Here is a 72089-nt window from a genome sequence, read left to right as displayed (position 1 = left end):
GCTATCTTGGTGCACAGAACATGAGCCAAAGGGAAGGAGAGAGAAAAGAACTTACCTCTGTGGTTTTTGAATAAAAACCCTGTCGCCGTCTTCTTAGGTTTTTCCGACGATGTCCGTTCACTGTTAACTCTACCTCCTACTGGTCAACCTTCCTCCTCCTAGGTCTGACCTTCAAGCCAAGGCCAAAACCCTCTCTAACGTTGCTCTATTTTTTTCCTCACAACCTCTCTCTGTTTTCACTCTAAAATCTCTGTATTTTCACTATTCGTGAATAGGGTTTACGCTTACAACCTTAAGCAGACTTATAACAGTATATATATAGGCATATAAAAACCTACGTTTACTTATATTAAGAGATGGAAACCCAACTAAACCATAGTCGGCCAAATACACGATCCCTAACCCTAAAATCCTAATTTAACAACCTAATTAACTCATTTAAAACAATCAAAACTAATTTAATTAAATAAAAACAAAAATCCAATTAACGAATTAATTAAAACCTCAATTACATTACATAGAACAATTAACCAAACAAAACAATTCAATCAAATTAAAGATTAAAACAATTAAATCATATAAAGAATAAAATAATTAATTAAAATAAACAAACAATTTGACACATAAGCATATAGCCACAAAAATCAATTCAAAAATGCATATTAAACACTAAAAAAAAAAAAAAAAAAAAAAATTCAATTATATCCTTTTTAAATTTAGGGGTATTACACAACCCGTGAAACCGACCTAACCAGCCCGAACATATTTGGTTCGGGTTATAACTCAACCCATGTTGGATGCAATTTGGGTTGGCCCAACCCAACCAGATTCGGGTTGAGGTTGGGTTGGTGCTAGGCTGGGCTGTGCTGGTGGTGCTGGAAATATCTGTCCTCAACCCTGTCACGGACCATGCTGGGCTGTGCTAGTGGTGTTGGAATGGGTGAAGGAGGTAGCGTATGCTCGGCCTCCTGAGCTGATGAAGAAGAAGATGCAGATACAGAAGAGGATGAGCGCTCGGACTGAGCTGGAGCTGGCTCCGAAGGCTCCTCTACTCGCTGCCGAACTCTGCGATCATATGTTTTGTGGGCCGTAGTCTTGTACCGAGTCATGGTCTGTAAAAAGAAAGAAACACTTTCAAATATAGTCAGTAACAGGAAATAAAAAAGAAAGTACACAGATAGAAACATGATTCTCAAATGAAGATAGATAACTCAAAATAACATACATGAATCTATGTAAGTGATAATGCATCCAATGTGGAAAACACAGGCATTGGGAATAATATAATAGCATGAACAAAAATGAGGCTGCAGGGGCATCAATATACAAAATAGTGAAGTTCGATCGATCATGAAAAAGATGGGATCGATCCAAGTTGGATCGATCATGACATGAGTTGGATTGATCATACCATGATCGATCATGGTACTTGTGTGATCGATCAAACCTGTGAAAAAATATGAACAGTCAAGGATCTGTGATGTGGACAACATGGGGGCATCCGAATGTGCTCGTGCCCCTATACACCTTAACAAAGTAAAAATAGTCACTTAAATCGGCATGTGACCCCAAAAAATTAAATTCAGAAACAAATGATATATACATATATATATACCTGCTTGAAAACTTCAAAAATGGCAACAAATCAAACATGGAAGCTTTAAATTGAAGCATGGCAACATCCAAAACATGTGGATCAACTCGAAAATGAAAAGAAAAAACCAAAACTTACCAAATTGAGAGGAGAAAGTGGACCGAGAGAGAGAAGATGAGATCGGGACCAAAAAGGAAGCTTTGAAGCTTTTGAGATGTCGCCGGAGGTTCGCCGGAGTTGGGGAAAACAAAGAAGATGCCAGGAGAGAGAAAAAGGGCTTTGGATCGATGTAGAAATTGATCCAAATGACCCTTGGGTCATATTTTAAAAAACTGTTCCTGACATGTTCGATCGATCACTTGGGTGATCAGATTGATCACGAAGGTGCTTAGATCGATTAAACTTACAAAACAACAAAATATTTTTAAAATTTTTGAAAATTAAAAATCTTTTTGGATTTTTGGAAAATATATATATATATATATATATATATATATATATATATTTTAAAAAAATTAAATTTGAAATTTGAAATTCAAAAAGTCAAAGTCAAACGGAGCACAGAGATCGATCGAAGATTGATCGATTGAAACTCGATCGATCCAACAGGTGAAAACCTGCAAAAATCTTCGAACGATACACAGAGAGGTGATTTTTTCAGAGTTCAAAAAATTTTCTAAGTATAGAACCGAGATCAATCCAAGGGAAAACTGGATCGATCGAGGAATTCCTGGATCGATCTGGAAGAAAGTTCGCTCAATACACAAAGAGGTGAAGTATGCAGAAAGCACGATGGATCAGAGAGATGATTGTATGCAAAGATGGTGTTCGATCGATTGAATATCTCATGAAATCGATCGAACATGCACTAATGCCTAATTCGAAGATAAAAGTGCATGCATTCCCAATCAAAGTCTCAAACAATATATATGATCCAAGAATTATATCTAGACGACGCAAGAAATGAAAGTAAATAGAAATGAGGGAGGTATAGAGTTATAAACCCTACGAATCACTAGTGTTTAACATCTCTAGCAAGACGTTGGGCTCTTTTAGCCTGGATCAAAAATCTTGTTATGCATCCCCTCCTTGATGGGGTGAATGGAATTTTGAATCCCACCCAACAAATTGTTCCCTAAATAACTTGTTGAATTTGATTCAAATGAGCTTAATGGTTCTTTGTTAAAGCAATTCTTGGGCTTCCATGCCCTTTCAACACTTGTTTTAAAAATAACATCCTTTGAAATCATTTTGGAAGATAAACCTTTTGAATTTTCACTGCCAAGCAAAGACTCATGCTTTTCAAATTTATTTTCAATACATTTTTCAACAACACAAACATCTTTATGCCTGTCAATTGAACTCGGGGTTGGATTAAAAATGTTCAACTTCACTTTGATATGGCCAAATGAAATTTTCATTATCTCCGTCCTACAATTAATGTTGGCATTAGCGGTTGCTAAAAAAGGACGGCTAAGGATAACAGGAATTTGGCTCTTGGGATTGGAGACCGGTTCCATGTCAATGACTACGAAATCAACCAGGAAGAAGAACTTGTCAATTTTGATTAAAACATCCTCAATTATACCCCGGGGCTTTTTGATAGATCGGTCGGCTAGTTGCAAAACTACCGACGTCGGCTTTAAGTCGCCTAAGCCTAATTTAACATACACCGAATAGGGAAGAATGTTAACACTTGCTCCAACTCAAGAAGAACCCGATTAATGACATGGTCACCAATGATGCAAGAAGTAGTAGGTGAGCCGGGGTCTTTGAATTTTGGGAGAGTGTTGTGTTGTAATATTAAGCTTACTGGCTCGATCAAAACAACTTTCTTGGGTGCTTGGCTTTTGTTCTTCCTCTTTAGGGTGTAAAGATCCTTCAAGAATTTGGCATACACCAGAATTTTTTTAATTGCATCCAAGAGAGGAAGATTTATCTTCACTTGCCTAAACACTTCTATTATTTCATTTGCTTTGGTCTTTTGCTTTTCAAGATAATTGGATGTTTTTAAGGCATTCGGAAATGGAGCCTTTGGCTCAAAATATTTTTCAAAAACCTTTTTGGGATCACTTTCAACACAAGAATTTTTCAAATCATTTTTCAAAACTTTCTCAACAAAGAGATCATGCACATGCAATGAAGGAAGAATAGAATGTAAGACGGGATGGGTGTCAATTTTTTGTTCCACCGGTTCACTCTCTTCATTTTGAATACCAATTTGATTGTCAACAATTTTTCCACTTCTCAAGGTTGTCACCGCATTGACATGCTCAATTGTATGACCTTACGATGAGGAATTAGTCTCCACAATAAATTAATACTTTGGTGGATTCAAAGGCATTTTCCCTTTTTCTCTAGCATTTAAGGTGCTAGCTATTTGCTCAACTTGGATTTCTAGCTTTGCAATCGATTGAGAATGAGAATGAAGCAATTAGGTATTTGCCTCCAAAGTACCCAATGCGGTCAACACTTTTTTCTCAAAAGCGGGACTCCTAGAATTTCTTTAAGAATAAGATGATTGATTAGGAAAATGAGAATTTGAAAATTGGTTTCCATGTGATGATTGAAAAGATGATCTATAACCTTAGAACCTTGGCTTTGCATTGGGGGCGAAACATACTTGCCTTGAAAACCACTTTGGGGAGGGTTTGAGCTTTCCCCTTGGCTTTTCCAAGAGAAGTTTGGATGGTTCCTCCACACAGCATTGTAATGAGTGCCATAAGGATTATTCCCTTGGTTAACAAATACGGCATTCACTTGTTCATGATGCTCACTTTGCACATGCCCATGAGGACAATTGGAAGTAGAATGTAAAACACTAGAACAAGTCATGCATGATTCATTAGATGAATGATGAACATGATTATGGGAGGAAGACACTTGATTCATCGAATTTTGGTTGATCAAACCTTTGAGATAAAGACTTTACTTTGGTGGCTATGTCATTGGAATTGTCAACTTGATACAAGCCGATATTCTTCCTTCCACCTAGATTTCTACTATTTTTGGAAGACAAGGATCGATGCATTGAGTTTTCACTCATGCTCTCGTATAGTTGCCAAACATCATTTTCATGCTTATCAAGATAAGAACCACCCATGGATGCATCAACCATACCTTTGTGATTATCTGGCAACCTTTCGAAGAAGTATTGAACTAATTGCCACTTAGGAATGTCATGGTGTGGGCACTTCCTAAGCAAGTCATTGAATCTTTCCCATGCCTCATGAAACATCTCCTCATCCCCTTGAGAAAATTCATGAATAGAAGTTCTCATAGCATTGGTTTTTGACACCGGATAATACTTTTTCAAGAACTCTTGTTTCATTTCCGCCCAAGTGGTTATAGAAAAAGGTCTCAAATTGCTAAACCAATATTTTGCCTTATCTTTAAGGGTAAAAGGGAAGAGTTTTAATCGTAAAACTTCTTCCGACATATCCGTGAATTTCACGGTGGAATATACTTCAAGAAACTCATCCAAATGCTTGTAAAGTTCTTCACTTGGAAGTCCATGATAATCAGGAAGCATTTGAATAGTTTGCGGTTTAATCTAATAGTGATGTACTTTAAAAAGAGGTAATTGAATGCATGTTGGTGCATTATACTCATTTGGCACATAATGATCTCTTAAAGCAAGAGGAAGATTCACAATTGGTGGCCCTACACGAGCACCTTGGTTGCCTTGAACTATGGGAGGTGGGGGTGGAACAAAAATTGGCCGAGGCATTCCCAATGGAACTTGGCCTTGTTGTTGTAGAATGAAGGGTCGTGGCATACCTAATGGTACTTGAATCTTATCATGATGCACATTAGGGTGGAGGATACCTTGTTGGTCAATGTGACCAAGGTCCTCCACATGGTCCTCGTTAATGTCTTCCATTGATGAAATGGAATGATGAGAGCTACCCCTTCCCCTTGGATTGCGAACAATGGATTCAAAATAAAAATTAAGTGGGACAAGAGTAGGATTTAATGACCTACGACTATGCATGCACCTACAAAACAACAATTACAAACAAGCAAGTAGCAATCACTTCACCTCCGCAACAAATCAATCGACAAACCTCCACATACATTGTTCCCATACTCCCATTAAATTGCCTCCACGCAGGCTCACAATTTATCTAGGAATTTAAAGACTTGTCTCCACACGGGCCGACAATTTAACTAGAGATAGAGTTAAAAGAGCTCACATAGGGTCCTTAAGCAACTTCAAATGATTTTGTAATTTTTACCTTGCTTTGCTTTGCATTTTTTTTAGATTTTTAACTTTTTATGCTTGGCTTAGCTTGCTTCTTTGCTTTTGAATTTCCCTTTGCTTCACTTCCGTGGCTCAATGCACCTAGCCAAACAAGAACAAACATAATAAATAACCAAAGTAAAATAAATTAAAAGGCAATATCAAAAGAGTACTAATTCTTAATTGATTTCCAAAATACGACATTGCCAAAATCCCCGGCAACGGCGCCAAAACTTGGTGTGCTGTCGCGGTCAATACACCAAAGTTGCAATAAAGGTGTAGTGTGGCCAAGTTTAAATTTATAGAATGTCACTACCACTACTAACTAAAAATATAGCTAGAGTGAGTAAGGATCGTCCCAAGGGATATGGAGTGTATTTGTGCTTGGAAATTAAGGTTAGATTAGTAGGTCGAATGATCAAAGATGGTTTGATTGGTTAATTAAACTACAATTTAAACTAAATAAAAGCAATGTGAAGCAAGTAGAATAAATGGAGTGTAGAGAATATAAGAGAAGGTCTTGAGACTTAGAGTTCACCACTAAGCATCACCTTCCTAGACATTCAATATTTTATGGATTAGGGGGATTATATGTCGTAATTGAAAGTGTGAACCATTAATTGAATTAACAAGCATGGATGACCAAATAAGTATACATTATCTAGCCAAACTAGTGAGTAGCACAACATATCAAATCAAGCCATTATTCCTTCCTTAATGTTCACAATTAATGCACATCATTAAATTAGAGAAATATACTACTTGTATTCATAAGTATGGAACATCAAACAACAAGCATGGATTGTCCTCCCATCTAAAAAAGTAACACAACTATATTACAACTAAGCTAGTGACATGAAAATTAAACTAATTAAACTAAGGAGGAGGCACAATCCATCAAGAAATAAGTATGAACCATCAAACAAACCACAAGAGTAATCTATTTAAGCACCATGCCTTGACCATCACTAGATTCATAGCATCAATATCACAAAATCTACAAATAAATACATGAACATTCATTCTAGTATACATAAACATATGGATAGAATTAAATGATTAATTAAAAGTATTCAACCACACAAATCATTGTGGAAACAAGATTTATATATAAAAGATGTCAAGACAAACATTACAACACAAATCCTCTTTAATTACAAAGCATCAAAGTCTAGGAGGCATGCTTAGGGCTATCTCTAGCCCCAAGAGAATGATTTAGCCACTCATTGATGTTGTCATCCAACCCTCAAAGGCTATCTCCATGGTAGAAATGATCTTTTTCTCCTTGGTGGAAACCCTAGATGAATGGAAGAGCTCTCTTAAGATGGTGTGTATCTCTCTCTCTCTCATCTCTAGACTCCTCTCTATGGTTATATCTCTTCTCTTATGTATTGTTGTATATTTGGTTCCAAATGGCTAAAATCCTTATATAGGTAGCTCAAATGTCATACCCAATGGTCAGACCTTGTGCACTAGGACCTCCAATGATTGCACCACGAGCATACTTTTTAATTGGTTGGAACTCTATTTTTCTCGCACTTGAGGAGGTTTGATCAATCACAAGGTTGGTTCAATCGATTGAACTAAGGTGGCGCCTTTTTTGAATAAAGACAAAGCTGAGATATTTTTAGGATATTTTGGAAAAAGGACAAAAGTGGTAGGTGGGGATAAGATAAAAAATGTTCGATTGATCGAAGGAATTTTGGATCGATCGAAAAGGGAAATTCTCTGAGGATAAGAACAAAAGGCTCGATCCATCTTGGCATGGTTGGAACGATCACTGTATGATCGATCGGAACTTGAGTTCGATCGATCGAAGCATGTTATTTTTCTCCATTTTGCTTCCACTTTGCTCCTTTCTTCCACCAAGCTTGAGATTACATCTTTTATGCTCTAATTCAACTGAATTGACTTATTTTGGGGATAAGTGCCTGAAAAGGGAAATAACATGAAATTAGACTAAAACGGAAAAATAAGATAGAATAAGGTCCTAGAATGCTTAAGCTTAAGGGGTTTAAATGTGTACTTTTCAGTGCTTATCAGTGTTAGAGGTCGGGATCAACAAGGGTTTTTCTTGGATCGCCTTTTCACCGATGATGATGTTGAGTTTTGTGGGGTTGATTATCCAGTGGTTATACACAATTTTCTGCATGTGTTTTCGGAAGACTTGACAGAGTTGTCTCCACACCGAGAGGTGGAGTTTACTATTGATTTGATGCCTGGTACCGTGCCAATTTCTATAGTACCGTATCGTATGGCACCGATTGAATTAGAAGAATTGAAGAAGCAGCTTGATGATTTGAGGGTAAAAGGTTTCATCCGACCGAGTGTATCACCGTGGGGCGCATCGGTCTTGTTCGCTAAGAAGAAAAATGGTTCTTTGAGGTTATGCATTGATTACCGGAAGTTGAATCATGCCACCATCAAGAACAAGTATCATTTGCTAAGGATAGATGATTTGTTTGATCAATTGAGGGGAGCCAGTTATTTTTCGAAGATTGAGTTAAGGTCAGGCTATTATTACTTACGGGTTAGGGATGAGGATATCTCGAAAACCGCTTTTTGTACACGGTATCGACATTATGAGTTCATTGTTATGCCTTTTGGTCTAACTAATGTGTCAGTGGCATTCATAGACCTAATAAACTGTGTCTTTCACAATTACCTGGACCAATTTATAGTAGTTTTCTTGGATAACATACTTGTGTATTCACGGACTCGGGAGGAGCACGAGGTCCATTTGAGTATAGTGTTACAGATTCTACGTGAGCACCGTTTGTATGCCAAATATGAGAAATGTGAATTTTGGTTGCAAGAGGTGAAATTTTTGGGATATGTTGTCTCAAAAGGTGCAGTGTCAGTTGATCCATCGAAGATTGAAACAGTTCTGAATTGGGAGCAACCCAAGAATGTTTTTGAGATCCAAAGTTTCCTTAGCCTAGCGGGTTATTATCGCAGATTTGTGAAGGACTTTTCTCGTTTGGCAGCTCCTATGACCAGATTAACCTGAAAGGGAATCAAATTTGCATAGAATGAAGCCTGTGAGTCTTCTTTTCAATAGTTGAAAACAAGGTTGACTACGGCTCCAGTATTGGTGATACCCGAGCGTGGCTTAGGTTATGTGATCTATTGTGACGCGTCACATGATGGTTTGGGTTGTGTGTTGATATAGGATGATAGAGTAGTGGCTTATGGGTCTCGACAGTTGAAGACTCACGAGCTTAACTACCCTACTCATGACTTGGAGTTAGCAGCAGTCGTGTTTGCTTTGAAATGTTGGAGGCATTACTTGTATGGTGAGAGATTGGAGTTGTTCTCGGACCATAAGAGTCTCAAGTATCTTTTCTCCCAAAATGACTTGAACAACAGACAAAGACAATAGGTTGAATTCTTGGAGGACTATAACTTTGATTTGCAGTATCATCCGGGTAAGGCAAATGTGGTAGCTAACCCCTTAAGCCAGAAATCTCGTGGGACTTTAGCCGGATTAGCTATTCAGAAATGGAAGATGCTTGAGGATTTGGCAGAAATGGGATTGTATTGCTTTGATGATGACGATGGCAGCGAGTCAGCATTATTGTTTAGTCTTGTGGCTCAGTCTACTCTTGTCGGACGAGTGATTGAGTTACAGAGACAGGATCTGGATTTAGATGTTATTCACATTCTAATTTCTGATGGTGAAACAGTGAAAGATTGGACCTTACACACAGATGGAGGTTTACGGTTCAGGGGTTTGTTGGTTGTTCCCACAGTTTGTCGTGAGGACGTTTTACGGGAGTTTCACACTTCCTGCTCTGCAGTTCATCCAGGTGGTACCAAGATGTATCACAATTCAAAACGTCAGTACTGGTGGAATGGAATGAAGAAAGATGTTACACAATTTGTGACTAGATGCCTTATCTATCAATAGGAGAAGACCGAGTACCAGAGACCAATGGGTTTATTGCAGCCATTGTCGGTGGTGCAGTGAAAATGGGAACAGATTGCTTGTGACAGGTCTTCCTAGGTCACGGAGGGGAAATAAAGTCGTATGGGTCATTATTGATAGATTGACCAAGACGGCTCACTTTTTGCCTATTAAGGCAACAGATGACACAAAGGCACTTGGTGTATTGTACGTGAGGGAAATTGTCAGGTTACACGAAGTTCCAATGTCTATTATTTTAGATAGGGATGCCAAGTTCACTTCGAAGTTCTGGGAGGGACTTCATGCAGCATTTGGCTCATCGCTGCACTTTAGTATGACATTTCATCCACAAACGGACGGCCAGTGGGAGCGTACCATCCAGATCTTGGAAGATATGTTTCAGGCTTGTGTACTTGATTTGGGAGGTAATTGGGAGAATCACCTTCCACTTGTTGAGTTTGCCTACAATAACAGTTATCAGGCGAGTATTCAGATGGCTCCATTTGAGGCGTTGTATGGCAAATCTTGTAAATCTCCTGATTGTTGGACTGAGGTAGGCGAGACAGCCGCCTTAGGACCTGACATTGTACTCGAGACTACTAAGAAGATTAAGTTGATCAAACAAAGGTCGCTCACAGCTCAAAGTTAACAGAAGAGTTATACGGATAGGCGGAGATGACCGTTATCCTTTGAGGTGGGAGATCACATCGTTCTTCGGGTTTCTCCACGGAATGGGTTGATAAGGTTCGGGAAGAGTGGCAAGTTGTCGTCACGATTTATTGGACCTTTTGAGATCCTGGATAGGGTAGGAGAGGTTGCCTACAGGCTTGCTTTGCCACCACAGTTGGACAGGGTCCACAACATTTTTTATGTATCTATGTTGCGGAAGTATGAGCCAGATCCATCTAACATTCTGGATTAGGTTGATGTGGACATTGACGAGGATATTTCCTACGAAGAGGGACCAGTTCAAATCCTTGACACACGACAAAAAGTGTTAAAAGATAAGACATTACTATTGGTGAAAATTCTTTAGAGGCATCACGGAGTTAAGGAGGCTACTTATGAGCTCGAGCAGGAGGTTCGCTCTAAGTATCCAGCGTTATTCTCTTCCCCAAGTATGGTTTGATTTCGGGGACGAAATCATTTTAAGTTGGGGAGATTGCAATGTTCCTGTTTTTTGCCATTTTTCACTTTTTTGAAATATTTTATTTTTCAAGGATATTTTCGTCCTTTCTCGTTTTGCGTGACGGACACCGTGGGGTGTGCCGGGTGTGTTTGAGAGTTGGGCGGGACATTTCCTTGGGTTCAGAACTCTTGAAAATGTACCGATTGATATATCAGCATTTTTTTCATTTTTCGGACCTGAAGGTATCGGGTGGGACCCGCTACCGGATTTGTTGTGCACGAGGGTTGTATCACGAGTCCATTTCATTTCATGCATGTTTATTTAGTGTATCTTTATATATATATATATATATATGTTATTAAGTGGTTGTAGTTAAATTGTATATATATACATATATATTTTAATGTGTAAAGTGAGATATTTTTCTGTGGGACCTACCATGTCAATATAATGTCCATAAGGCCATTACAGGGCCTTTCATTCTCTCTCTATCGGCAGATTCTCTCTGCCTCTCAATTTTCCTTTTCTTTTTCTTTTTCTTTGAATTTCCAAGCTTGATATAGCTTTACTCTTTGGGAATTTGATGTTACCGCTTAAGGCAAAGTTGATGAGCTCGTTAAGATCCACGTTTTGATTAAAGCAAATCTCAAAATTGGCCCACCTAGGGATTTTGAGCATTTTGAGGCTTTTCTTTAATTAAGAGGTAGGGGCCTCTAATACAAAATTTATTGTGTTTTTTTGGGTTATTCTTTCTTAAATTGTTGTCTAGCATGCTTAACTTGTGTAAATTCTTGTAAAATTGCTTAAATGTTGTATGTGGAATGTGTGACTAGGTGATAGTTAATGTGTTGTGGATAAGCATGCCTATATGAAATAGAATTCATATTTTATATGCTTACTATGCTAGATCAATGTTGAATGAAAGCATGAGTTATGAAATTTAGAAATTTATTTTGAAAAGCATGTGTGAAATTCTAGGGTTGAATTGGTGATTAGAGGCATGAAGCATTCATGCATCCATTGGGAAAGAAAAGGAAAAAAGTGTTTTAAAACAAATGAAATTATTTTGGGAAAAATATTTTTAAAAGTGTTTGCGAAAACCGGACGCCTAGGAGTCGCCTAGTGGTCCATGGTGTTAGTGTGGTCTAGAGGGGATTAGGGAGAGACCCTAGCATGGTTAAGCTAATGAGGCCAGATACGATGCCTTGGAGTTGCCTTGTGGTTATGGATGGTTAGCCAATCCTCCTTTTGTAACGCCTTAAAGTCGCCTTGGGTCGGATTGCACTAACGGTTTGGAAGATGAAACGGTATTGTTTCGGAAATGGGGAGTGACATTGCATGACATTGCATTCCATGGCATGGAATAATTTGTTTATGGCTTGGTAGTTGTTGTTGATTTTGTTGTTGAGTGCTTCCCTAGTAAGGCATGATCCTGTTTTCTTTACTTTCTATTCATTGTATGGATTCACAGGGTCACAAGAGGTGTGTCTTAGGCACCTTCTACTGAGCGTTTAGCTCACCCCATTATTTTAACATTTTTCAAGTTTAGGAAAAGAAGTAGCAGACGACAATCCACCATAACTCTAGACTGGATTGGAACTATCATTTTGTTGTCTTTTGTATAGAAATATGAACCGTGTTCTTATTGTAAAGTTTAAGTATCACTTGTTGAAGTTGTAAATCGTGGTTCTGTTGTACATTTTGGTTTTGCTCCATGGTTTTTAATTTGATATTACTCCAAGTACCTCGATTATGGCTGTTAGTTCATGTAATGGATCATGTATTATGATGTTGTTGGGTGTTGTGAGGTTATATTCTATGATTTTATATGTGTTTGGACAGGAATTATTCAGTTTTAAGGTTCTGTAGTATCGCTATTATTCATTCTTATGTACATAGCACTTCAGTGGTGAGTTTCAACTTGCAAGACCATTTTGATCGATCGAAATGGGCATTTTGGTTGACCGACATTTCCAGTAGCCTCTTCAAAATTTTGGTCACAACTGGATGATCGGTATGGCCATTTCGGTCGACCGATACAAGAGTCATTTCGGTCGACTGAAGCTCCACTTCGGTCGACCGGTTTGCTGCTATTTTGTGCATCTTGTTCCTTCTTTTGGTATAACTAACCTTGAGCCTTGGAATCTTGCCTAGAGTCCTAATGAAGTATATATATGACATAAGGATGACGTATCGACACTGGACTTGATGGTATTGGTTTAGGTAACCTCGGGTTCGGGTAAGGACTCGGTTAGCGGTTCGGACCCACGGGTTCGGGTCATTACAAAAAATTACTCGGTTTTTAGTGAATCATTCGGCAAAGAATAACAATGGCAACAGACTTTTAGTTGAACACTAGGAAGAAGGTGTATAACAGCGGCTAGGGTTTTATTGCTTAATTTTCTCAAAAAAAATATGCCCGTGTCTCCTATAATTTTATCTAGGTTTTTTTTTTTTTTTTTTTTTTTTTTTTTTTCATGACAGTCATGATAATTCATTTACAAAATAACAATTACTATAATAAGTCATGTTCAGGTTCGAACATTTTAACCCAAGCCCTAGATGAATAGAGGAATAGAGTTGCCTAAGCCCAACAAGAAAAAAAATAGGGTTAAGGTTATGATAGGTTGGATTGAACCCAACCAAGTTGCAGCTGTAATTAAATGAACATACATACATGATTCCAATTTGTATATGTATCAACTAAATCAAATAACAATGGAATTTTGTCACAATTAAAAGGCTAGAATTCATATTGATTTTAACATTAACTAAATTACTGTAAATATTAATTAGAAGGCATGTTTGGGAAATGGGTTAGGGCAGGGGGTTTATGCACATTGTATTAGGAACTTAGGAGCAAAATAGGAACAAAAAGGGTATAATCGGATTTTCATATTTATTTTTTGCTAAAAAGTGGTCAGATGGACTTATTTGCACCTTTTTTGAATTTTACGGATTGAAATGCACATTTTCAAAAAATGGGAACTATTTTTGCACAAACCCTATATATTAGGGGGGGGGGGGGGTGTTTACACTTAACCCTCTTATTTATTGGTGGACAACACAAAATCAACCTTCAGCAATTCCATACTATGCTTCCTTTTTTTTTTTTTTGGACATTCAAAGCAACAATCCAGTGTGGCAAGTTTAGGATGTGTGATTTAAAGTTTTATAGAAGAGAATTTTGGTTAAAGGCATCATTTGTGTAAAGTGAATGAGTAAAGAAAATTTACAATGGTGGGCAAAGAAATTCCACTATGGGGATTTTCTAAAGAAAGCAATTTAAGCTGGCTTCCTTTTTGACCTCTCAGGTTCATGAAGATGATGTTTTGCTTCGGAAATGTGATTTTTCTTGCAGCATGCTTTGAACTCTAATAAAATATATGTTGTTCCTTTGTGCATAGATGGATCGCAATTTATGCAGAGTGCTGTGACTTGGTTGATAACTTAACTTTGAGACTCTAACACATTATTTTGAGGCTGGTTTGGGAGCATTGAAAACATTGAATGGGTATCTTGAATTTGGGATTAGAAAAAATTTAGTTAAAATTTTGAATTAAATTTCTTCCAATTCAAAATTCAAGTAAACATGGCATCAAGTTAATGCCATTGACACTCAAATAAGTTAATAAACATTAACACATTATTTCAAGGTTTTTATTTTTTTTTTCACATTATTTCAAGGTTTTTATTTTTTTTTTCACATTATTTCAAGTTGAAAGTGTGAGAATTGCAACATTAGTCAGAGTTATAGCCTAATTGGCAAACTCAGTTGGCTCATTAATCAATGTGTTTTGTGACAATTCAAAGTACATGATCATCACCTTAGTTAGGGCTATTGAAGCAGATTTGTTGTGATCACCATAACTGGTGTTTTCATGATTTCATCCTTCTCATTCACACGAATACAAACAAACACACATATGAACAAATTATATGGGGTTGACTCTCTCTCTCTCTCAAAAGCAGCCAACACAGAAATTACTTCTGAACTTCTCGAGTGTTACATTTTATACCCCCCTTTCTCTCTCTCTCTCTCTCTCTTTGTACCTTCTTTTGCAAAACACAAGATAGCTGTAAAAGTATGAAGAAATATGGACCCACAAATGTCTCTTCCTTTGCATTCGGACACTCTAAGCCCACAAAATCCTCCAGCTTTGTAGATGTCGCTAAATCCAGAAGTGTGTGTGCGCGAACACACGTGCGAGAGAGAGAGAGAAAAAAGCATGGGGTGAGAGTAGACATGGTGGTCTACTAAATTAAATAGCATCTCTACACAAGATAAATAAACTATATATACTTTGAATCATTAAACCTAAGGTCAAGTATATAGAAATTACATCTTAATGCAATCCTACAATTCAACAAGCGTGTATACAACATATATAGAACCTCAAAAACAATTAAACATTTAGGAAATAAATATACAACTACCCCTATTTTAATAGAGAATAGAATCTCTATAATCCAAAGAAGGTAAAGAAAAATCAAGAAACCAGGCAGGGGGTTTTGTAGAGGGGGATGGGGGGAGCTTTTGTCTTCCAAAGACTAAACCAAAAGGTGGGGAAAAGGTTCAAAACCAAGGTGCAAGGTCTAGGTTAAATGTTACAACAATGGTGGCTTTTGGGAGAGAAAACCTAAATGAAAATCATGTATTCCTCCACTCACATAGTTAATGGTAGTAAAAAACACACACTCACACGCTATCTCTCTCACACACAAATGCAAGACTCAGTCTTGTCCCCTCCACTTGTCACCATCCAAAGCCTCCTCCCAAGGCTTCATTTAAGCCCTACACTTGTCCACATTCTAAGCCAACAAATGGACCAATCCTAGGCCACCAAGTGGGTGAATCCTCACCCTCCACATGTCACCAATCCAAGGCTCCCAAGTGTCACCAATGAAATACTTATAAGTGGATCAATGAGAGTGTGACACTTGTCACATTTTTCAAAAATTGCAAAAAGATCCCTCCCCAAAATATCTTGCAAATTAAATTACAAAAAGTCCCTAAGACGAAAAATAATTACATAAGTTAATTACATAAAACACTACAAAAGCGTAAATGTTTCCGAATAAACTATGAATCCATACCCCTACGGCGAAAAGTAAACAAGTAGCATGCTTTAGTAGCATGCTTTTCAAAAAAAGTAAAACTACACATTTCATGAAAATTAAAAGAAATGGATGCATGCAAAGCCGGGATCAAATCCGAGCACGAACCGTGAGGTTGTGCGAAAAGAAACGATAACGAGAAAAAGACGTAAAGGAAAATGTCGAAAAAAGAAAAAAGATGACGTGGTCCTCACAAGGACAATACCAATCTCCCAAAAGAAAGAGTGTCGGGAACTATTCCCGAGCACTCAAGACGACCCGAAGGAAACAAAACCCGTACTCAGACAAACAAAATCAATGGAAAAAGAAAATCCGTAAAATTGGGAAAAAGAACCGGTCATTACACGAGGTATCTCGGAGTTCCATAGCTACTCATTATCCAAGATGAGTCTTGCAGCCCTGGTTTACCATGTGTGGAATGAGTGCTATCGCAGGATTCTCCAAAAGAAATCCCTATCAGCAAATTCACTACTCCATTAAACCTTACAAACAATTCGATCCAAGTTGCTGTCATCCACAATCTCAGATTCTTTGAACAAGAAACGTATTGCAGTGGAATGGAAAATTCCATAGTCAATGATACGACCTCTGGCGAAGTCTCCTAATCTTGCTTCCTGAAATCATTGCGATTTGGTTGGAGTTCATCTCCCTCAGTACTAGATTTGAAGCCATGACAGCATTTGAATTGTGCAGGGTTGTAGTTGGGCCCTATGTTTGGGCTCTCTATGGCCTGTTTTGTTTCCTTTTATTTGTTTGTTCCTTGGGCCTCTTAGGCTCTGTTTGCCTTCGGGCTCCCTGTGTAGGGTTAGTTATTGCTAGCCTGCTTTGGTTTTCATTAATATATTTTAATTTACCCTTGAAAAAAAAAAAAACAAATATTAAATCATTAAAATTACCATCAGCTTGAATCTCCGACAGCTTATTGATTGACCTCGAGAATTAAAGAGAAAAATAAAAAATGATAATGACAAGAGGCAAATCTATGGAGTCCTTTATGAAGACCATATGAATGTTGTTGTTTTTTTGAAGCTCCCACAAAGGTTTGAAAATAGTCATTGATTTGTTTTTGGTAATCATCTTTTATATTTAGGATGGTATTAGTAATAGGTATTAATTTTGAAAAAATAAAAGAGGTTATCGAAGTAAATAAAATTATCTACTCTCCATTGTGTAAGAGATCAAAACTCATATATATATATATATATTGATTAAAAAAAATTGTTTGGCTATATTATTTGGAACACTTGTCTCAAATAGTACTTTCAAAGGAGATTTTGAAGGCTTAAATATCTTTAGGGGCAATACCTAGTCTCTCTAAGTTGGGTGTATGAGTTTACCAACGGGCAACTATTGGTATGGGTAAATTTTTACCGTTACCATTGTTGTGATTTCACAGCAATGGTCACGTGTGTTTTTTTTTTTTTTTTTGGTGATTTTAATTGTCATTCTTTTTGCATATGCAAATAACATCACATGCTATATGCTATATGCCTATTTGCGCAATTGTTTATGAAATTTTGAAAAATACAAACTCCAAACAATAAAAAAAAAAGAAAAAAAAAAAATGACGTCTAGTTATGCAATTGTTTATGAAATTTTGAAAAATATAAACTCCAAAAAATAAAAATGACGGAATTCATCATATACTTATATTTCCTAATTGCTCCAAAATTTAAGAAATTGTATAAAATTATAATTTTTATATAATTGGAATTAACAGGTTGAATTAATTTTTAAAGAAATAAATGTACCTTCTCAACCAACCTTTTATTTTCTTCGTAAATGTGCAATGTAAGTCACCCAATGGGTCTGTCCGCAGCGCAAGTCACTCCCTAACACCGTAACCTCCCTGCCTAGTCTGTAGGTTCTCCCATTAGAACCCTTAGTCATTCTGTTCCTTATTTCCGCACATGAAGCTAGCATCAGTCTCTTCCTAACCATCACCTATTCCTCCTTTCAAAAAGGAAGTGCATGATGTCATCTTGTGTATTCTTTTTGACCATTTGCGTATTCTAGATAGAATGTCTTCACCAGATGATGCTAGTAGTAGCAGCTACGACTATCCCTAAGAGTGGAGACCCTATTTTCTAGTCTCTCAGCACTCAAAATCTTCATCAAAATACTCGTTTTGATCCCGGCTCTGAACGAGAAGAAGGCTAGCCAGCAGATGCTTCACGCCTGTGCACTCCCATTCGAAAAGCGCTTTTTGGTAGATCGGTGTACCCCAAATAGGTTTGATTTTCTTCTCTAAGAATAGGGAAACAGGTTGTGTTCCGCAGACTGTTCTCCGGCTATAACCAATAGAGTGGAATGGGCAGACTCGATCATGAGGAAAAGCCTAAGACATAGCTAGACTTTCATTGTTGGTTTGACTTTTCACCTGTTTTTTCTTAACAGAGACTTTTGACTCCAGAAGGTTCATATGGCAAAAGCCCAAATCACACATAAGTTTACAACTCGCCGCCTTGCTAACAACCCATGGCCAGACGTGCTAAGAAAGAAAAGAACGGAGAATTTCTCACCCAAACTTGTGGGGGTGAAAGGGAGAATTGAGTTTAAAACGGTTTTATTATTGATGTCTTAAAATATGAAATTTATTTATTTATGAAGGAGGGATCTCTAACTGGTGAAAAAAATATCAAAAACTAAAAAACAAAAATCTTTTGAGTGAACAAAAAATACTTTAGGTTTAGAGATCCTCTTTTGCTCCCTAATGATAAAAATGCAAAATACTACCACAAATTCTATACAGTTGAGTCAATATCTTCCATATAAAATCCATATATTACCAAAAACATTAAATTGAACTGTGAATGTCACACCAGATAAAACAATGAATTAATTGTCAAAGTGATCATGACCAAATTCCAAATGGATCAAAGATAATAAACAGCTTGAAAGTTTGTGATGTTAATTGTCATGCAAAATGAATGATGTTAATTGTCATGCTTTTTCCATATGGAAATAACAATCCTTTTAGGATGAATATCAACTTTATATATTTAATTGACTAATTTTTTTTTTAATAAAATAAAAATGCTAATATTTTCTAGTGTATTTACTGTAATATTGTTTACATATTGGAGGAAACTAAATAGTTTTTAGGGAAAATGACTTAACTCTTAAGATAGGGAATAACATGCCACCCAAGCACAATCCCAGAAGAAGTGCAGTATCTGATATGGAAGGTTTACGAATGATCCAAAGAAAAGAAAAGTAAGGAAAGTATATGGAAATAGTTTTGGAATGGAAATTTGTGAGCGAACTTAACTCAAATTTGGTTAATTTTTAAATATATAAGTATTGAGCCAAAGCTGCAAATATGGGAGTAGACGTAAAATATATATATATATATATATATATATATATATATATATATATATATTGATAGTTTAGTTAATTCATATGTAATATATTTCACATATATTCTATTTACTTGAAATTTAAATATATATAGAATTTATTTGAAATTTTGAAAAATATTTTAAAAATCATACAATAAAAAAATTAAATAATTATTGAATTCAACCAATACTCATATTTTTTAAAAATTTACTTCATCAAATATTAGAATAAAAATTCAACTTTCCTATAGAAACTTCCATCAAAGCCTTGACTCAAGGATATCCCTTCCACCTTAATTTGAGCCCACTTATTTAACAAAAGGAACTTCCAAAGTTCATGGTAGGAGCTAGTTTCTTGTGTACTTCGTTTAATTTTTTTTTTTTTTTTTTCAAGTACTTCTTTCTTTCTGTTTGTGCACCATATCAATAGCTATCAATATGATGATTTCAAATGAGAAATAATTAAGTGCATTGTTGGTGTACTTTTGCAGCATTAATTGCGGGAAAAGAGCAAAGAAAACCTTAGCCTTTCATGCTTTTTTATAGTGCTATTTTGAGTGAAACATTTAATGTAACAGCATGGTTGATTTATCGGAGGAAACTAAAGACAAATAACAAGTTTGGACAGTACTTTTACTTTAAAAAAATCCCAAACTCTTCCCCAAAGCAGAGAACTGATAAAGTAAATATATATATATATATATCTCACATCAAACCCCAAATTGCTATAAAAAAAAACCTTAATTTCGTGTTAAGAGAACTAAAACACTCCATTGTCATACATGTCCTTTTTGGTCAGAAACTGAAATTGAATTCCCATTGTCATACATGTCCTTTTTGGTCAGAAGAAACTGAAACTGAAACTGAATTTACTAACTTTCTCAAAATTTTACAAGATTCTAATTAATATGTTAAATAAAAATTACCTTCTCAAATAAACTTGTGTGGGTAAGAGAGTCTTACAATATCTTGGAGGTATTGTACTCCGAGATTTCCACGTGGTGGTGGGCCCACCGGATGGATCTGTGCATCTTTCATGTAAATTCCACATGTTACTGGAAATATTAACCTAAGCTGAACATCACACTAAATAAATTTGATTATCAAAGTGGTTGATTTGTTGAAGTATTACGGGAAATATTAACTTAAGCTGAACATCACATTAAATAATCTTGATTATCAAAGTGGTTGATTGTTGTTGAAGTGATCATAACGAAATTCTAAATTGGAGCAGATGAACAAGGGACTTCTATGAATCTCACTCAAGAATATTTCTGTTATGTATAATCTTAAATTTAATTTGTCGATGAGGGTTTCTGTCCTGTAAAGGAATCGTTCAATGGTTTGTCCATTTTGCAAGCTTCTTGTTTGGAGGTTCCTCAACACTGGCCTAATGCAGTACTTAATTTTCCTCAAAATCAGAATTTGGTGGATGAAGATAGAATTGTTTAGAAACATGGTAAATTTAATTTTTATTTTATTATTATTATTATTATTATTATTTTGTATATCTATACAACATTATATATATCTATATCTATATCTATACTATTGTAAACGTGTACCTAATTTCTTAACAATTTTGAATTTTTTTTTTTCACATAAAAAGTCACATTAAAAGCGCACAATCATTCATAAATTATGGTTATTAATATTATTACCTATTCTTAAACGTTTCTTTTTCCTAAAAAAACGTTAATTAAGAGTTATTACCTTCTAAATTAAATTATCTATAAATATCTATATATTTATATACTATTCTAAAAGTGTAACTAATTTTTAAATAATTTTGAATTTTTTTTCACATAAAAAGTTACATTACAAACGAATAATTATTATAAAGAAAGAATTATCTCACATCGAATTCTAACGGGCATGAATGAATTCGGGCGTTAACCCCTTATATTACACTAATAAACAAATGGTTTGTAAAAGCTTGTCACCTTGTGGCGGTAATGATATGATATGGACTTTGTTTGGTCACTGCACTCGCCTTTTAGTAGTTTGTAGGCTTGTAGCACTTTAGATGGGATGGGCTTCAAAATGGGTGTGGGCATTTTTTGGAGACTAGATTTATATAGACTTAATTCAGAGTCGGGCTTGGTATTGGGCTTCTATCTAGCCCACTTGAACCGGACTTTAGTTAATACATAATAGTGATAGCATTTCAGTAAATTGGTTAAAAGAGAGATCCAATCGTTGTAATTTTTTTAAATTACACAAACTTTTTTTTGTTGAATGTCTAACTAATGGAGACCTTTCTTTTAGTTTCAAAAATAATATTTACCTCGCCTTGTTCTGATTTGAGTAACAACAGTGACCCTGTCATAAAATTTATTAGTTTGTACCATATTTGAAATTTATCCAAAATACATTTTTGCCCTTAGAAAACTTGAGAGGCATTTTTATCCATATATTGTAATGATAAATGACAATAAAATTACAATGGGTACAATTGTAAACTAACAACATTAATATGGAAGGTTAGTGTTATTTTTAAAAACATAAAAAAATTCCTGTTATTTGGATATTAAATACTAAGAAGTTAGTATAATTTATCATTTTTTTTCTTTATATACACACGTCTTGGATGATATCGACTTTGGTATCAAGCTCAGTAATAATCGTCCAATGAAGCTTTTAGTTTGTTTGGTAGCCCAATAATTTTTTATTTTATTTATTTATTTATTTTTTTTTGTGGACAAAAATTTAAATGAAACTCCATTTTGACTTCAAGAATTTTTGTAAGGTTGTTTGCCGTCGACACATACACAAAAGCAGTAACATTTGTCTGAATAATGTAATGAAACCAACGTATGATAAAGAGTGAAATCTATTACTACTTTGATCATTTGAATATAATATATACCAATATTCACAGTATCGATGACCGGAAGAGAACCACTCAATGGTTAAAATCTTCCTCTCCTAACCTAACTATTGTACATAAATTAAGTGAGTGTGAATGTCACTATCATGAAGACCCTGCTTATTGATACTCATTCGTTTTTACATTTTGACAAGGAATTATGAAGCAAATATGCTAAATGGCAAGTGAGGCTGTAATGTTGTTAAATAAAAACTTAAAATTTTAACATGGTTTATGAAAAAAATAAAATAAATAATAAAATAAAATAAATTCTAGTACTTTTCTTCCATTTAAAACATGCAAAGATAAAATATAAAATGATCTAATATTCCTCTATGTAAACTCTATATAAATCCAATTAAATGGTCTTTCTACAAATTTTTTCTTCCTTATCCATGGTGCTCTCTCCAAACACTCCTTTAACGATGACTTTATTTGACTTACTTTTGGGAGATCATGGAGAGGGTGGAATTTGATCTTGAATGTTGCCACTCCATTATATAACCAGGAGAAATTTTTACGGTCCTGGATCATGTAAGTCTCGTCTAATCACAACTCAACACGCAAGTAAATGTGTCAACTTTATTTAGATTTTTGCTTGTGTGTCATATTATGTTTGGTCACGGTCATACAGTTTTGGATCATATAATAATTTACCATCAGACCAATTATTAAAAGGAATGGCAATCATTCATCTATACTATTCTAAAAGTGTAGCTAATTTCTTAACATTTTTAGATTTTTAAAAAATACAAAATTATTTCATTAAATACTAAACATTAAATCACCTTATGATTCAAACGATTTTCAGTTTTTCTTTATAAAAATTCTAATGACGTGTCATTAAATCACCTTATTTAACTCTCACAACTAAAAAAAAGAAAAAGAAAAAAAAAATGTAAAAGGAAAATAAAACACACCTTTTTTTGTTTCTAAAATACACATCCACTTCACTTCAAACATTTTTGCTTATTTTAAATTTAGATTTTTTAAAAATACAAAATTATTCATTAAATACTAAACATTAAATCACCTTATGATTCAAACAATTTTCAATTTTTCTTTATAAAAATTCCAATGACGTGTCATTAAATCACCTTATTTAACTCTCACAACTAAAAAAAGAAAAAAAAATTGTAAAAGGAAAATAAAACACACTTTTTTTGTTTCTAAAATACACATCTACTCCACTTCAAACATTTTTGCTTATTTTAAATTTAGAAAAATTGTTAACATATATATTAACTGCATAATGATTCATAATGTTTATATAAATATTACAACACTTTAGTTTATTCTCATTACGTGTAATGATTATGTCTCTTTAAATTTTACGATATAACGGTTCCAAATAAAAAATCCTTTAATTTTCTATTATTACATTTGATTGGGAGTCGATACAAACGTACCAAAATTATCTACCAATTTATTTTTAATTTATTTACAACCCTTCCGAGTTATATAATTTCTAGATTTTATTTATTAAAAACCTCTATTTTACGTATCATTAATTCACCTTATTTAACTCTTTCAAATAAATAATACTCCTTAACAAAAAAAAAAAAAAAAAAAAAAAAAAAAAAAAAAAAAAAAGACTATAATATTCCCATTATTTAAAAATGAACAGTTCCTTTCCAAAAATATCCTCTCAAAAATTCTAAAGCCTAATTCACACTATTCCAAACAAAACAAAAAATTGTAGAAGAAAAAAAAAATGTACCCTATTTGTTTTAAAAAAAAAATATCCACGAAACAAAATGAAAAAGAAAAAGAAAAACATAAAAAATAAAATGAAATAAAATAAAACATACAATTTGTTTTTAAAACGCATGCCCGCCCCACTTCAAACATTTTTGCTTAATTTAAATTTTAAAAAATTATTAACATATATATTAACTACATAATGATTCATAATGTCTCTATAAAAGTTTACAACCTTTTAATTTCTTGCTATTAACTACAATGATTTATTTATTTTTAAATGTTACGATATAAAGGTTACAACCCTTTAGTTTTCTACCAGTATATCTGATTTGGAGTCTCTTCAAATGCACTAAAATTATCTTCCAATTTATTTTTCAATTCATTTACAACCCTTATGATTTATATAATTTCCAATTTTTCTTTATAAAAATATTAATGATGTGTCATTAAATCACCTTATTTAATTCTCATAAATTAAAAATAAGAAAAAAAAAATGAAAGGAAAAAAAAAAAACAATAATATTCCCACTATTTAAAAAGGAACCCATTCCTTTCAAAAAATTCTAAAGCCTAATTGACATTATTCAAAAAAAAAAAAAAAAAAATGTAAAAGGAAAAAAAAAGTACCATATTTGTTTAAAAACAAAAATAAATAAATACACGCAACCAAAAAAAAAAAAAAATGCCAAATAGAAAATAATAATAATAATAATAATAATAATAATAATAATAATAATAATAAATACCGTTTTAAAAAAAATTCTAAAGCCTCATTCACACTATTCCAAACAAAACAAAAAATTGTAGAAGAAAAACAAAATGTACCCTATTTGTTTAAAAACAAAAACAAAAAAAAATTCATGCAACAAAATAAAAAAGAAAAAGAAAAACATAAAAAATAAAAAATAAAAAAAAAACATACATTTTTGTTTTTAAAACGCATGCCCACCCCACTTCAAATATTTTTGCTTAATTTAAATTTTTAAAAATTATTAACATATATATTAATTACATAATGATTCATAATGTCTCTATAAAGGTTATAACCCTTTAATTTCTTACTATTAAGTATAATGATTTATTTCTTTTTAAATGTTACATATAAAGGTTACAACCCTTTAGTTTTCTGCCATTTCATCTGATTTGGAGTCTCTCCAAATGTACCAAAATTATTTTCTAATTTATTTACAACCCTGATGATTCATATAATTTTTAATTTTTCTTTATAAAAATTATAATGATGTGTCATTAAATCACCTTATTTAACTTTCACAAATTAAAAATATGAAAGAAAAAAACATAAATGAGAAAAAAAAAAATCTATAATATTCCCACTATTTAAAAAGGAAACTATTTCTTCCCAAAAATTTTCTCCCTACAAATTCTAGAGCCTAATTCACATTATTCCAGACAAATAAAATAAAAAAAATTATAAAAGAAGAACAAAAGTACGATTTTTGTTTAAAAATATTACTAATAGTATTTTTAAATTATGTGACGGTTCATTGTTCACAAAGTTTCTTAATAGATATTTCTTAAATTATGTGATGGCTCATTATCACAAGGTATGTCTCGTGATTTACCCTAAATCTAAATAGTTATTTTCGTGGTTACCAAGTTGATGAAACTCATCTATTTAGATGAAATTACAATCTACGATGCATTATTGCCTTCTATAGCAATGGTGGTGAGAGAGTGCACGAGGTGGGCATGACAATGACAAGCAAAGCAGCAATGTTTACTATAATGAATTTGGTATCCTCATTCTTCTTCCATTTTTCATACCTCAATTCCAACAATTTCTTTTATATATATATATATATATATATATATATACACACACCAAGTTATTCATTTTTTATTAACTTAATAATATTTTTGCATTCTCACATATTAGTACTAAAATAAAATATCTCAATTTTTTTCTTCTTTCTCTTTTGGCATAAACAAGTGACCCTCCAAGGCAAATTCTTCCTCCATGGCTTCTTAGGGTATATGATTTAAATAATGCACACATTTTCATACGTATCTCCAACCAATTTGTTTCTATCGATAAAACTACTCTATTTAATTATATATAGAAGTTTTGTTACCTGAAATAAAAAATTGAAAAAAAAAAATTATTTATTGCAGGAAATTCTTGAAGATATTTGGATATGAAGGCGTCAAGTACTCTGGTAGCAATATTAGGTAAGTTGACTCTCCAACTTTAGTAGCAATATTGGATAACCTTAAGCCAGTTCTTACTTTTTTGTTTGCAATTATTTTCAAGTACTATGATTTATGGAGTAAATTAGTCAATTATAATTAATTGTCAAAAAAAAAAAAAAGCAAGAAGAAATATTAAATACTAAAACTCTTCAAGTAAGAATAAATATTATTTATGGAAAAATATTGGCATGCAAGTGATTGGTGTTTGCATTTTTTATTCATGATTGAATTTGTGATAGTTATATGTTACATATATTAAATTTTTTTAGAACTGAATAAATTAATTCACCAATTTTCTCGTAAGCCTTTAGGAAGTCAGGCTTCATTTAAGGTAAAGTATAATCCTTCTCATATTGAATATGAATATAACAACTTAAATCTCTTGTTTCCCTTAAGTGGATTATGTTGTGATGCAATGGACTTTCCATCATTTGTTTTCAAGAAAGAAAAAAAAAAAAAAATACACAAGTTTTGGCATTTTCGGTGTGGTGTTTTTTGTATTAAATTATTATTTATTTATTTATTTATTTTTGTAGGTTTCAACAATTTGAGGACGGAAATGATTAGAGCTTTTCTAGGATAATTGATGAGAAAATTTGTGAAGAATAAATTACCAAATAAATTTGGGAAGAATATGCAAGTTGTGACAACTATATTTTAAACTTATAATTGGAAGCCAAGCATAATTTATATATTTATAATTGTTGTTTTGTTTTTGAGATGTGAATTTATTTGTATAAGTTCAAAAAACAAATATTAAAAAAACAAAAAAATAAATAAAACAGTTTATGATGTGTTACAATATTACTATGTCTCTACAAATATATATATAGTGGTTTATATAATAGCATATTATATCATATTTCATTTCTACACTTAAATTCTTCAACTTATTATTTTTTATAAGGATTTTTTTTTTGTAAGGATTTTTTTTTATTACGTGGATTATGCATGTGCACTTTTGCTAATACTGGAAAAGGTCCATGAATTTCTTTGGTCCATGAATTTCTTTCACTCTACTTAAAATGTTCATACCGCTTCATAATGGTTTCTACAAAACCACCTTTGTTCTAGTTCTCACCATCTTCCTCCAAAAAAATCCTATCTCCAAGCTCAATATTTTCATACTTATCTCTACATTCAAATTAATGTCTTGAGTAATCCACAAAGGGACTTGAGAAAATAAACTCTCTTCTATAAGGGCCGGCCCTGGCCCAAGGCGGCCAAGGCGGTCGCCTTGGGCCTCAGATTTTAGATTGAGGCCCATAGGGGATGGAAAAAATAAAAAATAAAAAAAAGTTAGAGCAAGTTTCAGACGACAAAATCTGCTTCCACACTCTGCAAGGCGCAGCCTCCGCCATCGCCTAAGGTGATGAGGTATGTTCATCCTCTCTCTCTCTCTCTCTCCTATCTCTTTTTGCATGAATCGATCTTTTATATATGTTTCTTTGTTTCGTTAATCTCATCATTTGATTTGTTCTAACTTTGGTTCGTTTGATTCGGGCCTTTACCTTTGTTCCAATAGTGAAAAGTAGCTAGGGTACAAGAGCTGAATGAATATATTATGGTTCTCTTAGTATTTTAAAAAATGTGTGCCTTTCTACATGTGTCTTTCATGGTGATCGAGTACATAATCTATGGTATGTACTTCTTTTTTCCCTCTCCCTAAGTCCACTCCAATCTCACAACAGCAGCAACCATACCCCTTTTCCTCAATTTTTTGCATTTTCACATTCAATCCCACGAAAATTAAGGATCCCTTCTAGTGGGTTGAGGAAATAATTAACTTTTTCGGTCTCTAAATTATGCTCATACTTAAAAGTGCCAAATTAAGGGTTTTATATTTATATTTATATGAAGATACATTCCACCATTATTGATGTTATTTGAAGTTGGCTCAGCAAGAATTTCAGTTAATAATACTGTCAAAGCACTTGCCATCAGAATGTACAAACACATGGAAATCAAGAGCAGGCTTTAACAAAACAAAAGTTAATGGTTTTTTTCTATTAATTTGCATAGGTATTCTGTAGCAATGATCAATCAATCACTGCGGGTAATTGGCTCCCCAAAAAAAACACACACAAAGTGTAGTGTGCTTAATATAAAGAATGAAAGACAAAACTATATATGATAGTGGATGCCACATATAACCTAAAAGTCCCACTACTTCTTTAGTACTACATTTATATAGTCACCTCATCTTCACATATGTTTGTCATCTGTAATCATCAAATTTTAGTGGCTATATAAACAATGAATGTAAAAGAAGCTGCAATTTTTTGTTCTTTTCATTTTTTATTTTGTGCCTGTGAAAATTTCGGACTCTTTAATTGATAAATTTATTGTTATTAGTTGATTGTCTTATACACACTGCACATGTGCACAATTATTTATTGGTGGTGACAAAAATTTATAGTTATTATTAGTTAGTTGTCTTAAGCACACTGCACAGACGCACAATTATTTATTGGTGGTGATAGATTTATACTTATTAGTTAGTTGTCTTATGCATACTGTACAAGTGCATAATTATTTGTTGGTGGTGATAAATTTATAGTTATTAGTAACTTGTCTTATGCACAATGCACAGGGGCACAATTATACTAGCTATAAAATTTGAAAACATCGTGTTAAAATTTCGCACTCTTATAATTTTTTTTTGCGCGTGTGATACTAAAGGGCCTCACATTTGAAAGTTCGCCTAGGACCTCTCAAAATATTTGGAATCTCATGGCTGGCCCTGATAGGAAGGAGATTGTAGAAGAAGTGAAGAAGCAGATGTGGTTGGCAGGGCCTCTCATATGTGTCAGTCTATTACAATTTTGCTTATAGCTCATCTCTCTCATGTTTGTGGGCCATCTTTGGGAGTTGGCTCTCTCTGGTGCTTCAATGTCCACTTCTTTCGCAACCGTTACTAGTTTTACGGTGTCGGTAAGTTGGGTTTCTCTTCAATTTTTGGTAATTAAATGGCTTCTATATTCTCCTATTCTTTGATGTGTGTTCCTTTGGAGTTTTATTTAGGTTTCAGAAATGGTTTTATATGTATGTGTGTCTGTATCTGTGCATATAATATATGAGTAGTAAATCCATTAATTCTACATATTTTTTGTAGCTTGTTTGTGAATTTGTTTCTCTTATTGATGTTGATAACCATAAATAAATATATATGTGTGCGTGTGTATTTGTACACATCTTATATTGTGAAAATGCTCTGTAGCTTGGAAATAAGTTGAATTTCTTTTAGAGGATTTTGGAAAAATAAGTTGAATCTTTCTTTATTTCTAATTAAAATATTCAAAAAAGTGGGAAACTTGATAATTTCAGTAATATCATACTTGCTTGTTTAGATGTGAATTTGTGATCTTATAGTTTCTTCTGTATATAAAAAAATGTGTTCCAATATTGTTTGGCAAAAGGGTTTCTCAGTAAAATGGGCTAGTGGGTTCATTTACCTGATTGTAACATCATCTTTTAACTGTAATAATTTGATATTTCACCATTTTAATGCATTGATTTTTTATTGTTTGAAATCCATTCATTTGACAAAGCTAATTTTGCATTAAATTTTTTATGAATTGTTCGTCCAATCACTCTTTTTTTTTTTTTCTTTTTCCCTTCCTATTTGAGTAGATGGGAATGGCAAGTGCATTGGATACATTTTGTGGCCAATCCTATGGAGCAAAGCAATATTATATGCTTGGAATACACATGCAGAGAGCTATGTTTATTCTTTTACTTGTGAGCATACCCCTTGCATTCATCTGGGCATACACTGCCCCATTCTCAAGATCCTGCCATATCAGATGAAGCTGGACTTTATGCAAATTTCATGATTCCTAGCCTTTCTGCATACGGCCTTCTTCAATGTCTCATCCGGTTCTTACAAACTCAAAACAATGTCTTTCCCATGATGCTAAGCTCCAGAATTACAAATCTACTCCACATCCTTGTATGTTGGGTCCTGGTGTTCAAATCTGGCCTCGGTAACAGAGGAGCTGCCTTGGCAAATTCAATCTCATATTGGATCAATGTGTTATTTTTAGCACTTTATGACAAGTTCTCTCCTTCATGTGCAAATTCTTGGACTGGTTTTTCGAAGGAGGCCCTGCAAAATATCCTCACTTTTCTTAGACTTTGAGTCCCTTCAGCTGTCATGGTCCAGTAAGTTTCTACTTCTTAGTGGTCCATTTCATTACAAAGACTGGAAAATAAAAAAGAACTCTGAAATATACATCAATAATTGCAATGCTACAATTACTTTTTAGTTTCAGACAAGTTTCCTCTATTAAATTTTTTTTTTTTTTTCCAGCAATTGGATGTTACATAAGTATATAGTCATGCTGATCCTTATTCTGTCACCGTGTACATAGACTATTAATGTGATCTCTACTATTGATTAGAATAGCATGGAGTTGTGGTCATTTGAGATGATGGTTCTATTATCTGGTCTTCAACCCAATCCCAAGTTAGAAACTTCAGTTCTTTCTATCTGTAAAAATTATCCATTTATCTTCCTTGAATTTTTAGAACACTCAATTGAGAAGAATTGTTTTCTAGCATACTCTATGATCTTAATTACTAATATAATGTTTATTTACATCCCCAGCCTTAATACATCTATGACGGTTTGGATGATCCCAGTTGGACTCAGTGGTGCCGTGAGGTCAGTTATACCATACTGAATGTAGTGAATCTCTCTTTCCTCTGTGCCAAGGCTTTGAATTTTTGACATCATTTTTAAAATTTTGGCAATGGATTTCAATTTGGAACCGTTTCAAATTCTTTTTTGGAATTTTTTGTCAACCATTTGTTCTAGTGTGAGTTGGACCAGGTTGAATTGGATGATGCAATTGGATTTTTTTTTTTTTTTGATAAGTAATAATAAATTAAAAAAGGTGTTCAATAGGGGAACATGTCCCGTAGACATAAGAGAAACCGGGGTCTAAGGGCCCAAAGAATTCAAAAAAGAAATTAAATCAACAGAAGAGGAACACGAACTTTTGTTCACATAATTAAATAGAGAATGAATAATAAAAAGTTTCAGAGTCGCTGTAGACGACTCCTTCCCTTCAAACATTCTACTATTTCGCTCCTTCCAGATATACCACTAATATAATGTGGTACAGATCTCCAATAATCATGAACACTCCTACTCACACGACAACCTCTCCAAGCATGAATCAGCTCCTTAGTAGAACGTGGCATTACCCAGCACATGCCAAATAGGTCAAGAATGAGATTCCAGCAATCGTGCACTACAGAGCAATGCATTAGGAGATGATCGACTAACTCCCCATCCTGCTTACATATGCAACACCGATTAACAAAAAAAATTTCCCTTTTCCTCAAATTATCGATCGTCAGAATCTTATCCCAAACAGTAGTCCATACAAAGAATGCCACCCTAGTAGGAGCCATAGAGCGCCATATAGTCTTCCATGGAAAATTAGACAAACATAAGAACAAAGACCTTACTACAAAACGCTTGTGAGAGGGGGGAATCCAAATCAAATTGTCATAACCCATGCCAATTCCTTCCTGCCGATACAATTGATCCAAGAAAATGCTCACCTCTTCCAACTCCCAAACTTGAAATTAACGCCGAAAATGAACATTCCACGTAATCCCACTATTATCAAGTCGATAGCAGTTAGCTACTATGGCATGTTTATCAACTGCAATACTATATAATATGGGAAACATATGACATAAAGGCTGGTTCCCACACCAAAGATCTTCCCAAAAAATGAACGCAACTACCATCATGAACTCTGAATCTGATATGAGAGGAAAAGGCATCCCAACCTTTCCGAATGGATTTCCAAGCCCCAACTCCTGCCGAAATAGAAACCGGACGTGTAGTCCATCCGCCAACATCTTCCCCATACCTGTAAGTAGGAGTGGCAAAAGTTGACACGACCCGCCAATACGACTCGAGTTAAATGGGTTCGGGTTGACCTTAAACGGGTTCGGGTCATAAACGGGTTGACACAATTAACCCGTTTAGTTAATCGTGTCGTGTTTGGGTTGAGGGGTTCAACTCGTGTAACCCGTTTATACACGTTTAACTATATACGTCGTAAGTAAATTTCTGTTTAAGTTTTAAAATTATTATATAAACTTGTGTTTTATAATTTAATCTTTTATAAACTATAAACTATTTAGTAATTTGGTTGATTAAAATTTTTTTTTTCATATTTATTATTTTATTGAGTATTATTAATAATATATATATATATATATATATATATATATATATATATATATATATTGTAAATAGATCATTAAACAGGTTACACGTGTAACCCATTTAATAGACAGGTCGTCTTATTGTTGAGAGTTCCTGACACGATTATTAAACAGGTCGTGTTCATGTTGAGCTGTTTAGTATAATACCCTTAAGTTGACAAGACACGATTACGACCCGCGAACACAAATTGGCACCCCTACCTGCAAGATACTAATCTGTGCCAAGGACGATGAATTTCCTTCTCGTATCCCCACAACCATTTGCCCTGAAGAGCTTGATTAAAAGGAATTAATCGTCTAATACCGAGACCCCCCGATTTTATAGGCTTGCATACTTGCTCCCATCTAATAAGATAATACTTGAACTCATCTCCCCTTCCTCCCCAAAGGAAATTCCTTTGAATTTGTTCAATTCTATCAGCAACGGAGTATGGAATTTGGAACAAAGAAAGAAAATAAGTGGGAAGGCTTGATAAAGTGTTCTTCATAAGAGTTACTTTACCCCTCTTGGATAAGTATTGCTTCTTCCACCCTGCCAACCTCTTTGCATACTTATCAAGCACAGAATCCCAACTCCCCACTAACTTAGAAGAAACCCCTAGGGGCAATCCCAAATAAGGGATAGGAAAGGAGCTCACCCTGCACCCTAGAACTGCAGATAAAGAAGAGATGTCCTGTACATTCCCGACCGGGATAAGCACACTCTTGGCCACATTCACCTTTAGCCCGGATACTACCTGAAAGCAAGCCAGAATGCATCTCAAATATCTAAGTTGAGACAAATCTGCATCACAGAAAACCATAGTATCATCTGCAAATAGTAGATGTGAAATCTCCACTTGATTGTCAATATCTCTTCCCACCCGAAATCCCTTAATGAGACCAAGATTCTCTGCCCGGCGCATAAGTTTACTTAAGCCCTCTATAACAATAAGAAAAAGAAAAGATGACAAAGGGTCACCTTATCTTATACCCCGAGAACACCTAAAGAAACTAGTTGGAGAACCATTCACAAGAATTGAGAACTTGATAGACGAAAGACATGTCTCAATCCATGTCCTCCATCTACTTCCAAACCCCATTCTTTTAAGTAAGTAGAGAAGGAAATTCCAATTAATATGATCGTAAGCTTTCTTAATATCAAGTTTGCATAGAACTCCTGGAACACCACTACGCAACCTTGAATCCACACATTCACCAGCAATAAGAACTGAATCAAGAATTTGCCATCTTCCAACAAAGGCATTCTGGGAATCTGAAATAATTCCATCCATAACTTATCTCATTCTATGAGCAAGCACCTTAGCTATGAGTTTGTAAATATAACCCACTAAGCTAATAGGACGAAAGTCCTTAATATCTGAAGCATTTCCCTTCTTAGGGATAAGGGCAATAAATGATGCATTGAGCTATTTTTCAAAAACACTAGTAGAATGAAACTCCTGAAAGGTACTCATCACTTCATTTCTCATAACTGCCTAACTTTCCATCAGAAAGCGCATAGTTAACCCATTTGGCCCCGGGGCTTTATCACCATTACAACTGGATAAGGCCTTTAGAACTTATTCTTCAGTAAAAGGAAGCTCTAGCCTATCTTTCTCCAGCACAGAAATAGCCTCAAAAGGTAGACCATCAAGCTTGGGTCTCCAGCCTAAAGGTTCTGTGTAAAGTTTCTGATAAAAAGAAACGATCCCGCTGCGCACCTCGTCCTCCCTCCACAACTCCACGCCTTCAACCTTTAGACGTCCTATATGATTGCTCCTTCTGTAAGCATTAGCAAGTCCGTGGAAAACTTTTGTATTACAATCTCCCTCTTTCAACCAAAGAGCTTGGGATTTTTGTCGCCACGAAATGTCCTCCATACAAGCAATCTCAGCAAGAACTGCTTGACAGGAAGCTCTCCTTATACAAAAAGACTCCACATTCCCACCCGCTTCCTCAAGCCGATTAATCTCAGAAAAATCAGCAAAGTCTCTATTCTTCCTCCATTCAAGATTCCCAAAGACATTCTTATTCCACTGCTTAAGAGCGAGTTTGAGAGCTCTTAATTTCTGTGTTAATATGAAGCTAGGCGCACTTGTAACAATCGCTCCCTCCCACCAAGAATGAACTGTCCCTTGGAAGTCCTCCACTCTCAGCCACATACTCTCGAAACAGAATGGGGTTCTTCTAGAACACAATCCCCCACAATCTAAAACTAAAGGAACATGATCAGTGGTAACCCTTTCTAATACCGCCTGAACAACATCTGGGAATTTTTCTTCCCACTCCCCAAAGATAAAAAATTTGTCCAATCTTGAGAGAGTAATTGGGTCTCTACCATTAGACCAAGTATAGGTTGCACCTTCCATTGGAAGATCAATGAGAAGGTGCTCATCAATGAAGTCAGAAAACTGATCCATATCTATGGACCTTCTACCCCCGGTAGACCTCTCTGACGGGAACCTGACTGAATTGAAATCCCTACCCAAACACCAGGGTAAAGAGCACAGTCCTTGAACGTGGCTTAGTGCCTCCCATAAAATAGGTCTCTCAGCATCAACGATCGGTCCATAGACCCCATAAAAAACCCATATGAAATTATCCTCTTCCATCTTAAACTCACAGGAAACATAAAATCTCCCCTTCCATACATTCAATTTGGACAACCACCTGCTGTCCCACAACTAAAATACCACCCGAAGAACCTGCAGCATCTAAAGCCTCCCATTCCACAAACCTTCCTCCCCACAAACTTCTAACCACCCCGTCAGTAATGGATGCCATCTTGGTTTCTTGCAAACAAACAACCTGGGCCCCCCATTTCCTTAAAGCTACCTTCACCACCTTTCTTTTATTCAGGTCATTGAGATCGCGAACATTCCATGTAATGATTCGTAGCTTCATTAAAAACCAGTTGAGATTAACTCCCCTCCCCCCTTCTTCACACTCTTACTTCTAGTCCTGCCCCTGTCCATCACCACGCCTTTCTTTTGTCGTAATTGACGTCAGAGATGAGATTCTTAATCTTGTGAATCCCTTTCCAAGACGATATGGGCTTCGTGTTTATAACTTCATTAGTGACTGCTATCTCAGTTCCAGTCACAATTGCTTGAAGAAGAGATAAAGTCTGAGCATTATTACCTTCTAAAGAAACTCCCAACAACTCACTAGTAGTTCCAATGTTATCAACCACCCAATCCCTCCCTAAATCAGTAACCTCATCATTAGGTCTCACCACTGCCAGGGGTTCCACCACTGATATGTTAGACTCATCCTTCAGCTAAGGTTGAAGCTCAGTAAAACAGACCTGTTGGATAGACCTTAAGTCATCAGCCACCTCCTCTTCAGTCTTTCTGTCATACTCGTAAACAGAATCTAAGTCTGTAACATAATCACCCAATCCAACAATACTACCAACCTCATTCTCCTCATCCGTTGCAGAAGGCATACATTTAAGACCTTTCAACGCAACATTTAATCGTAGCTCTTTGAACAGAACCACATCCCCATCATTGGACAGCTTAAACTGCAAGTCTCTTCCCATACTGACTGTTACTCTTTCAGACAGGTCATTTACATTGCCAACAGTAACCAACTGTCCAGGAGGATCAAACTTACAACCTTCCTTACCATTTAACCCATCATTACGTTAAGAGTTCAAAAGTGGCAACCCATCCATCTTCTCCGTAACTTCTGCATCACCCCTCATCACCTCACAGGAAGGGGTAGAAGAAGAGGGTGGATCAGTAAAGGGCTCCGAAGATCTGAAGACATACCTAAACCGTTAGTAGATACCCACTTCTGCTTTTCTTTTCTTGACCACCAAACTCCAGGAAAATGGCCCTGACACGGAGGTCTAGTGCTTCCCTTTGACTGTGGATTAGCAGAAAAGGATGTAGAAGAAATGTCAACGCAACACTGAGAATGACGAAACCCCTTGTCAGCAGGTCGTACACCAGCCTCAACAGCAGAGATATTCATCCATCTCCTCTTCTCCGGCGAGTTCAAACAGTTTCGGGGAATCCATTTAAGCGTGGGCTCTGCGAAGTACTTATAACATGAGAGTGAGGTGGGCTAGGCTTAGATTTAAGAAAATAGATGGGCCCCCACGTAGTCTTAGTTATTGAATTGCTTAAATGTTGCCCATTATGCTTGGGCTTTGCCAAAATAAGAGAGCTGGACTTCTCATTCAAGACTGAAATTGAAAGCTGGTTGCTGGTCCCAATTAACGGCCCTTTTAATTTTCTGAAAGCTGTGAGTTAGCCCATTCAGGACTGAAATTGAAAGCTGGTTGCTGGTCCTAATTAACGGCCCTTTTAATTTTTTGAAAGCTGTGAGTTAGCCCATTAAACAAAAAAGGCCCAAAATGTGCAACAAGCCCATACTTAGGCCCATTAGTGGCTATTGGATGAGTGGCTCCATTAATGCCACGATCTTTGCCACGTGTTTGGTGATTTTTGAAACGGTCAAACCGAGACGGTGGGCGCTGATCAAGGGCATGATTGACACGACTCCTGGATCTGCTCTTTCTACTCCCTTTAGGCGCGTGGGCATGCAATCGGCTGTTTCCTTTGAAGCCCTGACAGAACTGTAACTTCCGATGACCCCCTTTGATGATCGTTGCAGCACTCGGGAAGTAAGAACTCTCCCCAACACCATAGTAAGACTTCGGGAGGATACGAGGTGTGACTTCCTGAACAAATTGACCTTAAAGGCCACTCTTTTATCCTCAACAAAGATGTGCTCTGTCATCATTTTTTCGGCGGAGACGTAGAGAAGGATTCTCTCTCCACTCGCCGAAACGTTTGCCTCAACACCTCTAAATCCACCACATAGATTTCCGATTGCTTTAAATAACATATGGCACCACAGATGAAGGGGCAAGCCAAATAACATCACCCTCTATACGCTATGATCCTTCACTGCAGAGCATCCAACCGTGAAATACCACATGTCGATGGACAACAATGCTTCACCCCATCTCTTCCTTCCTTCATCCAAAACCCTTAAAGCCTCTTGCTCCGATGGAAACCTGAACAGAAAAAGATCGTCGGGAAGGGAAGAAACTTTCACTCCGCTTAAAACCTTCCAAGCTTTCGTAGCCGTCGCCTCAATCCCTTCAATACACCCCACATCTCTGTCAAAACGACCTACTAGACATGATCGCAAAGCAGATTCACGTTCCTTGATGCTTTGATGATCAACCCTAAAGACCGAGTCACCACTTATGGAACAGCTTTTGATTTCACCATCGAAATTGAGACGAGGTAAGGATGCAGCACTGAGATAGGAATGAAGCAAAACAAAATTCCTTGCCTTGAAGCCAAAATTCAAAAGCAAAGAACAAAAATGCAAACGGCAGACGCCGGAGTGAAAGACTCCAATGTCAAAAAAAGAAGAGAGAGAAGAGAGAAAAGTCAAGCATGGTCAACATAGAGTTAATTATTATTAATTCCATAATGCAATTGGAATTTAAAACCATGCCTCCCATTTTCCTTAATTAAATCTGTACCTTCCAATGCAATAATCTTTTCTTATATAGCACACGAGTCTCAAATGAGTTAGGGGCTGGGAATCCTTAAGCTGCACGTTTGGCAGTGCGTGTCGTCTTAGTGGTGGCTATTACCGAGGGCATTTTGGTTGGATCGGTCCTAATATTGATACGTAACATCTTGGGCTATGCTTACAGTAGAGAAAAAGAAGTGGTCAGATATGTAGCTATAATGATGCCAATTATTGCAACATCCAACTTCATGGATGGACTCCAATGTGTTCTTTTAGGTCTGTTATACATTTATAATATCATATAAATTATCTTTACTAGGCAAATTTGTGAAATTATTTATAGGCAAAGAAATATATAGATAGGGTTGCAAACAGGTTTCAAATGGTAATACCATAAGGGGTGATTCATGTGTTGCTTCTCATTATGTTAGGCATATTTTCATGGATCCCTGTGGGAGAGATAATATTTACAAAATTTTGAAAAAGAGTTCACCTTGTAATTATGGAGAGTAGAGAATATTACAAAAATTATTTTGTTGCCTCTGATACTCAACCAATTGTCTAAAGATAGAGCCTTGTAAATATATAGTCAATCCAGTCAACTAGTTTCTTAAATTGAAGTCAAATTTATGTGTTTTTGTTAACATTTAGGTTCTATTAGAGGATGTGGATGGCAGAAGATGGGTGCTTTTGTCAATCTCGGGTCATATTATCTTGTGGGCATTCCTTTAGTTATTCTTTTAGCATTTGTTTTCTACATTGGAGGAAAGATAATTGTTTGTGGTTTTACTTTTTAGTGGCATATGTTACTTTTCATCTTCACTGATTTTTTTATGCACTTCCGTCGAAACTGTTTCTTTTAGGGTTTTTGGTTGGGGATTATATATGCACTTTTTGTGCAAATGTTATCTCTTCTTACCATTACAACACGGACTAACTGGGAGCTAGAGGTAAACACTCTACCCTTTTCAACCTCCCTTTCATCATCTCATTTCAACCTCCCTTTCGTCATCTTATTGCCAAAATTTTAAAAATGATGTCAAAAACTCAAAGCCTTGGCACAGAGGAAAGAGAGATTCACTACATTCAGTATGGCATAATTGACCTCATGGCACCACTGAGTCCAACTGGGATCATCCAAACCGTCATAGATGTATTAAGGCTGGGGATGTAAATAAACATTATATTAGTAATTAAGATCATAGAGTATGTTCGAAAACAATTCTTCTCAATTGAGTGTTGTAAAAATTCAAGGAAGATAAATGGATAATTTTTACCAGATAGAAAGAATTGAAGTTTCTAATCGGGGATTGGGTAGAAGACCAAATAATAGAACCATCATCTCAAATGACCACAACTCCATGCTGTTCTAAGTAATAGTAGAGATCACATTAATAGTCTATGAACACGGTGACAGAATAAGGATCAGCATGACTATATACTTATGTAACATCCAATTGCTGAAAAAAAAAAAAAATTAATTAATAAAGGAAACTTGTCTGAAACTAAAAAGTAATTGTAGCATTGCAATTATTGATGTATATTTCAGAGTTCTTTTTTATTTTCCAGTCTTTGTAATGAAATGGACCACTAAGAAGTAGAAACTTACTGGACCATGATAGCTGAAGGGACTGAAAGTCTAAGAAAAGTGAGGATATTTTGCAGGGCCTCCTTCAAAAAACCAGTCCAAGTATTTGCACATGAAGGAGAGAACTTGACATAAAGTGCTAAAAATAACACATTGATCCAATATGAGATTGAATTTGCCAAGGCAGCTCCTCTGTTACTAAGGCCAGATTTGAACACCAGGACCCAACATACAAGGATGTGGAGTAAAGTGTAATTCCGGAGCTTAGCATCATGGGAAAGACATTGTTTTGAGTTTGTAAGAACCGGACAAGACATTGAAGAAGGCCGTATGCAGAAAGGCTGGGAATCATGAAATTTGCATAAAGTCCGGCTTCATTTGATATGGCAGGATCTTGGCCCAAGGGCTTGAGAATGGGGCCAGTGTATGCCCAGATGAATGCAAAGGGTATGCTCACAAGTAAAAGAATAAACATAGCTCTTTGCATGTGTATGCCAAGCATATGATATTGCTTTGCTCCATAGGACTGGCCACAAAATGTATCCAATGCACTTGCCATTCCCATCTACTCAAACAGGAAGGGAAAAAGGAAAAAAAAAAAAAAAAAGTGATGGGACGAACAATTCAAAAACAATTTAATGCAAAATTAGCTTTGTCAAATGAATGGATTTCAAACAATAAAAAAGCAATGCGTTAAAATGGTGAAAGATCAAATTATTACAGTTAAAAGATGATGTTACAATCAGGTAAATGAACCCACTAGCCCATTTCACTGAGAAACCCTTTTGCCAAACAATAGTGGAACACATTTTTTTTTACATATAGAAGAAACTATAAGATCACAAATTCACATCTAGACAAGCAAGTATGATATTATTGGAATTATCAAGTTTCCCACTTTTTTGAATATTTTACTTAGAAATAAAGAAAGATTCAATTTATTTTTCCAAAATTCTCCAAGAGAAATTCAACTTATTTCCAAGCTGCAAAGCATTTTCATAGTATAAGATGTGTACAAATACACACACAAATATATATTTATTTATGGTTATCAACATTAATAAGAGAAACAAATTCACAAACAAGCTACAAAAAATGTGTAGAATTAATGGATCTACTACTCATATATTATATGCACAGATACACACATATACATATAAAACCATTTCTGAAACCTAAATAAAACTCCAAAGGAACACACATCAAAGAATAGGAGAATATATGGGCCATTTAATTACCAAAAATTGTAGAGAAACCCCAACTTACCAACACCGTAAAACCAGTAACGGTTGAGAAAGAAGTGGCCATTGAAGCACCAGAGTGAGCCAACTCCCCAAGATGGCCCACAAACATGAGAGAGATGAGCTGTAAGCAAAACTGTAATAGACTGACACATGTGAGAGGCCCTGCCAACCATATCTGCTTCTTCACTTCTTCTACAATCTCCTTCTTATCAGGGCGGCCATGAGATTTCAAATATTTTGAGAGGCTCTAGGTGAACTTTCAAATGTGAGGCCCTTGAGTATTACACGCGCAAAAAAAATTTTAAGAGTGTGAAATTTTAACACGATGTTTTCAAATTCTATAGCTAATATAATTGTGCCCCTGTGCATTGTGCATAAGACAACTAATGTGATACCCCTCGGATCCGAGTCACGGGTTGATCAGGCCCGAGCCCAAACCCGAGGGAAATATCAAACAATTAATATATAATCGAACACAGAATACAAGATGAAATAAATAATAACCATAAGCTGGAAGAATACTAATTGAAATCCTCAAAATATCATTAATGAAAACTATTAAATCCAAACTCCAAAACTCCATAAGTTACAACTCGGGAATCCATTTAGTGGACCCCTTATTAAAATCCCAAAAGAAACTAAAATATCCGAAATAAAAGCTAAAGGTAAACATAGCAAAGATTCCTACGTAGTCGGAGGAATGAATGTCTGTATTTGCTCTGCACGTCCAAGCTCTAACCCTGGAACTGACGAACACCTGAAAAATAAGAGAGAGTGGGTTAGGCCCACATACAAGTCCTATTCAACTACGATCCAAACAGTAATCCGATACGCAGATACATCCTAGAAAAACTCAACAATATCTAGAGTAGTCCGTATATGTATATATAGTACACACTATAGGACGCTCGCTAGTCCAGCAGGTCTGTCTCAGCCTGAGTAGAGATACCATGCAAATCGCACAATAATATGGTCATGTGTACCTAGACCTACCAGGGTATAACACCTATGTCCAGTTATCCATCCTAGGCGATATACGCGCCCTAACCATGGTCCTGAGACTCAAGCTCATACCATGATACCATATAATAAATATATAAAGTCCGTACTCCTCCTAATACAAAATACCATCCATCTGTGTAGTGGCCTAGTATATGTATAATCATCCGTCCTGAAACCTTATTAAGTCATCCAACTACTTTGTTGACCTGACATAAGTAGGTAATGGACTTAACCTATATGGTTAATCCATACCTTAATCCAAATTAAGTAGGACTTAAGGTTTGATCCAGTCCATACCTAGTATGTCACCGTCCCATACCAGTACATACAATCCTCCAGTTTACACGGTTGACCAAACAATGATAAATGCATATCAATTATACTCCAGAATAAGCACACATGCAAATCTAATAAGTGTAAGATCAAATTATACATCCGGTATATGATCTAGAAATCACATTCTAGTCCTTTAAAATGTTAGAGGAAAACACAGCATCTAACTCCTTTAAAATAGTACCATAACTTGATGCAACAAATAATATAGTTAAACATCAGCTAATTTCCATTTAAGCATACCTATATTTTTCCAGAATATATAATATATGCTTATACAACAGTTGAACCATGAACAACAGTTTAAAATTATGTTAGAAACCAAAGTGCTTTATAGAAACGGTAAGCAACGTCAAGGTATAATTCAACCTTCCACATGCAGTGTATTAATTAACTGTAAATTAATTCATGCTTCAAAATTTATATTAATATGCTTCCCAATCCTTTTACATCTCTAGAATAAATTTTATAAACCATCCACAGCCCTTGGAACTACTCAGAAACCTTCCTACAGGCCAAACCGAACCCAAAACCATGTAAAAACCAAAAGCAGAGGCTGGAGCCGCCTCCACTGCATGTGGAGCTGCCTCCAATGCATGTGGAGCCGGCTCAACCTATTGTGGAGGCGGCTCCACCCTTGGGGTGAGCCGGCTCTGCTCCACTGTGAGCCGTTGTGCGTAATCTGATCATCTTCTTCGCCTCCGGTGAAGTTCAGAGGCTCTGTACAATTTTTATAACTTATTCTAGAGTTCAATTGATGTCCTAGAATCTATTAAAATCATGCATTCAATCCAAGACATATAAGGCTAACACGTTTAAAAACCCATGCAAACAGATTCTTAATCAAGAAACTTTCTACACACAAGACAGATTCATACAACGAGTTAACAGTCGATTTAACCATGCATCTGAGATTTATATTAACTTCAATTAATCTGTTTTAATGCTTAATTACTCCCTGGAGTCTAAATAGGCATGCACAGAACACGAATTAAAGGGATGGAGAAGAATAGTGACTTGCCTTTGAGTTTCTGATTTGAAACTCTAAATTGCCGTCTTTGAAACTTCTGTCCACGTCTGAGACTCCTGTTCTACACCTCAGGTGCTCTTGGTTCAACCCAGAAGCACTCCGTCCAGTGTATCCTTGAACCTCTCCGTTAACGTCCTAGTTTCCACTCTCTATATCTCTCTATCTCACGGTATAAGTATCAGTGAATAGGGTTTTGTTTTGTAACCCTAAACCAACGTAGAATTTACATATTTATAGACTTTAAAATTCTAAACCCTAATCCTTATACAACTCGGCCCATTGAACAACCTAGGTTTAACAGTGCTGGCTACATCCGTGTAAATAAAACCCTAATATAACTATATGTGTGCCTCCCTAAAACAAATAAATTCAATTAACTTAATTCAATTAAAACAACTAAATTACATCAGTCAAATAATTATCTATAAATAAATCAATTCAATTAAAAGAAGTAAATAATTAAAGACCATTAAATCACCACAATGAAAACAATTACAATTAACACATGATCACGTCAACAATTAATACAAATAGAAACAAAAGGTCAGTTACATAAAAAAAAAAAAAAAACAAATAAACAATTAAATAAAAATAAATGCTATTAGAACACTTTAATAAATACCAGAACTATCCTTTTGAAATAAGGGGTATTACAACTAACTAATAACTATAAATTTATCACTACCAACAAATAATTGTGCATATGTACAGTGTGCATAAAACAACTAACTAATAAGTATAAATTTATCACCACCAATAAATAATTATGCGTTTATGCAGTGTGCTTAAGACAATTAACTAATAATAACTATAAATTTTTATCACCACCAATAAATAATTGTGCGCATGTACAGTGTGCATAAGATAGCTAACTAATAATAATAAATTTATCAATTAAAGAGTGAAAATTTTTCATAGGTACAAAATAAAAAATGAAGAGAACAAAAAACTGCAGCTTCTTTTACATTCATTGTTTATATAGCCACTAAAATTTGATGACTACAGATGACAAACATTTGTGAGGATGAGGTGACTATATATATATATATATATATATATATATGAGGCTGAACTTGTAGTACTGAAGAAGTAGTGGGACTTTTAGGTTATATGTGGCATCCACTATCAAATATAGTTTTGTCTTTCACTCTTTATATCAACTACAATACACTTTGTGTGTGTATTTTTGGGGAGTCAATTACCGCAGTGATTGATTGATCATTGCTACAGAAGACCTGTGCAAATTAATAGAAAAAAACCATTAACTTTTGTTTTGTTAAAGCCTGATCTTGATTTCCTTGTGTTTGTACATTCTGATGGCAAGTGCTTTGACAGTATTATTAACTGAAATTCTAGCTGAGCCAACTTCAAATAACATCAATAATGGTGGTATGTATCTTCATATAAAAATAAAAATAAAAATAAAACCCTTAATTTGGCACTTTCAAGTATGAGCATAATTTAGAGATTGAAAAGGTTAATTATTACCTCAACCCACTAGAAAGGATTCTTAATTTTCGTGGGATTGAATGTGAAAATGCAAAAAATTCATAGTTATCAAAATCGCGATTCTAAGTTGTAGAATCGCACGATTCTACGACTCAGAACTCAAAATCGACTCAAATCGCAGCAGAATCGCTTAATTGGTAGAATCGGGGGTAGAATCGTAGAATCGTACGATTCTATACAATTCTACCGATTCTATCAAAAATGGGTGTTTGGGGCCTTTGGGAGGGCCTTTATAATATTTGGTCTTTGGGCCTTAATTGTATTAGTTGTTTGGGCAGGTCTGGCCCAAAACTTACCAAATTATATGTTTTATTATTTATTTTATAAATTATAAAATATAAAGTAACAAAACCAAAACAGAAAACCCTACTCTATTATAGACTTAGAAACGGGAAGTCAAGACTCAAGAGTGGGGAGTGAGGAGTGAGGACTGAGAGGAGGCGGCAGTGCAGAGGCCTCTATAGAGCAGATCGGATCCATTCCATACAGCAGCAGGTTCGGCGGCTCGGTCAGGTATGTTCTATACTAAGAATTATTTTTCTCCCTCTTTTTTTTTAGTATGAAATCATGGATACAGTGAGTGGGTGATTACTGATTGCTATTCTCTAATTCTTCTCCAAATCTTCGTCCAGAAAATCTTATTAACCTTGACACCCTTTAATTTCATGAAATTTTAGCCAGCGGAATCACAAATACTGCATTAATTTTTACAAATTTTTAAGCCAAATAATATTTTGATCTATCTGATATTGTTGTTAAAATTACAGAACCAAATTTGAATTGAAACTAGTAGCAATAAGTAAATAGCTACACCATAAAGGCTGTCTTGTAAACATTAAATAGTAACATATTTCATTCAAATACAGAGGCCATTATATATTGTAAATCATTGATTGTGTCTTGAGTTCCTTCCACTGTGACAATGTAAAAGGACATCCAAAAGTTGTTGCCATCTCTCCCGCCACAAATAAAATCACATCTTTATAAGACTCTGAACTCTTTCTCTCTCTCTCTTTTCATTTTTTTTTTCCTACTCAAATTCCATTATCTTTCACTTGCACAAACCCACATGAATTCTCACTCACGGTTACAAAGAAAGACTGATATATGAATAAATAATACACACAAAGAAAGACTGTAACCCACATAAAAAATTGGAACTATTCAACTATACATAATATTAGGTTTATCTAATAGGTGGGAATAATAAATTAAATTCGATAAAATCATTTCATAACTATTTGGTACTAAGTATATGGAAGAAGAACTGGAATAGCTTACCAGGGAATTTGAATTTAGCTATTTAATTAAATAGTACTAAGAAAAAAAAAAAAAGGATGTCCTGTAAACATTACAAGTGGTCTGTGGTTGAGTGCCCCAAGTTAAAGCGGTTTGCAATTAGAATTCATTTGGTGATGAGTGCCCCGAGTTAAAGCGGTTTGCAATTAGAATATTGAGTTTAACATGTAGCTCTTCGGGATGTGAAAGGAACTGGAGTGCCATTGAGATGGTAAATTATCGAATAATGCATAGTTCCAAAATTTTAATAATGTCATAGTTTAATTTTAAGTTTTAACCTTATTGGCAATATATTTAGGTGCATTCAAAAAGGAAAAACCGGTTGCAACAAAAAAAACTGAATGATTTGGTATTTGTTATGTATAACATAAAATTGAGGGAGAGGCACGTGAAAAGACAAGCCGTCGTAGAACCAATTTGTTTCTTCCGATGTTTCTTTCGATGATGAATGAATTACCGAAAAAAAGGATCTGGTTCTTCCAACAAAAACTAAATGGTTAAGGGTTCTTGATGACAAAGTTCAAGAAGATGATATCGATGAAGAAGATGAAGTAAAAAGGATGACTAGGACACGTAAGAACTTAAAATTTAAACTTTTATTATAATATTGTATAAATTATTAAATTATATTAATTTTCTTTCTTTCTTTATGCTTTATAGTTGAGGAAATTTATGCAATTGATGATAATGAAGACATGGAGCCATTAAATCCCGTTGATGATGCTAATGAGGAAGATGGTGATGATGAAGAGTTCAATGATGACTTTATGGATATGTAATTTTAGTTTTTAACTTTAAAGATGGATGAGTTAGAACTCTATGTTATTTTGAGCTACATTCTCTTTTATTTATATTCGGACTTTGGAATATTGTTAGGATTTGAGATTTGTGGACTCATGGATATGTAATATTGTGTGTTTTGGCCTTATTTTGATTATATTTTACAGATCTTATTGTTTAAGAAGTTAGTTTTAATTATTTTTTCACAATTTGGTAGAATATTACGATTCACGATCCGATTCTGCGGAACCCAAAACGATTCTGCGTAGAATCCCGATTTTAACAACCTTGAAAAAATTATGAGGAAAAGGGGTATGGTTGCTGCTGTTGTGAGATTTTAGTGGACTTAAGGAGAGCAAAAAAAAAAGTACCTACCATAGATTATGTACTCGATCGCCATGATAGACACATTTATTAAAATACTAAGAGAACCATAATATATTCATTCAGCTCTTGAAAGCCATCACGCACAATCAGGGGCGGAGCCAGGAATTTGGTTCAGGGGGGGCATGTTAGCACTGATAAAATAAATTTTTTTCAAACATGACTAAAATATAATAGTGTAACAATAGTGGAAAAGAAAATAAATAAGAAGAGAAAAAAGAAAAAGAAGGTTAATTGCACATAAATTATGCATGAGTGGAAGAAAAAATAATTTTTTAAGAAGAAAATGAAATAAAAAATATATATATATGAGAGAATTTTAAAGGAAAAAATATACGTTAATTATAGAAAGAGAATATAAAAATTTTTGAAGACGACAAAAATAAATTTGAAGAATAATAAGGAAAAGGAATTATGAATTAAAGACATTTTTAGAAATAGATAATTTTATGGGGGATAATTTTATAAATTTTATGGGGGTGTTTTATAAATATTTATAAATTATATGCATAAAATAAAATAAAATAAAATTTAATGGATTCAGGGGCAGTGGGGTCATTTTATTAATTTTAGGGGGGGCATTTTATCAATTTTTATAAATTTATGTATAAAAAAAATAAAAAATACTATTGGGGCAGCATGGGCAGGGGGCAGCTGCCCCCCTGGGCACATGCTGCCTCCGCCCTTGCGCACAGTGACACACACAAAACCCTAGCTACTTTTCACTATTGGAACAAAGGTAAAGGCCCGAATCAAATAAACCAAAGTTAGAACAAATCAAATGATGAGATTAACTAAAGAAAGAAACATATATAAAAGATCGATTCATGCGAAAGGAGAGAGAGAGGGAGAGGATGAACATACCTTGTCACCTGAGGCGATGGCAGAGGCTGCGCCTTGCGGAGTGTCGAAGCAGATTTTTATTTTTTACTTTTTCCATCCCCTAAAATCCGAGGCCTGCTTGTACTTCCTAAAACAAGGAATCAAGGGATGAGGGTGAGTTTGTTGCTCACTTGCCTTGTTGTTGTTGGTGGTGGGCATAAGTAGTGTAGCGGCACATTTATATACATGATTTTTTCACTGATGATTATGCACTAATGCAGTAATCTTTGATGTTTAGATTTGGGTAATTCAACCGTGTGTGTGTATATATATATATATATATATATATATATATATATATATATATTCTTATATATTATGTATGAGAAAATTTTCAAGCATATGATATTATATATATTTTAATGAATTTTACGCCGTATATGTTTTTTTTTATTTTATGAATCTCTCTATCTTCACAAGATAATAATACTCTCTATATATTTAATTGGGAATTAATTTGGTAATTCGATATTTATTATGGGCATTAAATAATTGTTTTAAAAAGTACTTGGTTTTTAGTCTCTTAAGTGACGATTATCACTATAATGAAGGGCTTTATAATTATATAAAGGTAATCTGTCCATTTTCAGATTCGTTTATATATATATATATATATATATGTTATGTTGTTCACATTCCTCATAAAGATATGCTTTAAAAATAGGTAGCTGTTATGTCTGAAATATTGACTCCATCATCACCAGCTGTCTGAATTAATTTTAAAAAAAGAGGAAAATCCAAATTTTTATTACAAAATCTAATAAAAAATTTACATTCCGAGCAATGGAAAATGAACCCTTCACATTTCACCCGGCAGGCGTGGCAGTACGGTGATGCACCTGCTTCTTTATAAGGCGATTCAGCTACTAGAGTGAGGGGATGTTCCTTGTGAAAGGTATGTAGCATCTAAGTACTGAGGTTTGATTGTTTTAACTTTGAGTATTTTAATGAATTATATATTTTGATCGTATGTTTCTGAGCAATCGAGTCACATCAATTGGTTTTTAATGTTAAATAATTTTTGAATATTCAATACCTTGTCTTAGATTTAAATATTCAACAATTATTCTCAACTCATTCTTAACGTACAAGATTGGCGGCTAATAGCTTCTCGGACATAAGAATGTAGATCATGTAATGGTGTTCTAATGTTTTTTTATAAAAGAATATTTTCATAGTCTATGCTTAGGAAAAATATTTAGTTAAAGTAGTTAGAAGTAGATAGGTGGGTAGTTCATGCTGACCGCAAATATGTTATAATTAATTGAAAATTATAAAACATCTTTCTTTAAAATTGAATTAAACGAACGTTATTGAGTTTAATTCATTGAATATATAAATTGTTGAAATCTCAAGGTTGAACAATTGGCCATAGTATAAGGTTCGTGATGAAGTCAAGCCCTAAGACTCTTTCTTTCTCTGATATCTTAATTTGAATTTCAGTTTAATTTTATTTTATATTCGTGACAACAAATCAATCAAATCAAATCAGTTACCTTTAATTAAACTAGAAAAATTGGATTAATTGAAAACAAAACAAAGAACACTCATCTGCATGTGGGATCGACACCCTCTATATAGTTCTATCCTATAAAAATTCGTACTATTGCGAGTGGTATACATTTGACACACATCAATCATTAAAAGATGTATTTTAGGCACCTTCTACTAAGTCGTTGTGCTTACCCCTTATATTCCATTTTCAAGTCACGGAAAAGAAGTGGCGGATGACACTCCCGCACAAGCTTAGTTGGATTGGATGGGATTTTGGTTTCTGTTGTAATTGATGTACATACCTCCATTTTTTTGTAAGTTTGTATTGAATTACCATTTTACCCCTAGTGTGTTATCGAATTCGGGTAAAGATCCGGTTTGCGATTCGGACCCCCGGGTTCGAGTCGTTACATAAAGTATATTCCGTGTAACACTTTTATCCCCTATTTGAAAAAGTGTGTGAAAAATACCCTAATTTTTTCACATTGTGCAAAAATACCCCATTTGTCATAAATTAGTATTGTAATACCCATTTTGCCTTTTTACTCTTCTAAAAATGGTCAAGGGGGTATATATGATACTAATCTCATACTATAAGGATGTTATATGCACATTACCTCATTATTATTTTGAAACTTTTTTCTCCATATATGTCTCTAAATTTTTATTTTTTATTTTTATTATTATTTTTTTTAAACTTTGAGAATTTGTAAAATAAATATTTGATTTTTTTAATATCCAATTTAGTCTTTTCTACTAATTATTTTTTCTTTATTATTATTATTATTATTAGTATTTTTGTACCAACATTGTTAAACCAAAAAAGAAAAAAAAATTCTCAATATCAGTGTGCATTGGTTTTTGGAGTTTGGAAATTTTTGTTTTTTTTAGTTTGCACTTTATTTTTATTTTTTATTTCTATTTTTATCTTTACTTGTCTATTGCCAGCGTCCTCCAATAATGTCATATTCGGTCATTTTATAAAATTATTTATTTTTATATATTTTATAAAATGGTACAAGGCAATTTAGTCAACTTAGGATTTAAATTTGTCAGAGGGACCTATTTGTACCAGATTGAAACTTTAGGGGTATTTTTTGCACTAGAGGGACATCCTCCAATGCTGTCCTTTTCGATTATTTTACAAAATGTTTAATTTTTATATATTTTATAAAATGGCTAAGGGTAATTTAGTCAACTTAGGGTTTAAATTTGTCAAGTAGTCTATTTGTACCAAATTGAAATTTTAAGAGTATTTTTTGCACGTGAAAGATGTGATATACACTGTAAATATATTTAAAAGATGTTTTATGCACTTGACCCCAATTTGAACATATATATCATCAACATTCTTGACTATCCCATATGTATATAGAATCCCAGATATGGTTGATTTGCATGTACACAAGATACAAATTCGGTAGTTAACATTACCAACATGCCCGATTTGTCAAAGTACACAAGATACAAATTGGGTGGTTTAGTAGTTAAAAATTACCATCATGAACCCCAAGTCAAAGACTTGTCATTTGAGCTCGAGACCTAAGATACAATCACGTTTCTTCAAAAGTGCGTCTAACATTGCTGGTAGTGTCTCTAGCATTGCTGGTAGTGTCTCTAACAATGTTTGTATTGTCTCTATATCTTCATCTAGTTCTGCAAGGGTTGAGAATGTACCATGACTCTCCTCATCTTCATCTTCATCCTTTTCGGCACTGTCCACATTGCAGTCTTCTTCTACCTTCTCATCAAACTCGTCAAGAATAGTCACAGATGACTTTGTGCCTAGTGAAGAGATACTTCCTAAGAAACAACAATGGAGTAAATATATAGTTGCACATTACATATATGGCTTTATAAAACAATTAATTCAATACTATAGTACTTTATTGCATATGAACAAATACAGTACCTCTGTCTCGTTATGAGGCTACAGTGACAATTTCTTTTTCTTTTAATTCGGAGACAATTAGATAAATCAATAATCTGTATGAATAATATAGTTCCAAACACAACCCTTGTTAGAAGGCTTAAACAAAAATTGCCAATTATTAGCTAGTATTCCTGAAGATCGACATTGTTTCCCTCTTTTTTAACATTCCGTTCCATTATGTCATCAATAAATCAAGGTGACTACTGGTTTCGTTTCTAAGAATGTTAAGAGGTTACTTATAGATTCACAAAATTCTAATAAAGCTAAACTATCATTATTTACCACCTCCATAAGATAAATTTGTATTCTTTTTCTCAATTTATTTTCTACTTGTTCATTATATATTTTAATTTTTTTAAAATCTTCACTCGTTGTTCATAATAAGTATAATAGGCAAAAACGCATATCTATAGATGTAATAAAAAAAAAAAAATTCGTACTATTTGTTTGTATATTTCTAAGATCACACAAGTCACTATGAATAAATTGCTAGGGTATATTTACCGGGGAAAAAAATTTGCAAGGGTATCTTTCAAAACTTTTAAATGATTTTCTTGAAAAAAAATTATTCCATACACATTTCAAATTCATAATTCTTCTTCATAAAATTTTATAAGTTAGATCTGAATATATTAGGCTTTTGGTTGTTTCAATAACTCTTTGGTCATTGCCATAGCCTGTTGTTTCTTTTCTGTATTTCTATTATCTTCCTCACTCCTAAGCCACCTATTTTCAGCATGGAAACTATCTGAAGTTCTTTTAGTTGACAGTTATCATGTTAAAAATCCAAAAATTGTCCCACTACAAAAAATTTTAGTTCCAGCATCTCAATTCTATATATATTCTAAATTCCCATAATTCTCTTTTGCATTACAATTACTGATGTAATTTTTGAAAATGTCTGATTGGTTTATTACTTTGAAAACAGTTTTCTGCTATTTGGTTCAGTTTTCTGAAAACTGTTTTATAAAAACTCAGTTATAAAAAAGTCTGTTTTCAGATAACTATCTTTTATTGTTATCTGAAAACTGTTTTCTTTTCTTTGAATTCTTGAGAACTGTTTTCTGTTATCTGAATTCTTGAGAACTGTTTTCAAAGTTACAAACCATGCATACCTTTTTTCTGAAAACATAACTAAAGTGTTGTTTCTTTTGAAAACATAACTGATATGCTAATAATGTGTTTAAAAAATCATTACCATATCTGGACAAAAATATCTCTTGGCACCTTACTTTTTCTTGAAAATTTCTGAAGTATGAGAGACGGACACGGGAAGATGGCATGAAAGTTGATTCAGAGAAGTAGTGAGATCTATAAGTTGGGGAGGTCATCATAAGTGAAAATTAAATGCAAAATCAATTATGATTTTCTCGTTACAATTTTTTTCTCTTTTTGAAATTATTTATTAAAGTATATAGTCATAACACATGAAAACACCCACAACATCAATTTCTTCAAAATTACTATGTTAGGTGTTACACTCCACACTCCCAAAAACAAACATTATAACTTTTTCCCATTACAAGTGAGTATAAAACGACTTACCAATTTCGTAGCCACCAGCGTGTTGCGGATATCCCCCTTAAGTTTATGCAACTTTGTCGTTAGTTTCTCTAACTTTTTTGTCAGTGCATCTGCATCTGCTTGAAGAATTACAATCTCTTCATCTAGTTTGGTAATGACAGGATGATCTGAAACAGCACTTGCAAATGTTTTCTGATCTGTTGACGCATTTCCGGTCTCGGCTTCTGTTAGCCCTGCATAATTCTTATCATCAAGTCCACTGACCAAGTACCATCCTCAAATCATCTAGTTACATATTAACCACACTTCACATAACCAACAATAAAAATGTAACTTTGTCCTAATACAACTGAGTACAGAAACAACTTACCAATTTGGTACTCCCTAACATGAAGCTCACGATTCTCCTTAAGTTTATTCAACATTGTTGTTAGTATCTCTATTTTCATGATCAGTGCATATTCCTTCGCTTGAAGCTTTATAATCTCTTCACCACATGTCCTCCAGCCACTCTCTCCCTCTAGTAAAGGAAGAATCTGACACGCAACCAAAAACTCAAAGAGTTAGGCTTTAGTACATTGTTAATGTAACCAAAAAAACAAAATGCAGAAGACACATGAAAATAATCGTTTGCAGCATGAATGTAAATAAATTTATATAATGGGCTACTATTTAATGATTTTCCAATCACAAAAAGCATTTTTGGAATATATAATTAGAATTTTTGTCTAAATTCATGGTCCATCACTTGTTGAGATTTTACTCAACATGGAAAATTTTATTATATCATATCTACATTTTGTTAATACTAAATAGTATATAGGCTGAGTAACTTTTTTAATGCATTTTACATATTTCGGATATTACAGATACTTATGTAAATTTCTTGTTTCAATGCTATCCTAATTAAAAAAAAAAATTAAAAATTGAAAACATATTGGAGATGTGTTGAGCAATTTAATATAACAAATGCAAAAGAATAAAAGTAGAGCCAAATTTCTTAGAATTGGGATTTCGGAAAAGAAAAGAAAATGAAATGAAATCTCATTTATGCATTTGTAATATTTAGGAATTTAGAAGCTAAAGGAGAAGCAGAGTTGGACTTATTGCAAAGTCTACTAGTTATGGTTAATTTTCTAATACCACGAAATCTGATTAATTTTCATGAGATTTTTAAAAATTATTTATTAATTATTAAGATAATCATACCCAATCAAATAGTAAGCAATCTAAGACTAATGTAATAGCTGAAAATTGGGGTATACCTCGTGGAACACGCAACTAGTATGAGCAACATAATGACAGTCCTTACAATAATAAGTTGACTCTCGCAGCTCTCTTAGTTCCTCGCAAACGTCACAGTAATATTCTGAGTCATCGTCATCGTCTGAATTGTCTTTGATGTGAGAATAAGTGAGGATGAGTGAATGTCTGTGATTGCTATGTTTAAAAGTATGTGGTAATATCGAAAGACAGCACAACTTAATACTGAAATCGCATGGCACACATCGAAAGAAAGGGAAACCTGTAAAATTTGTACAAGTGCTGCACGTAACTGAGTTAGCCTTTTCTTTTTTGGTAAATGTAACAAATCTAGAGCTGTTGTCATTGAAGTAAGCAAGAGGGTGCTGGTGGACTTGAAATTTGAGAGGGAAGTTCGTTAGCGAAGCACATGTAACATCCATCTCAAAGTCACAATTGTTACACGAGTACCTGAAGCCCAAAACAGAACATTTACACGCCTGGCATTGGAAATGGCTGCTTGTATCAATCAGCACAAGAGGATGTGGATGAAAGGGGTGATTGATTTTAAGTGGCAATTCAGCGCATGATTTGTGCAGCAAATAATTGCATTGACGGCAAACGTAGACTGGACCGTCTATGGATAGCTAACAGGCGGAACACGAAAAATTAAAAAACCCTTTGCTATCACATGGAATCAAACCATGCGGGTGGGTGAATGAAGCGGGTGCTTGAACAACTACCTCCTCCTGCAGTTGGTTTTTGGGGATTAGAGAAGCGCACCTTACGTCCAGATGAAATTTGAACCGCCCAAAACACTCAGAACAGCCGGAACAGGTGTAGCAGAAGCGATTCTTAGAAACCCCGCAGGCTTTGCAACTTTTAAAATATTTAACACCATAATTTGTAAGTGTGAGAGTACGGCGAGGGTGAATGTGATGTGTTATCTGCTGTGGCAGTTGGCTACATGATTCATCCACGATAGCTCGGCAACTTAAACAAACATAGATGGTGCCGTTGATGGATTGCTTGCTCACACAGCACAAAAATTCAATCTGCTTGTACTTAGTATAACAAGGAATCAAGGCATGAGGGTGAGTTTGTTGCTCACTTGCCTTGTTGTTGTTGGTGGTGGGCATAAGTAGCGTAGCACAATTAACGTCTAGGTCAAATTTACATTCCGAACAATGGAAAATGAACCCTTCACATTTCACCCGGCAGGCGTGGCAGTACGGTGATGCACTTGCTTCTTTATAAGGTGATTCAGCGAGAAGAGTGAGGGGATGTTCCTTGTGAAAGGGGTGTAGCATCTCTGGCGGCAATCCAAAACATGATTTGCAGATGTAATGTTTGCAGTGCGTGCAACCATAGAAATCACTCCAGATTTTGTTTGTGCAACCATAGCAGGTCATTTGATCCCCCTCTTTACGTTCCTTTTGGTCGAGGGTCAAGTAATGCCTGTGGCTGAAATTTTCAAACTTCTCCATCTCTTTTCTTCTGATTCTAAAGGAATTTTGAGTAAATTACTCTGCAGCGGCAATTCAGCTCACATTTTGTGCAGCAAAAACTTGCATTGAAGACAAACGTCGTAGACTGTACCCTCTGTGGAGAGCCGACAGGCAGAACAGGAATCCAATAATTGATATCACATGGAATCCAATAATGCAATAATTATTACATCAAGGACCACCACGCAAGGAACATGGAATCAAATAATGCAATAATTGATATCACATATAACCTTTTGGATACGGGTTTCAAAGGGTTCCCTTATACTTGGTGTAATCAAAGGGAGCATCCTCACACGATATGGACCCGGATTGATAGAGGCCTTTGCTCTCAAGAATGGTTGAGCGCTTTTCCTTATTACTCTCTCCTTCACCTCCCAGTCTCTGGCTCTGATCATGTAGCTCTTTTGCTGGATCTAAATGTTCAAGTTCCTCATGGCTCGAGACAATTCCACTTTGACGCTCGCTGGCTGAAATTCCCCGACTGTTCCAACATTGTCAAAGATTCTTGTGATTCACCTTTCCAGGGCTCCATCCTTTTTAGAATCAAAGAGAAACTTAATGCCTAAAAAGCTAATCTCAAGAGCTGGAACAGGGGTCGTTCTAATAATTCTTATACTCGCATTCAGCAAATCCAAGGCCAGCTTGATACTTCGAAATCCAATTGCCACCTTTTTGATCGCTCAGAGATCTTTCAGCTTGAAAAGGAGTTGGCAGAGGAGTGGCGTAATGAGGAAATTTTTTGGAAGCAAAAGTCTCGCTTGGCTTGGTTAAATCTTGGGGATAAGAACACGGCTTTCTTTCACCGCAAAACTGTTATTCGCCGTCGCAAAAATGAGATTTCGGGCATTGAAGATGAGCAGGGCCTCTGGCATGACTCTAAAGAAGTGGTGCGCGGCATTGCGGAGCAGTACTTTCAGAGTCTCTTTTAGTCCACCTCTTCTAATCCAGGTGCTGATTTCTGGAACCTTGTTCCCTCTATTATTTCAAAAGAGGTACAAAGGAAGAGTTGAAGCTTGCTTTATCTTCCATGGGCCCTTTTAAGGCCCCAGGCTCTGACGGTTTCACCCCCCTCTTCTTTCAACAAAACTGGGATGTCGTTAAAGTTGATTTGCTTAATGGTTTCAATGCTTTCTTTGAATCCGGTCACATGCTCCGCAGTATTAATCATACAAACCTTGTGCTTATCCCTAAAGTCAGCATCCTACTAAAATGTCTCACTTTCGGCCAATTAGCCTATGCAATGTCATTTACAAAATTTTCTCAAAGGCTCTAGCTAACCGCCTTCGCCCTCTCATGAAGTACCTCATTTCTGATCATCAATCAGCTTTCGTGCGCAACAGAATTATTCATGAAAATATTCTTCTGGTACATGAATTTTTGTACTATCTCAAGTCCAAGTTGAGTGGCAAGCAGGGTTTCCTCGCTTTCAAACTGGACATGGAAAAAGCCTATGATCGTCTTGAATGGAGTTTCCTTGAGGGTATGCTTCAGGGTTTTGGTTTCCACCCTAAATGGTGCTCTATTATTATGTCTTGTGTTTCATCAGTTTCATTTTATGTGGTTATCAATGGCGAAGCGGGAAGATGTTTTCAACCCTCACGGGGTCTGCACCAAGGGGATCCCTTATCTCCTTTCCTCTTTCTCCTGTGTGCTGAGGGCCTAAGCTTATTGTTGAAGCATGCTGAAAGTGTTCAATCCAATGGACTTGCCTGAAATCTTTCGGCAGCCTGAGGGTCATTCGGATTTTTATCAGGATGAACTTGTCTTGCCTGTACAAATAATTATAAAAGGACTGAAATCCAACTTAAATCATGTTTTACATTAAATTTATTGGTCTTTCATATAACAATTAGAACAATACTTGCCTCCAAATATGTAAGGAGACACCCTCTTCTCACGGTTGATATATCATAATATTATAACTTGTCCTTTATAATTTAAGATGAAAGAAAAGAAAAAGAAAGAAAGAAAGGAAAACAACAATCAATTAACTCTGTTTCTACTTGGTATATTGTTGGCACAGCAGCTGTCTTACAGGGTTTGGGGGAAATTACTTCCCTAAAAATTTGCGCGTGAGGGTAAGAGAGAATTATATATTCAGATCCAACAAGTGAAAGAGGAAGTGTAAAGGAGAGACAAGAAAACCAGAGAGGGTTAAGCTTAATGTATGACAGGCGAGGCTCCGAATGTTTAGCCGGAAGGAAGAATGCAAACACAACTATATATATGAAAGGCGCTAAGTATAACAGAAAATGGATCAGCTCTTCTACAATTACCATAAGAATACCAAAAATATAACATAAAGGTTTACAATTATCTATTTAGAAAATATGGTGTAAAAATTGCATAAGCAATAGAAAAACATAAAAAGGAAAAAAAAAAAAAAAAATTAAATCCACAAGAATCCACTCAAGATCAATAAAACAACCTTAAAGAACTATGATTGCTTGTATATCATTATGACCTAGCTCAAATATAGGAAAAATCCGTTATTGGGAATTTAAACAAACACAATGTGTGTGTTGGTGGCATGGTAACTAAAAAAAACCCATATCCTACTTTAACCAAACAAAACTTCATACCTAACTCTGATTCAAGATTGGGCAAACATTCTGCATTGAAATTTAAATAGAAATACTATTTCTAAACTATCTAGAATAAAATAAATGATTGAAATTTTTTGTAAGCTCTATTCAATTATGCTATAGATTCTTAAATAATATATTTAATCCATCAAATTCTCCACCCCTACAGGCACAAACATATAATCATTACACTGCAAGCATCAATATAAGATTTCTAAAGAAAGTAAATGTATAAGCTGATCATAATATATATATATATATATATATAACCATTAAATTACAAATACCGAAGACTTGAGATAAAATTGGGGTTTTTAAGATTAAATTTGGAACCTTGAGATAGTATGCCTTGCGAATCTCCACCTCGGTAGCGGAAGGACTAACGCCAAGAGCATCATAGTACTCTGTTTCTTTCACCATATTTTTTCTGACTAATCCTTTTCCTGACCAGAAACAAAGCAAAAAGACAATCTAGAGAGAGAGAAAGAGATGGAGAACTGAAAAGGGTGAGGTCTGAAAAAGATGGTGGGGATGTTAAGTAAGAGAAGGAGCCCTCCACGAGACTCACTTGCCTTTCCAGTTCTCTAACAGCTAATAAACAAATTGTTTGTGAAAGCTTTTTCGCGGGAGAGAGAACAGTATTTTAACTGTCACTTTGTGGCGTTGATGATATGATATGACACTGTTTTGTTTGATCACTTGCCTTTTTTGTAGCTGTGGCCTTGTAGATGGGCTGGGCTTTGAGACGGGTAGGGGTTTTTCTGTGGAGTGGATTGATATATGGATTTGATTAAAAGTCGGGCTTGGTAGTGGGCTTATTCTAGCCCACTTGAATCAAAGTGTGAGAGTGGAAAATGAACCCTTCACATTTCACCCGGCAGGCGTGGCAGTACGGTGATGCACTTGCTTCTTTATAAGGTGATTCAGCGAGAAGAGTGAGGGGATGTTCCTTGTGAAAGGGGTGTAGCATCTCTGGCGGCAATCCAAAACATGATTTGCAGATGTAATGTTTGCAGTGCGTGCAACCATAGAAATCACTCCAGATTTTGTTTGTGCAACCATAGCAGGTCATTTGATCCCCCTCTTTACGTTCCTTTTGGTCGAGGGTCAAGTAATGCCTGTGGCTGAAATTTTCAAACTTCTCCATCTCTTTTCTTCTGATTCTAAAGGAATTTTGAGTAAATTACTCTGCAGCGGCAATTCAGCTCACAATTTGTGCAGCAAAAACTTGCATTGAAGACAAACGTCGTAGACTGTACCCTCTGTGGAGAGCCGACAGGCAGAACAGGAAAAACTAAAGATTCAAATAATTGATATCACATGGAATCCAATAATGCAATAATTATTGCATCAAGGACCACCACCCAAGGAACATGGAATCAAATAATGCAATAATTGATATCACATGGAATAAAATAATGCAATAATTATTACATCAAGAACCACCACGCAGGGAACATGGAGTCAAATAATGCAATAATTAATATCACACGGAATCAAATAATGCAATAATTATTACATCAAGGACCACCACGCAGGGAACATGGAACCAAAGTTAGAACAAATCAAATGATGAGATTAACGAAAGAAAGAAACATATATAAAAGATCGATTGATGCAAAAGAAGAGATAAGATAGAGAGAGAGAGAGATTTATAGTTATTAGTTATTTATGAATTAATTATTAGTTAATTGTTTTAAGCACACTATACAGGCGCACAATTATTTATTGGTGGTGATAGATTTATAGTTATTAGTTAGTTGTCTTATGCACACCGTACACGTGCACAATTACTTGTTGGTGGTGATAAATTTATAGTTATTAGTTAATTGTCTTATGCATAATGCACAGGCGCACAATTATATTAGCTACATAATTTGAAAACATGGTGTGAAAATTTTGCACTCTTATCTTGCGCGTATGAAACTTAAGGGCCTTACATTTGAAAGTTCGTTTAGGGTCTCTCCAAATATTTGGAATCTCAAGACCAGCCCGGTCTTCTATGTACATACATTATTGATTTATCTGCAAAATTCTGTCTCCAAGCTCAATATTTTCATACTTAGAGATGTCTACCTTCAAATTAATTTCTTAAGTAATCCACAAAGGGACTTGAGAAAATAAACTCTCTTCTATGTACATGCATTATTGATTTATCTGTAGAAACTCTTCCAATAAGACTTTGGCAACACAATAGGAATGCTTTGTTTCAGTTCTAAAAAATTTGATATTTCAAAGCATGGCTCAGCATGAATTGCTTATTTTCGTTTTCTTTCATAAAAGGCACCAAGAAATATTAGTGCGTAACAAACATGTACAAAGACAATTATATCCCCACCCAATCACGAAATGTCATTTGAAGAATTAGTCAAATACTTTTCAAGTTATAAAAAAAAAAAATTACAAAGCTACATCTTAAAAGCTTGTCCAGTTGCCACACTCCAATTGAATGGGGGCATGATGAAGCATATCCGAACTATCTATCTAATAAATCTTTGCTTAGATACTACTATAAATAGGTCAAACATATCCTGTATTTGCAGACCAAATATTTGCTTCATTGAATTGATTTCTAAGAGTAGCAGGTTGATTGTTCCTGCAAGAACTAGTAGAATTGCACTTTAATTTACACCTCTAATAAATAAAAAAATTTGATTCGTATTAAGTTACACTGCATCTAGCCACAAAAAGAAAATAAAAATAACCATAGAATGTTACAATTGATCAATTAAATCTAACCATTAAAATCAAAATATTTAAAATAACAATAATTTATAAAGCATAAAAAACACTCATATAATATACTTACGGTGCTTATCACAACCCACATGTACTAAATGACTATTTTGGATATTTAATAAAATAATGCATTTTTAAATAAAGGTAAAATGGGTATATAAGTGGAATTTAGTCAAACTATAACTTAAATATGTCAAAGACTTATTTGCATCAAATTGAACCAAATTGAAACGGTGTTTGATGGGGAACTATTTTTTGTACATATGCATATATTATCTTCCCTACCTTCTGCTCAACGAAATTCATTGAATACAATCAACTTCATCGTAATTAACAAGCATGTGCATAGAAAGTGAAAACAGATGATCAGAACCAAGCAAAGTCAGGCCCTAAAATAAAATCCTACTCCTTGTTGGACAAGAATGCAACACGACACAGATAGAAAGTGAAAAAACTTGTATAGCAAGGAGTCGGTAAATGGTTTGTGAAAGCTTTTTGTAGTTGTAGCATCATTGTAGATGAGATGGGCTTTGAAATGGGTGTGGGCGTTTTTTGGAGACTCGATTGTAATATGGACTTAATTTCGAGTCGGGCTTGGTATTGGGCTTCTTTCTAGCCCACTTGAACTGGTCTTTACTTGGACCTTAATCAGTTGCTTCTTCATTTTTTTTTTCCCATATTACTCGGTTACTATGAATACATAATAATAGTACTGAAGTGACAAGGTGAGTGGCGACCATTTGATTCGTCGTTGTTTTTTTTTTTTTTTTTATTTTTTTTTTTTAATAAATGGTAAAGTGCACAAAAAAATAAAATAAAATAAAATTCTTGCTATATAAACAATGTACAAGAAATACCCCAGCAATTTAGTATGTACATATTGTGGGTGGGATTGTGATAGGTTTTCTTTCAAAAGGGCTTGGAATTGTTGTAGAACTGCTTCTGAGGAGGTGGAATGGTGTAACATGTGTTGGGGTAAAGCGCTAGTTTTGTGATTCTGGGCAGAATTCCCTCCATGGTTAACCTAGTAAAGTTGGCTGCTAGATGCTCTCTTTTCATACTGAAGTTGATTCCAGAGACCCCTTATTAATTTGTGACTTGTCAATTTTGTTAGGCTCTGTGGACAGTGGCTAGACAATTGATTCTGAAAGTGTTAGACGTCCAGAATGTTTCTATTCACGACCTTCTCATTTTGCACATTTTCTTTATCTATTGTTTTGTACTAGAAATGGGCATTCTCTAATGCTTGATTGCTCTTTCCTTTTTCCTATTCCTATTTTTATTCATATAATGAGGGTATTCCTCTGCGCACATATACTTTAATTCTTCCTTCTTTAATACAATTCCACTACTGAAAAAAATTAATAATAATAATAAAAAAAAAAAAAAAATCAAATTGCTGTGATTGTCAATTTTAACCAAATTTTTAATATTTTTTTATTTTTGTAAAACTCCAAAGTACCTTTAATAAGATTTGTGCATATAAGTGTTTTTTATTTTGCATTTAAGGGAATTTTATGCATTTCTATGTATATAATAGAACATCAACTCAATTTTGGTGGTATGATTTCCATTAACGTACTCGATCAATGTAATGGAACCGACGATGAGGAGAGAACAATCGGACGAATGAAATCACTACTTTAATCATTTCAAAATATTCTGTAACCAGATTCACATTACAACACATTTAGATTTTGAACGTATATGATTCAAATTTCATTTCTCTTAAAAAAAATTAGTAAAATAGAGAACCATCATTTATACTGAAAAAGATTTTTAGAATTAGCTCTGAGTGCATTTTTGACCAATTTAAACTAACTACAAAATCATGTAGAAACCCTATAATGTTTTTGTCCAATTGAAATATTTTATGCAACTATATCATATAAAGAGTCTAGGAAGAGGTGGATATGCATTTGAATTGAATACATCCGCCCTCATTTTGATTAACCCTTTTTCTCCTTTTAGAATATTATTTGAATGAGTTGTAAATCCATAGCTTTCCCTTTCTTGGTTTTCTTAGACTTCTTTGAAGGAGTTCATGTTTAATTATTAGTTTCCTCCGATATTTCAACAATATAGAATGCTTAACTAAATTCATTAAAAAAAAAACATTATGTACCATTCAAAATGCTATTACAAATAATATTTTTGGTCACCCTCGTTTGAAAGTAAGTCATTACAAAGAAACAAGTGGATTCTTCTAATTCATCTTTAGAAAAACGAGTTAATTCCTCTAATTTGTAGTCAACATTCATTTTATTAATATGATTCTTCTTGCACATGAATCAAGTATGAATCTCACTATCATGCCTCCTTGCTTATTGACACTCATAATTTTTACATTTTGACAAATATGCTTGTCTAATTTAAAATTTTCATAAGAATTATGAATGAAGCAAATATGCTAAATGGCACCTGAGGTCACAGTGTTGTTTAATAAAAAAATTAATTTAATATGGTCAAACAAAATAAAAAAAGAAAGACCAGTACTTTACTTCAAATTTTAACATGCAAAGACAAAATATAAAATCATCTAATATTCGTCTTTTTAAACTCTATTACAAAAATCCTATTAAATGGTCTTTCTTCCATTTTTTTTCTTCCTTATCCCTTGTGCGCTTTCGGAATACTCCTTAACAACTTCGTTGACATATTTAGAGATGTCATGGAGAGTTTTGAACTTTGATCTTAAATGCTGCCACCTTCATTATCACACTAGAGAAATTTCTATATGGTTTGATCAAGACTATGTAATCCTGATTAATTACAACTCGACATACAAGTAAATATGTCAACTTTATTTAGAAATTTTTTTATATATCATATTGTGATTGCTTGACACCATGTAATTCAAGATCATGTAATAATAATTTTTCATCTAACCAGTTATCGAAAGAATGACAACTATTCATACTGAAAAATATACATTGATTTCTTCCATTCTACTTCAACCTACCATGCCCCTTCACACTGGTTTCTAGAAAACTACATTGGTATGCTCACTATCTTCCTTCATCCAGTCATTCGTCTCCAAACTCTATTTTCAGACTCAGATATCTATGGGCTACCACCAAACCAATTTTTTGAGTAATACACTCTCATGGAACACTATCTATCTGTATCCAGAAAGTGACTTGAGAAAATAAACTCTCTTCCATTCACATACCTTACTGATTTATCTGTAGAAACTCTTCCAAGAAAGACTTTGGCAACACAAGAGAATGCTTTATTTCAATTACTCCTACCTGTCTAAGAGAAATATTGCTATTTTCTGCAATATATTTTCATTTATAATGCTACTATCAAAGCCCTGTTAAGCATGAATTGCTTCTTTTCCTTTTCCTTCACTAAATTTATAAACCATAAGTTGATCATAACATGTTTATATTGTGAAAATAGAGTTACACGGGGTGTGAAAACAGTTAGTTGATTTTAATTGTAATTAACTCCTTTTAATAACCTAGATCTGATTATTAGGTCAACTTGCTCAATTTATGATTGATTAAATTATATGATCAATTTAAACATTCACAATCAAAATTATAAATACTGTAAAGTAAAGCAGGTAAAAGTTTAGAGTGATTACATCAGGATTTTTAGCGAGGAAACCCCAGTTGAGAAAATACGTCAACTATTTGCATGGGAAAAACCTTGTGGACTATTCAGTATAAAGTAAACCGATCCACTATGTTTGAAATAAAGTATACTGAACTTTGACTCTGGCTCGCACCCTATCATTCTACCAAACACTAATTGCTGACAATCCTCTGGCTTTGCGACTCCCCGTTCAACAGCAACTTGACCTCAGACTTATGCTTAATATTTGTGTGAGATATATTTTGTAATTGACATATTTCGGTAACAAAACAAGTCCTAGTTGAGTTGTAATTTCAGTTACCATATCAGACTCGACATCGACTGTTCAGAAGAGGAAATAACTATTGATCATAGAAAAGAAAACAACAACATATTAGGACATCGTTTCCTATTTAAGACGCAAATACCTATATGGTATATTTTTCAAAAGTTCCAAAAACAGAAAATCTAAGTTCTAATTGGATTCTGTTAAGTGGGAACCGGTACCTGAATTTGGGAACCGGTTTCAGAAGCTAAGATTCGAAGAACTCCATTCTATCATTTGGGAACCGGTACCAAGATTGGGAACCGGTTACAGGAGTCCTGATTGTAAAAGGTTTTCAGTTTTTTGTTCTGTTTGATTCCTTTTTTATCCAACTTTCCTTTCAAGTCCTATGCATGAAATTTCCTTTATTTTTAGAAGGAATAGGACTTTACAAACCTCTATATAAACCATACCATACACATATGTTTAATTACGGTTATTGATCTACAAATTCATTATTTTTAAAAGCCTTCGGAAGATTATTTTTGCAGAAAATCAAAGTTAATTTTTCTAACATCTTTCTAGAACACACACACATAAACACATAGAGACTTTAGAGTTGTGGTGTTCAAATCCTGATCGTGATTATACAGTTGCATCTACATCGATCAGACGAAAGCAGATCTTCTTCTATATCGAATTCAGACGATTGAAAAATAGAAGTAAAAGCGATCACACTTTGAAAGGGTTGGAGCATTCAAGGAGTGTTGTCTAATCTACCTACTACTCTTCTACAAATATCAAGTATAAGCCTGAGGTCAAGTTGCTGTTGGACAGGGAGTCGCAAAGTTAGAGGATTGTCAACAGTTGGTGTTTGGTAAAACGATAGGATGTGAGTCAGAGTCAAAGTTCAGTGTACTTTGTTTCAAGTATAGTGGATCAGTTTACTTTAGACTGAACAGTCCACGAAGTTTTTTCCCATACAAACAATTGACAAATTTTATCAATTGGGGTTTCCTCGCTAAAATCCTGGTATTATCTCTAACTTTACTTTGCTTTATTTTATGTTGCATGATATTAATTTATTAATTACTAAAATAAGTAAAGTTGGAAAAGACACAGATCTGTTTTAAAATTATCAAAACTTTCTAACTATTTTCCGCTACGTATGACTTACAATTTGTAGAAGAGTAGCAGGTGGATCAAACAACACACCTCGAATGGTCCAACCCTTTCAAAGTGTGATCGCTTTTACTTATATTCTTCAAGATCTGAACTCGATGTAGAAGAATTAAATCATGTTCTTCATACGGAATTTCTGAATCTTCAATATAACTCCAATTCCGATGAGATAGAGAACAACACCACTATATCACTCATGAATATATGTGTATGCTCTCATAGATAAATTCATAATAATCAAATTTGATTTTCTAAATTTCTCTCTTTAAAAGGCTTTCTCAAAATATAAAATTGATTTTCCCTAAAGCCATAAATAAACCTAGAAGACTAACAAGGTTTATATAGAGTTTATAAAGTCCTAATCTCTCTGAAAATATGAAACATTTCGTGCATAGAACTTGGAAAGAAGTTGGGAACAAAAAGGAAACATTTAGGAAGAAGGAAACTGAAGTTAGAATGCTACCAGGAGACCTTGAACTAGTTCAGAGGGGCTGAACCGGTTCAAGAAGGCCAGAAAGTTTTCGACCATGCCAACTTTGGTTCTTAAACCGGTTCAACCCCTTGAACCGGTTCAAGATGGACAGTTTTGAAATTCAGTAGAAGTTGAACCAGTTCAGCCCTGTTGAACCAGTTTAAAAATGGCCAGAATGTATAATCTCTTTCTAAACCTTCCAAAACCCTTCCTAAATGTTCTCACTACCTCTCAAAACTTCTTAGAGCATTGTTCTCATCATCTTGGAGTGTAGTATATCATGAACACTTGAACTTCTTCAAATCCGCATCCGATCTTCAATCTTCGAAATTTTGAACCAAAAAATTACAACTCGGTTGGACTTGTTTTGACAACGAAATTAGCCAAATATAAAAATATATTTCACAATCTCCCCCTTTGGCAATTTCATGACAAAACTCTAAAAACAATTCAGCAATCTACCCAAGTAGGAAAGTAAATTGGAATGATTGTTAAAGGAAATAAACCGCGGAATTTTTTCTTGAACTTCATGAAGTTTCAACACATATATCAACCTGTAATCTGCACATTAGCTCAAAAGCATAAAATAAACAAAATTTAATGCCTGAATATCAACGTGCATTGTATTGTATTTTCATTGCGTTGATTAAATTTTCTCCCCCCTTAATGCAAAAGTTTCTCCCCCTTAATGCAAAGTATTTCTCCACTGAATGATAAGACTAACAACTCTCTCCCTCTTTTTGTCACAAATTAACAAGGGTCTCAAGGAAGAAAAATATCCTAAAAGTAGGAAGCAACCAACCATATAAATCTTGTAAATTGAAACCAATGAGAATATAAACTCCACAAGACTATATGTTTCATCACAAATAACCAATATCAATTCAATGAAGTTCTATAAACTTAGTAAGTGTAGTAAAACCACCACCAAGTCCCAAAAACATATAATCTATCAATTGTTCAGATTTCAGATAATAAATCAATGATATCACATATCAACATGTGCAAAAGACATTTTTTTTTTTATTATTTCTCTCTTTGTGCTCCATTTTTCTTTTTGCAAATTGGTGACTTTCACGCTTATGGGCAGCCAGCTCTTTTCCTTATTCTCATTTGTTTCGAGTCAAGATAGCTTTCGAAAATTTTTCAAAGGTAGCCTTTTCAATCTCACCTTTTTCAAAACAACAAATATGTAATGGCCCAAGTTTTCCAACCCGGTGCATCAGTGATGAACCGAAAGTTGACTCGATAACGGATCCAAAATGGGGAAGCAAAATAAGTAAAATGGCCTCTAGAGATGTACATTGTCGACACCAAAAATGACTCCTCATGAAGCCACGGAACTCAAATGAGTCAAGTGCTGAAGCAGGGAATTCAAACGCGAAAGAAATGAACCAAGGGGCAAAATGGTTATTTTCAAAATGAAAGTGGGCACTATTGAGCACACCATTGGAAAGACAACAAAAAATTAATAAACTTATACTCAAGAATCACTTGATTCGGAGTCCGGACGAAGAAGATATGGCTAACGGAAGAAAAAATGCAAAAAGGTCAAAAGGAGTCAACCCAAGACCATCTAACCAATTAGGAGACCTTTCTAACCAGTTAGGAGGCAAAAACAGAGGTGACCATATTCTTCCCAAGTACATGTAACCGGCTACGAGATCCACCACCCATACATTTGTACTACAGCTCAGCAAAAAGGTGACAGTAGGGGTTTTTCGGGAAAAAAAGGGTTTTTTGAGGGCCAAGATGACATTTTCTGAAAAAAAACACAAAGCATAAACCCCCCTACCCAAAATTGAGTTTTCTACCAAGAAACATGGACGAAAAAAAAAAAAAAAAAAACACACTGTGAAATACCCAGAATGCCTCTGGATCAGAGAAGGGCAAAAACTCAAAAAATGTAACTTTACACCAAGTATGCATTTGACCCTAAATGCATTTCTTGGCTGAAACGAATATGCACGCAAACGTAAAATGACATTTAAGATGCGTCTCAATGGCCCACGGCGTCAAAATACTCCCAATGCAAAATATGACTTATCAATCCTCAATTTTTCACAAAATAGGCTATAATGGCAATACTTGAGTTTTCAAAACGTACTTACGAACTTTAAAGTTATCGGCCCTTGGCCTCATGTCATAAATACAAAATAAGCATCGACAAGTGTACTTAGATACACATTACATGTTTAGAATTGAATATACACATTTTAACATATAAGACTACAAATAGCATTTCAAGCTAACCTTTACAAGAATGGAAACCTTCAAGTCCACAAAACATCCAAGCATAACGAGAATCTCAACCTTCATTCCTGTACCTGAAAAATGTCCCCGGTAACTTTGGGGTGAGTAACATAAAGTTACTCGTAGGAGATGAGCATGCAAGGACCTAACGTTTTACAAGATTACCACATTAAGGTGAAATAATTCAAAGGGAAGAGCCACTTAACGTCTATGTCATAAGTGAGACTCAGGAAGTATCCTAAGCTATCTTAGATCATTTCTAGCATAAAACACATCCTTTATGCAATTTCAACAACATAGGAGCATGCTATACAAAGCAACAAGATATAGATTCTCAAATTCATCAACTTGAAATCTAAAATACAAAAACGACAAAAGTAGGTCATACCACCTAACGCCGATGTTCCAAATGAATCTATAGGATCATTCCTAAGTTACATTTGAACATTTTAACATAAATGTACTTAACAACATCAAAGTTTGCAATGATTCATCAAATATCATAATGCCTGAATGTACTTAACAACATTAAAAAACATACGATGATTCCATAAAAATCATAATGCATAAATGTACTTAACAACATTAAAAACATGCGATGATTTCTTAAAAATCATAATGCATAAATGTACTTAACAACATTAAAAACATGCGATGATTCCTTAAAAATCATAATGCATAAATGTATATAACAATATTAAAAACATGCGATGATTCCTTAAAAATCATAATACATAATTGTACTTAAAAACATTAAAAACATGCGATGATTCCTTAAAAATCATAATGCATAAAGTGGAAGACTTGGACATCAAATCTCGGAGTAAACCAAGACCTAAACAGTTATTTCGGGCACTAACCCGCTGAGAATACAACCCCTAGTGCGCACAAATGACTTAAAGGACTCTTGTCCACGTACTAGAGCTAAACCCTAGCCATGTCAACGTAACAATGTCCCAAGTGACTCCAAAATCAATAATTAATTTCAAAACTTATATATAATTTAATAATGCACGAAACCACCTTCCATGTACTAGTAGGTTGAAACCACACAACACATGCTCTAAATTCACAACTACTATAGGATGACAAATGTCGAATCTTCAGAGTGTGATTCGTTACACGCTATAATAATATCATTCAATATTGAAAACATAAACTCATGAATCCATTACAAGTCCAAAATCATGGTTTAAATATGCAATCCATGTTCAACACATGATTAAATTGTTAATGCAATAGAAATAGAAATTAATTAAATAAACTAATTAATTTCTCTAGGTTTCAAATCTCAATCAAATGATCCCTAATTAATACATGTTAAACAACATAACTTGATCATTACATATATTAAATCAAAAACTTAATTAGGTCATTGGAACAATAAAGTAGAATTTAATTAAATCATGATAATTAAATCTCAAAATTCTAAAACAATTCCAAATGGTCCCTATTTAATATATGCTAGTAAACAAGTCGTAGTCATAACAAATATCAAGTTAAAAACTTAATTTAGCCAATGGAACCGTTAAATAGATTCTAATTAATTCTTCTAATTAAAATCTCTAGATTTCAAAACAATTCTAAATAGCCTCAATTTAATATATGTTAAAGAACATAACATGACCATCGACAATGTCAAGTTGAAAATCCAATTAAGTGAATAAAACACTTAAATTAAAATTAATTAAACAATTAATCAATTTCCTCTAGATTTCAAAAGTTATTCAAATGATCCCAAATTAATATATAACAAGGATTAAGTCATGACCTTGCCATATATCAAGTCTAAATTGAAATACAAGTAAGGTACAATTAAGTAGAATTTAAATCAAATTAAATTAATTTCTAGAATTTAAACAAAAGCATGCATACAAATTGTATAAGCATCAATAGCATACAAGATAACAAAATATAAACCTATAACATCTCCTTCCTTAATTTGAGATGAAAGTCTCAAAAGCCACCAAAATGAAATCGCTCCGAATCCGACGATACTTTGGGGTTTTGTCGGGGACAACACGGTGAACGATAAACCCTAAGGAAGTCCTATCAAAATTCTAACTTGGTTTCAAACCAGAACTCAAAAAATGGTCAAAACGAAATTCCAATAAAGGGGAAAGAAAGATCTCACCAAGGCTACAATAAACGCTAAGGCACTATGGCAAAATACCAAAGGGAAGTGACCGAAAAAGAAGAGAGAAGAGTGGCAGCCCAAGGCTACCATGGATGGCCGGCCAAGGAGGGAGGAAGAAGGTGAAAAAGTTCACTTTTCATTTCATAACCCCCTATTTATAGAAAAACCCTAAAAGTGTCCCGAACGGGTCCTGCTAGATTTGGAAAAGTGAAATTTGCGCAGGCATGCTCAAACAACAAAACTTTGTGAACAAAAAAGAATCAAAATGTGAAAAGATGAATAACGGAAGAAACAGTATCGAAAACTGAGTCCTGAGCACAAAGATATGCCCCGAACAAGTTCAGTGGCAATTGGAGCCAGAAACCCTAAAACTGGGAAAAAATGACCAGAAGACAATTCTAAGAGTACCCGACTCTACGAAAAGTGAAAATGAATCCCGTACGAGGATCCAGGCTCAAAACGAGGTATTTTTGCAATAACTTTCATTAATTGTACGATGGCTCCTCCAAAAAGGGTTAACTGCACTAATGACCCAAAATGAAAATATCTTCCAAAAATATTTTCTTAAAAATCCCTAAAATAAAATATCTCCAAAAGATATTTATGAAAAACGCTCCAAGAAAAGAAAATATTTCTGAAGAACTATGCATCCATGCCCCTATGGATACCGGGAGCAATCAGAATACTTTTCTACAAAAGTAAAGATACGTATTTTTTTGGAAACCACTTAGAATGAAGGTACGTGAAGTCAAAAACCAACTTTGAACACAAAAAGTGAGGTTGTGCCAAAAAAAGTGACCAACAGGGAAAAAGACGAAAAGTGAATAGTGTCCAAAAAGTGAAAATATGAAAATGACTCGGTCCTTAAAGGAAGTTGTCAATCTAAAGGAAAGAGTCTTGGAAACCATTCCTGAGCACTCGAGACGACACTAAGTGACGAAAAACCGAACTCAGTAAAGAAAAGATCAATGGAAAAAAAAAATATCCGTGAAATTTGAAGAAAATGAAAGGAAGAAAAATGACCGGGTCATTATAACCTACCCTCCTTAAAGAAATTTTGTCCCCAAAATCCAGAACACAAAAAAAGAACCGAACCAGATCGAAGTAAGGTCAAACCAAAGGACAGATCCTAAGGTCCAAAAGGACAACTTTAGAAGCTTGAAGATCATCCTAAGGAACGTGAAAATCAAAAACAGAGTGACACCTCTCAAACGAATCGGCATATTAACCCAATGTCAATCACCAAGAGAATCCCAAGGTA

At 34.5% G+C, this 72089-nt stretch overlaps 2 protein-coding genes, 2 long non-coding RNA genes and 1 pseudogene across 4 annotated transcripts; 2 read left to right on the top strand and 3 right to left on the bottom strand.

The window, feature by feature from the left end:
* The first annotated feature begins 27349 nt into the window (after positions 1 to 27349).
* Positions 27350 to 40303, top strand: LOC132273624 (protein DETOXIFICATION 16-like; annotated as a pseudogene).
* An 875-nt stretch (positions 40304 to 41178) lies between these two features.
* On the bottom strand, positions 41179 to 48107 carry LOC132273231 (uncharacterized). The gene is made up of 2 exons (XR_009470055.1): positions 47892 to 48107; positions 41179 to 41447 (listed from the first exon to the last, which is right to left on the bottom strand). It is a non-coding gene; the product is annotated as an uncharacterized LOC132273231 (long non-coding RNA).
* Positions 43235 to 46819, top strand: LOC132273623 (uncharacterized). Its single transcript, XR_009470192.1, has 3 exons — positions 43235 to 45077; positions 46162 to 46436; positions 46524 to 46819. It is a non-coding gene; the product is annotated as an uncharacterized LOC132273623 (long non-coding RNA).
* A 2697-nt stretch (positions 48108 to 50804) lies between the features above and the next one.
* Positions 50805 to 54749, bottom strand: LOC132272440 (uncharacterized; the record flags this gene model as incomplete). The annotated part of the gene is made up of 4 exons (XM_059773591.1): positions 50805 to 51206; positions 52882 to 53093; positions 53231 to 53396; positions 54126 to 54749. Coding segments are annotated over 4 exons (1020 nt in total), but the record flags the coding sequence as incomplete, so codon positions are not given.
* On the bottom strand, positions 54745 to 56601 carry LOC132273622 (protein VACUOLELESS GAMETOPHYTES-like). The gene has a single exon (XM_059774604.1). The coding sequence runs from the start codon at positions 55587 to 55589 to the stop codon at positions 54750 to 54752; it is 840 nt and encodes a 279-aa protein (XP_059630587.1). The 5' UTR covers positions 55590 to 56601; the 3' UTR covers positions 54745 to 54749.
* Positions 56602 to 72089: the final 15488 nt, after the last annotated feature.

Source organism: Cornus florida, unplaced genomic scaffold (genome assembly GCF_030987335.1).
Source record: "Cornus florida cultivar Cherokee Brave unplaced genomic scaffold, ASM3098733v1 CherokeeBrave_3.0.0_Hap2_Chr09, whole genome shotgun sequence".
Taxonomy (NCBI): domain Eukaryota; kingdom Viridiplantae; phylum Streptophyta; class Magnoliopsida; order Cornales; family Cornaceae; genus Cornus; species Cornus florida.
The sequence above is the reverse complement of the archived record's forward strand: the minus strand, read 5'-3'. Positions and strand labels throughout refer to the sequence as shown.

What these genes read in the sequence shown, in the direction of transcription:
- LOC132273622 (XM_059774604.1), bottom strand. Translation starts at nt 55,589, where the DNA reads ATGGAGAAGTTTGAAAATTTCAGCCACAGGCATTACTTGACCCTCGAC.